A 72,089-nucleotide genomic window follows, 5' to 3' on the forward strand; every position below is an offset into this window, starting at 1 on the left:
TTAGCAAATTGAGAAAGTTCCCATTCATCCAGGGTCATTGGTTGGTCCGGGTGGTGATGTTCCTTTTGATGCTGACGTCCTCTATGCATTTGTTGATGTAGGCTGACACATACATGGCATACTCATCAATATTTAATAAGTTGTCATATGTTGCTGCAGCCTTGAAGATGTTCCAGTCAGAGATTATCCATTTTGTTTTCCAGCGGGCGGACGTTGGAGAGGAGGGTTGATGGAAGCGGCGGTCTGTGGGGATTTCCCCTTAGCTTCGCAGTTAGCTCACCTCTGCAGCCTCGCTTTCTCCGTCTCGCGCATCTCTTCCTCCGACTGTTATGTTCCGCTGTTGTTTTGTGTACACCCATCCGTAGCACTGTGCAGCTTTTTAAACAGACAAAAATGTCTTTATTTAAAACATTTTGTGACTGTAACTCCAGCAGGAGTTGTCGATCGTAGAAGCGGGTTTGATGTCTAGTTTGTATCGTTTTAAGCGGCATATTTCGTGAAATTGTCGAGAGTTGTTCTTGGTCGCTGCCTTGGAGCGCCGCTCCATAGATTATGATATCTGACAGCTGAAAAAAGGACATGTATTGCTTAGAAAGGCAGATTGGCAACCAAAGCCATGATGTTGGAATGACTGGACTGTAATGTAATTGAACTGACAATACAGAGGCTTATAAAAGTAGAGCCAAAGAGCAAACATCAGCACTGTATCCTTTTCTCTCCTCCTCTGGCTGATGACTGAACCACTGCCAGCCCAACGATCAAAGACATTCCTCACTTATGCAAAGGCTGAGTTACTTGTGACCTTAAGCCTGGATGACTAAATGAGGAGGTGGAAAACGGTCCAAACATGATGATTCATCTGTGACATTACCAACCCAACTCGGCCAGACTTACTGTCTGAAAGAAAGTAGAGGAGCTCAGTCAGGCAGAACTACCCCCTAACTAACAGCACTGACAGAATATGAGCATCAAGATGTTAGAGACCAAAATACTCTCTATATGCTTCATCAAACTCAGTTTTTGAATTGTTCAACCTGACAGGAATTTGAAATTAATTGGTTTGCAAAGTCTTGCAATGAGAAGCTCATATAAACAGTAGATAAGGACATTTTTTTTCATCCTCTCCCCAGACTTTCCCTTTAGTAAGGTTTCAGACTCTAGAGCAATTAATTAATTTTATCTCAGCGTTGAGGTTTTGCTTCACAAACATTATGGGTCCTTCGTGTTGCTTAAAATGCAATCTGCATCTTTTCCCCCTGGCCTTAACTGCCCCCACAGTGCAAAGCAAAATTAATTGGCAAACTGTCATTTGCAGGATGTTGCAATGGATGGCTTTGCAGTTGTCATGTGTTGCATTTTTTATGATAATTTGCAATTTAATTTGTATGAGTTTCTCTCCACTGACATTTTCAATCAGAGCTGTAGAAAAATGCTCCACTAAGCAACATGAGTGTCTTCTACTGACTTATTGTTTTTCTCTTTTTCTCTTTTGGCCTTTAACTAGTCCTGCAGTTTTCAACCAATTTAAGCAATTTTGGAATCAAAACGTTCATCTTCTTCTGAAGGGTTTTTCTATTTCTTTATTTAAAAGATATTTTTTATAGTTTTTGCGATATTCAGCTTTTTCTGCGTTTTTTTGTCCCATTTAAAATGTATGCAGAATTCTCAGATTTCAGCAAAATTCAGCTAAAACTTCATCATCTTTGAACTTTAACTACCTGAGCTTACTTTCAGCTAGAGACACCATTCAACTTTTAGAATGTTCATCCAAGATCCAGCTATTCAGATTTACCTCAGCTTTTTGATATTTTTTGTGGTTTTTATAAAACTGGGATTCAAACTTCACACAATTTTTTTCAGGTTTTCAATTTTATAATGCAAGTCTATGGGCTTATACAATTTAAATCAATTATACATCAAAATGTAGGAATTTTTGTCAGGATTGTGGAAATGTTACCCTCATGGTGTGGGGTTTACATTTTTTTTTTTTTTTCCAGTTTGGTCCAGACCACCAAGAAGTCCACATTCCCCAAGTAGAAATCCAACGAGAGACTTTCTAAAAATCCCAGACAAAAATGCTGGTCAGGCCAGTAAAACCTTAACAATTACTCTCTACTAAAATTTGGGAGTTTTTCAATGAACTGATTTGAATTTCCCAATCTTGCAAACCAAGGGTTAACCTTCCCCCACATGTGGAACTCCTGACTGCTGTTCAGCAGGTATGAAAAACCAGTCTTCTTCCCCAAAGGCTATATTTACTGACAGTGACAAAGTTACTTATTTCCACTGCCATCTGCAAAGGAAAGTTCTGTGTTTACACTTTGAAAGTTTCTCTCCCCGATTCTTTCCTGAGAAGAGATCACTTGATGCAAACTGTTCAAATAACACTTCTTAATGATTTATGTATTAAATAACCAGGAGAAATGACAACAGATTTTGAAATAAATTGTAATATTACTTAGAGAATTTGCTTATGGTTACAGATGGTAGCTGTTTACCAACCGGGCTCGCTTCCCCATGAAGTCGACCCTGAATCCCATTCTATGCAACTCCACTCTGTCACATCCTCACATCATTACATCATACACATTTGAAAATGAGCAGACATCCATGGCTCCAGCCTTTTCAAAATATTACAGCGTTTTTATAAATCATTGACACCGCTCTCATTCCGTTCCCAAATCTTTGCCAAATACATAATGAAGATGACTTTTTATCCTGAAAGTGCTTTATTTTACTACTTGTGAAGACATTAGTTTAGACACGTAACAGGCAGGTATTATTAACGTTTAACAGACTCACACAGCCTCTATGAAATAATCCAAACACATTGTAGTTCTACTGCTAAGGATTACAAATAACACAAGAGAAAAAAACACACAAATTATTAAACACATTTGTTCTAAATTAGTCGTAGGCAGAGGTCCAAAGAGCTTATTGTGCTGACTCTGCCTAGAGGCTTTACATGAATGACACACAGTTAAAGATCACTTCACATATCTTTAGCTCACAGCAATAGATGGAGCAGTCCTAGTTTTGTAAAACTCCGAACATACCATTCTTCCATTTTAAACATTTCAGTGGTGTTGAAAGACATATTATTGTACCTTACAGAAATATTCAAACCCTTTGAACTTTCCCACATCATGGCATCTTACAACAATAAAATCTTGTTTATTTTAAAGGGATTTTATGGCTGCTCCAAAACTTTTTTTTTTTTTTACTTTGTTTATTGAACATTTTGAACATAAGACAGACATTGTTGGGACAAATTCAAAGTGTCAATACAATCTCAATGTCACAGTTCTGTCAACCCCCAATCCACCCTGACCGCCCACCCCACCCACAGGCCAAAACATAAATAAATAAACAAATAAACAAATGAATAAAAAACAAAATAATAAATTAATTAATAAAAAAAAAATCAAATCAATAAGGGTAGACATGAATGTAAATGTAGATAGATAAGTAGAGATCATGTTAGACATTCAAATATCCTCAGGGTCAAGAAGATTCAAAGAGTCAAAATATCTAAGAAAAGGGTCCCGTGTAGCCTGAAATAACTTGATGGAGCCTCTAAGAGAGAATCTCAATTTCTCTACTTTGAGGTTGTAAAGCACCTCTCGAATCCAGGGGGGTTGAGAATCTTTCCAGTTAAGTAAGATCAACCTACAAGCTAGAAGCGTGGTAAATGCTATAGCCCACTTCATTCCTTTAGGCAAGTTAGAAGTAGAGGGGATGCCAAAGATTGCAGACATTGGATTAGGGATAACCAGAGAACCATATGCTTCAGACAGTGATTTAAAAATCCCTGTCCAGAATAGATTCAACTCGGCTGCTCCAAAACTTGACTCCTAAAGTTGTAGGGAAGCTGTCACAGTCTTGGTTTTGTTATGTTTATTTAGAGTATTCAGTCTTACTTTGCTCCTTGTTTTAATGTCTAATTATTATTTTGTTGTTTTCTTGTTAGTTCCTGTCCTCCAGGTTTTCCATTTGTTGTCCTCTGCTGCCCTCTTGTGTCCTCTATCCCTAGCTCTGTTTTCTGCTCTGTCCTCCCTTGCTGTTTTCTCTGTCCTGCCAGCACCTGTTGCCAATTTCCTCGTCAGCTCTCTCTTTGTCTCTGTCCCCTTTAAAAACCCTCCCTCTTCAGTTCTTGTTTGCTGGATCCTCGTCTTACATCTCATCAAACCTCTGGTCAGTTCTCTGTCGTCCTTCCTTGTCTCTTCCTGGTTCTTAGTTTTGGTTTTTCCCTGATGTCTCCTAGATTCTGGTTCTTAAGATATTTTTGTTGGATTTTTGACTCCTGCCTCTGAGCCTGTTTACCTCCTGCCTCAGAACCTGAAAACCCATTAAAACACTTAAATTCATCTCAACCAACTCGTCTCTGCATTTGGTGTTTACCAACACCACCAAATCGTGACAGAAGCAGCTGTTCCAACGGTTGCAGTCCCGAATTCTCCCGAGTGGTGCCCAACTTTATACGAGTGAATAAAATTAATGTGATTGGTCGTTTATGAAGAGGGCGAGATTGTTGTGGCGGAAGGTTCGTAAGCAAGTTTTGCTACAAAATTGGTGACTCAACAACGACACTGTTAAGGAACGCTATAGACAGTGGAAACATGCAAGAGGATTAGAGTTTAGTGTCTGAGGTCGTGGATGAGTCTCCTCCGTCATACATTTTTTATTTAGAGGAGGAAAGCGAGGATGAAGATGTTGTGGAAGAGGACGCCAGGGCGGCAGAAGCTTGGTTTGGTGTAGAAGGCTTATAGCCGTACATGTTTGAGCCCTTGCCTCGCAATGCTGCCAGTTCTGTTAGCTCTACGCCTGCTGAAGACACAGACGTCCATCCCCGTGAACACTGGGATGGAACTCAATGTGAAAGGAAATTATTCTGATTTCAACCGTTGCATATATTAGCTGCAACATATAAATCAAGATGCTATGACCGAAAAAATTTGATTGACAGATGACCGTTGATATATGATTGGCCGAAGTTAGATGTACAAGTTGACGTATAACTAACTGGCCTGCATAAAATACCTAAAAAACCCCCACAGATTATAAGACAGGATTTTTTTTTTAAATAGAAATTTTCAAAATTTTGGGACAATATTGTCTGATAAAGAGTACATTTATATACATGTTTGCGCCAGAATGATTTGACATTTCAGTATGACTTCCCTACGACTTTAATTGGTTCTGGGGAACCTGACATAACCATGGTTTATTACCCATGCCTATGTCCAGGAGACTTAAATAACAAGAACCCAAGACATAACATTCTTAAAAGTGAATCAGAACAACCCAGGGTGCACCCTTCTGCAACCAGGTTGTTGCAGCATTTTTTGTGTTTAGATCTTTTGTGCAGAACATTAAAGGTCATCACCTCAGCTCATGGTCATCCCATTTCCCCAGGACACTCCACAGTAATTTCATCTGACCTCTGTGTGACACACATCATTCTCTTCTGTTTGTGAGTGTATATTGACGTTGCAGCTGAAGAGTAACTCTGCAGCAAATCATATCCTGCTTGACAGAATCCAGCATTTCACGTTCTGTGTACTCTACGGAGGAGGAGCTGATCCATGTGGGCAGGAACGTTTGACAACTGAAGAAGAGGATGGAATTCTACTGGGAATACATTTTTACACAAACTGTTTGTTTCTGTAAATTAAATTCAAAAAGATTTGTCTATGAAGTATGAGAGTTTGCATCGTCCTTGGAAAGGACGTCTAACATCTGCATAAACCAACAGCCAGCGACATTTGGCTGCTCCCAGCATGTGAAAGAGAGGTCAATGACACATAAAATTCACATCAGTTCTATTTTTGTTTTGTTTTTTGGATATAACCCACCATACACTGATTCAATAAAGAGACTATGTCACATGATCATCTGTAGGTTTAAATTAAAGCCCTCATCATATGAGAGCCAAATCACAAAATGTAAAAACGGAAATTTCCTTAATGCTTTTCTTCTTCCTCTCATTTGTCAGAGCAAACAGTGACGGATAAACTGGAGCTGCCGGAGGTCTCTGTAGAGTCAAACCAAATTAGGGGCAGCATACATCGCTACTATTTGATCTAAAATCTCTCTACGCAGCATTCTGCGGGGGACTTAACATGATATCCTTAATTATATCATTAAAGTGATTATCATAAAAAGAAAAAAGACGTTTAATAAAGGCTCAGTGTCCTTTAGGTTTTACTCCTGTTAACAGCCTTTCTCAGTGTCAGCCTGCATAATCCTCTTCTCTTGCACTCCCTTCATATTTCTACATTTCTGGATCTGGATTTATTTCTTGCATCTTTCTTTTACTTTGTTTCAACACAGAACAAAAGATAAGAAAAGAATGTACAGCAGTTAAATGTTTTTCAGAGTTTTTTTTACATTGTGGCCTCAAACGTGAACACTAGAAAAAAAATTGATCTCTAAATAATTCATTTTTTCTTAAAATAAATGCATTCGTTCTTGAATTTAGGAGGCAAGTGAGACACTGCCAATGGAAATGCTAAAAAGGCTTAAATTGGAAGGCAACCACACTTCTGCTTCAGATACCCAAATGTCAATCAGTTTTTTGTTGTCTGCATCTCAGACTGAATTGGAGGTGTTTTATGTAGGCGTCAAGTTTTTCTGGAAATACGCTCATATTCTCACACCAACATGAGCAGTGTTGGAAACGTTACTTTGAAAAAGTAATTAGTTATAGTAACTATTTACTTCCCCCAAAAAGTAACTGAGTTACTAACTGAGTTACTCCACAATAAAAGTAACTAGTTACTAGTAAAAGTAACTATTGCGTTACTTTGCGTTTCTCGCCCCCGTAACCCTTACCACCCGGCCCCCACCTTCTCACCATGTGTTTCAAAAGCCAGCTGAATAGAGCGGACGACAAAGACAAGTACCTGCAGAGAGTTTTGCATTTATTGCAACTCAACGTAAATGACATCGGGGGGAACGGTATCTGACGGGCCTATAAACGTCGCCAGATAGCGTTCCCCCTCCTTAACATGGGGAGAACGGTATCTGATGGGCTTCTGAACCCCGCCAGATAGCATTTCCCCTGCTTAACATGGGGGGAACATTATCTGATGCGGTGTAAATATCATCAGGCTGCATTACCTATACTCATGTATCCATCCATCCCGATTTCTCCCTTTCTCTATATAAGCTAGCATTGGATTGTTCACGCTCTCCGTAGTTCCCCTGTGGTGTGAGCAAAGGGCGGCTGTTACGCGCCTTTAGCGAGCATGCGCGTTTCCTGTCACTTGCGCGGTGAATCGTGCCACCTGCACTGTGTGGAGATGCAGGGGAAACCGTATCTGATGGGGAAACGCAGATCGACGTTACACCGGTATTTCCAACTTGAAAACGCTGTTTTGCTGCTAGTCCTCCTCACTCTCCATCTCTCTGTGTGTGCTGTACGTTAACACCCGCCAGCAGAAACACCCACCTACTCAACTGACAGACGTAATCTCACTATACATCAGCCATTCTCATCCTCCCCTCTCTCATGACGAGGTGCGCACGAGTCCTATCATGAAACAAAGGTTCATTGTGCGACCTGAGTAACGTTCAGTAACGGGGTGTCGGCAATGGTAACTGCATTATAGTTACAGTCAAAGTAATTAGTTAAATTACTCATTACTAAAAAAGGTAATGGCGTTAGTAACGCCGTTACTTTCAACGCCGTTACTTCCATCACTGAATATGAGAGTATCGTTCCGAAATTGTAATGCACCATGCCTGTGCTTTCAACATGCTTCCAATCTAGGCCTGCCATGACTGGAATAACTGAGAATTTACACAGACATACACTGTTGATTGGGTTTTCACGGCCATTTTCTAGAATTCCGTAAATGGCAACACAAGTTCTTCTAGAGTACTCTTTCTCATCTAATATTTCCTCAATGTCATTATATTTATTTTGTTACTCTATTATTTTGTTGAATATTTCTTCCCATCTATGTCTCAAAGAGTTGAAATCGTTTCACAGTATCATGTTTCTTTTTACTTTTGTCTTGTCTAAAGAAGCAGCATAGCAGGCCCTTTAAAGGGGTCATAGAATGCAAAACCGAGTTTACATTGTCATTGATGAATAACAACAGTTGAGTGAGTGAAATGGGCGTACAGACAAGTTCAAACCCCAATGACACCTCGTTTCTCTGCAAATTTCACAATTCTAAACTTCCACCATAAAACGGGTGAATCCAGTTGACGTAAACTCGGGATGTTGCCTTATTTGGTTCTGGCCTGTACTTTTGTCATGCCCCAAAATTCACTAGCACAAGGGTTTGTGTGTGTGTGTGTGTGTGTGTGTGTGTGTGTGTTATGAAGTGTCGACTGCTGGGCTGCTGACTGGACCGGACCTCAGCAGAGAGCCATGAGCCGCCCCTCCTCTTTCGGAGGACGGGGGAAGCAGGGGACTGCCTGTGTCAAGGCTACCGTCACCGGGTCGGGTTCGGTCGCTCCCTGGTGACTCCCTGTCCCCGTCCGCCGGGGTCCCTGGACCAGCCCCAGAGCTGACGGCTCAGTTCGTGTGCCCGGTGTGTTTCAACTATGTGCTGCACTGTAGTTGACCAAAATCACGGACGATTTTTAGGTATGAAAAGTAAGACATGTCCGTGAAAAAGAGGATGCTGGCCACCCTACCATATCAACAATTTCGATGTTTCAGTGAGTGAGTGCTTGTTGATATGATGCATCTTTGCACAGCAGCTTTGTTCATTGTAAACTGACCAATCAGCACACAGCTCATCTAAATATTCATGAGCATACCATAAAAGAAAGAAAACCTGTCGTTTCATTCTAGGGCTTTTAACCAGGCTTGCATTAGGGCTCATAGAACAGCAAATATGACATTTTCAGCCCAACCAATGTTACACACCCTATTCAGAGACCTTAAGGACCAGCACCACATACCCTATAGAATCAATCTATGACCCCTTTAATGATTCAAATGTTGACTCTCATTAGGGACACAAAAGAGGCATAAGCATAGAACAAGGTTTGTTTAATAAACCATATTGTTGGTCAATCTGAGCAGTGTTTCCTACATGGGTCTCACCTTCATGACAAAGCCTAAGCAAACAGCTTGTTTCTCTTTGACCATGATTTCAGCATGATCCACCCTTTCATTTGTTGTCCCAACCCCAGAGCCAGTGGAGTCCTAAAGTTATTTAATAAAATAACACAATTTACTACATTTAATTATTGTCCAGCCAGTCAGCTTAAGGGTATTGGTAAGTTTCAGGTTGTTCTTCACCCATGTTCATATTATGGATCAAACTTTGCTATGTTCAAAGCTTTGAATATTGTTTTATAACCCAACCCTGACTTGAACTCCTCTACTACTACGACATTTGTTGCGTTTCTATCTATCTATCTTTGTTATATTACATTAGTTTTTGATCTCTAACATTTAAAAAAAACATTGAAGCATACAGAACACCCTGGCTGTGTCTGAATATCCACCCTAATCAGCCCTATATAGGGCACTATATTGTGGTTACCCCATTTAAATGAGCGTCCAAACGTCTAGTGAATGACAAAGTAGTGGAATTTCCCACAATGCACCTGCAAAAGTAGTAATAGTAGTAATAGTAAGTCAATAAATCAGCAGATATAGCCTGGAGATATATCATGGGATTTGGTAGGGGTGTCAACAATAATCGATTCAGCGATGCATTGCAATGCGGGGCATGCTCTATTCAGCGTTGATGCAGCAACGTGCCATAATCGATTGTGTCACTGTTTATTTTCTGGCCTCAAATGGACAAGTTGTAAAGTTTCAATTACTTCCAGGGGCATACCAACAACAATCAAGATGGCTGAGGCGGAGGGAGATGACTGCGATAGACGGGTAGGCCTAATTAAAAAACGCACCAAAAGCTTGGAAAGTGGATATCTGGGCACATTTCGGATTTTACGAAGTCAATGGGATTTTGATGCATCGCAATGCATCGTAGAATAAAAATTGAATCGAATCGTTACCTGGTGAATCGTAATCGAATCGAATCGTGAGGGCAGTGCCAATGCACACCCCTAGGATTTGGTGTCACAGACGCCCGCTGTCGCCATAGGCTGTCACTAACCAACAGCGGCAGCTAATAACAAAGACGGCACAGGCACCATGCGTGGAGGCAAAGTCATGTGACCAATGGGGAGTGAAAAGCAGTGATCATCTGTCTGAAAGATTAGTTAACTGAGTTCACTATAAAGTCCCCTATATAGTCCCCGCTCCTTATAGTGATAGAGGGATTTAGGGGTTAGGGCGGATGTTTGGGTATAGCCCTGAAAATACTGTGCGATTAAAATAGAAATGGACTCTATAATCTACTAACTAGTGGACTAGTGGTGGCTACAAGTTGCACTTAACATTATTACCTGTATCGTTCACAATATAAGATCAATTAAAAAAAATGGACAGTACAGTTTTTAGATATTTTATTTTTCCATGTTGAAAAACTGGTATTTTTCCATTTTCTTCACAATTACGCTTTACTTAGTGTTGCTCCTTTCACTGAAAGTTTTTAGTTCAGAGGGTATGAATTTTGCTATCATTGCCTTCAAATGATAAAGTAGGACTTTAATGGTTAGGTTTAGATGTGTCATGGTGGGGTGGAGGTCCAGAAATAAGAAGAAACAAATGAACAAAAAACATCAAGGGAAACTCACGTGGGGAGCCAAAGATTGGGAAGAAGCAAACAACAAAAAACAATGAACCAGTCCTGAGTGACTGCAGAGGTGGAGAATATAAAACAGAACAAAGGATGGGCTAATAAGCCTAATATGGAGCAGGTGTGAGTGGAAGTAACTAGAAGGAAGCCAAGGGGAAAGGGAAGAAGCACAAGGGGCAACAGAGAGTAACTAAAGACAACTTGAATATAATGGAAAATAAACTCATAGTCCCAAATGGGAAGGCCCATAACAATCTTTAATTCATTATATAGATAAACTGAATTAAATTTTCTAAAACAGGACAAAAAAACAAGACATTGGTGTATTAATACCTTAACCCTGTATAACAAAGTCTGTTTCTTCTTCAGAGACACACAGGCCAGTGAACTAATCACAGTTAAAGTGGATTTGAGTGTTTAGTTCAAGAACACCTTGATGTGAAAAGCCATGGATCAAAGCAGCAGCCTTTCTAACGACAGATGACCTCTCCCTGTCCTTCCTCTGGAGACTAATCTGAGACTCTCTGTGTGAACAGATCTATGTTGTTTGATCGAACTGGTGTCTGTAAAAGAGAAAGATGGAATTTGTATGATTGTTGAGTCAAGGATATACATTTCAATAGGTTCAAAAGGTTAAATTCTAAATATATATGTAGATATTATTGGATTTGTCTGTCTGTCTGTCCGCCTGTCTGCTGGTTCTTTCTAGAGGCCCCTTGGACACCTTCCTCGGTGTTTCTGGAGAACACCCAGGATACTAGGACTTGCTGAAGGAACTTAATCCTTCTGTTGGCCTTTGAACACTTTGGGCTTTTTTTTAACAACTATGCTATGCTGATTTGGTCCCTGATGAGCAGAAGAGGAGTCCAAGCATTAATATAAGTACCAAGTAATATTGGATACATTTAAATATCTGTTCCAGTGAGCTTTGTTTTTCAGATGAAAGTACCTTTTGAAAGTTATACCCTTTAGAGGGGAAATGAAATGTTCAACCAAACAAACTTAATTCCACACACTGTATTTTACTATTCTCAATAATAATATTACAAATGTGAAAAATGTAAAAAGGACACTTTGATTTATATTTTTTGGTAAGGGCGCCACCATGTTGCAGTACCTTGGAGACATCATGGGGGTTGGTCCGTGGTTTAGCTAGCAATTTGTATACATTGGATATGCAATACATCATAACAATAAAACCTAAAACAAAGATTAAATTTTTCTTTTAGGTTTATATTTTTTACATTTGTAATATAATTATTAAAAATACCGGTAGTAAGACACTATCTTGTGAATGATGTTAGTTTGGTTGACAGTTTCTTGCATTATTAATCTGATCTAATATTTTAATCTAACAATATATTTTTAGTAGCTTATACTGGGAAATCATTCAAATAAATTTCACCAATGTTGTAAACAGTATATTTGAAATTAACCTATATAATGTATTATATAATAAAGCTACTGAAATTAATGAACTTTTTAATGATATTTTGTTTTAATGAGTATTGCTGCATCTTTTACATATATTTAATTATATTACTGAAACAATGTTAAATATGCAATTTATCAATAAATAATATTTATTGAAAGCTTTTGCTTTCATCTCATTTGAGTGTAATGGTGTCATGATCTGGCCTGTTTGCTCTCCCTTAATTAGTCATTCCTCTCACCTGTCGTTTTCCCTCCCTGGAGCCAGGCCTACTGGAATAAAAACTGAACCTCCCCACATACAGAGCCAAAAACCCAAAGGACCCTGCGGGGGAGGAACAGTGGACGATCAGGAGATGAGGCAAACACAAAAACCCTCTTTCCACTGGCTGCCAGGATCCAGGACATGAACCATGGCAAAAACTGAATGGACAGACTAACGGAAAGACAAGTAATGATCTGGCACTGAATGTTCAGGCTGAACTGAATATAACTAAGAGGAAACAGGTGAGAGGAATAAATTATAAGAGAGGCAGGAAGGGAAAACGACAGGTGAAAGGAATGACTAATTAAGGGAGAGCAAACAGGCCAGATCATGACAAATGGCTACTTCTTTACAACATATACAAGGTTCATGGATGTAAAGAGATGTTGGTATTGCTCTCTATCCAAGTACGATTCATTGTCCTGTACCTGAATAAAAATATACATTTATCAAAAGCAGTTTTATTTCCTGACCTATTTTTGGTATTTACAAACTAACACATTCTTGTTGCTGGTTTAAAATAAAAAACACAATTAATATAGGAAAGAACATTGTTCCGGTTCTACTTGCAGAACACATATCACACTGAAGCTAAAGGAGCATAATGTAATCAAGATAAAACATGAGGCTTTTCTATTTTTCTACCTTAAGACAATAAAATGTGTTTATTTTACAGGACTATGGGAAATCCTGTAAAGACGCTGCCTCTTCTCTGTTAAATCTCCCAGGACTTAGTAAACATATGATGCTTTATTTCTGTGCCTCAGCTGCAGATGGAGTATCTGTGCCTCTTGCAAAGAAAACAAAATGTGTTTTTTTGTTTTTTTTAGGTATGGTCTGCACACTCTGTTTAATATGCAATTATTATGTTCCCTCTCTTAATTGCCACAATAAATGCTATGGTAAAACCCAATGGATTCACGAGGAAAGGCTCAGATTTTCTCCTAATTCTCTCCTCTTCTCATTTCTGTTTAATAATAATAAATCAAGTTCTTCTTCTAAACTGATTTTGCCATCCATACATTTGTATTATGTTTCCCTGGCTCCTGGTTCTGTAAATAGGTAGATAAAAGGCTTATATTTTCAAGACTGTTCAGAGACATAAACTGTGGGTAACAGTTACCTTATTTCTCTCATATACAACTAAAACTTGCGTTTCTAATTAGATTTCTCCTGCCAATAACATCTGTAAATACACATGAAAATAACATATTTTGTTTGTTTCCATTGCTTAACCACCAGCATGAAACTCTTGTTTTCTTCTTCCGAATCTCTTGCAATTGTATTGTCTATTTTTGTAAGGCGAAACAAAATATTGCTCTAGTATCAGATTTTGCCTGGTTTTGTATAATGAGTTATGAAGCAACGGTTTCCCAGCACTCCTTGCTGTTTAGAGACAGCCTCAGTCACAGGAGATTATAGCGCAAATAGAATTGAACATGTCAAACAAACAGCCGAAGGAAAAATACTAAAACTGAAAACTGCAACATTCTTGTAGCATGGCTGTAGCTTTGGTCAGAGGTCTACATATGCTAATCATCGACAAAGATGTCCTATAATTTGGCTTTTATTTAAAGTATATATCTAGATATTAACATGTTATTGCCATGTCTGATTGATGAGATAATTTTTTACTAGTATGTCAAATGTATGTTTAAATTTATAGTGAATATTCTCTAATCCATGCTGGACCAAATACAGAAAATAATCCCAGCTGGATATATGACTGCTCTTCTAATCAACTTCAATCAAAAACAAACAACACAGAAAATATACAGTAGCCCCTAGAAGTCTGGTGCTGCACCTCTCCATGGAACAAGAGGGAAAGAAAAGAGAGGACAAAATAAAACATGACAAACTACCCAGAACAAGAACAATCATCTTATAGAAACCCAGCTAATACATAAATCCATTAAGCAAACCCTATGATGATTACACAATATTGTTCAGAGTTGTATATAGCTGCAGTATGTATATAGCCTAGTATTTAGGATTAGTGTGTACCCGTGGATGGTTGGAGCCAAACACCTGTGATACATATGTATGGGTATGCTTGCATATAATGGGTTTATAAGGGTTCTTTAGAAGGAGAATAGGCTCAATAGCATGTGTGAATGGCCACAGACTCGCCCTGCAGAGCTCTGCGCCAACATAAAGGCGACAAGAGCCCTAGACATCTAAAGGAACCCCAGACTATAGGGACACATTCATTATAATGCACGTGTCCTTAAAAAAAATGTTAGACAATTTCAGATCCACTGGACGCACAGACAGAAATGAAAATGATAAAGAGAAAAACAGAAAGAGAGAGAGACATAAGGCCAAGGGTTAACAGGAAGCGAAGGCAACAGCAAGGAATTATAATTTGCTCATAGACTTTGCAGAAGTTTTTACAGTGGATGCCATTCCTGACACTAGCAGGATTCAAACCCAGGTCCCCAAGCAGCTGTTGGGACTGGTTGGCTGTTAGGACAGCACACACCCTGGAACAAGCCCTGAAAATTCGCCATTTCTCCCAACATTTCCCTGAAGGAGTAATCCCAGCTTTTTCCTCCCCCTTTATAGTCATTACACTGTCACAAGTTCAGAGCAATGAAATTAATTCTCTGCATTTAACCCATCCCCTTCAGAAGCAGTGGGCTGCCATTTTGGGTGCCCGAAAAGCAGTGTGGGGTCTTGCTCAGCCAAACCCCCCCCCCCCCCCCCCCCCCCCCCCCCCTTATGTGTGATCATTAGTTCATTATTTTAAATACTCACCTCACTCTCTCAGACAATTTGTTTTTGTATTTGGCTAAACTGATCTACCTTTATCTTTATCTAGTTTTAGAACAGGTGCTTGGCACCTGATAGACCCACTCCATTCAGACAGACCCCGCCCCGGGGCCTTTCTGCATGGAGTTTGCTCTCCATAAGCATGCGTGGGTTCTCTGCGGGTACTCCGGCTTCCTCCCACAGTCCAAAAGTATGACTGTCAGGTTAATTGGCTTCTCTTGATTCTCCTTAGGTCTGAGTGTGTGTGTGAATGCTTGTCTTTCCTTTTTGTCTCTGTGTTGCTGTTGTGCCATGATTGTGGTTTTGGACATTAGGAACCTGTCATGATGGGTTCTCTAAGAGTAAAGCCCAAGATGCAGAACACACACAGAGGCACTGGTAAAAAGTCCAAAGAGTTTATTTTAAGGCACAAGCACGTGAATAACAGTTCAGGCGGGGGGGCTGATTCACTGGAGTCCGTGCAAGGAAAGGGTGAAGACAGGATTTGAGCTTCCAGCTCACAGCAGGGAACAACAGGGGTTTAGGTCTGAGGTTTCTTCTGGTTGAGCTTCCAGCTCACTGCGGGGAACAACGGGGAAAATCTACATGGGAACCTCTAGGGAAACTCCACAGAGAAGTCGTCAGGTTTCATCCATGAAGAGATCTTCGGGTTGGCTCACCAGGGCAGATTAGCTGGTTAGGCTTTTCAAGAGCTTCAGGCTTGAGACTGGTTTTCTGAGATGCAGCTCCTCCAGAGCTGCAGACCAGAGACTGGGTTCCAGGGAGGGTGCTCTTCTTGAGCTTCACAAGGAGACAGGAGGTTAAGCTCATCCAGGGCTTCACGAGGAGACAGAAGGTTAAGCTCGTCCAGAGCTTCACGAGGAGACAGGATTCCTGTGAGGCACAGATAAAGAGAGATCAGAATCTGGTCTCAACCTAGGAACAACCAAGACTCAGTCAATAGCAGAAGGTTCAGGAAGCTAACCAACTAAGATCAACACTGCGGCGTGGAATCCAGGTCTGAAGGCAGCTTAAATACTGTGGTCCTCCTGATTAGTAGATCAGCCGCAGGTGTGTGAGAGGCTCAGCTCAGGAGGACCCACGGCGCACTCTGCTGGAGGCAGAGGGTAATCTCCAGAACCTGACAGTGACTCCAGCCCTAAGGAAAAGACAAAGAGAGCAGAAGAGGATCCTCGGCGCCCTCTGGTGGGCAAGCCTGAGGATCCCAACAGAACCAGTGTCCATGTTTCATCTTGACATGATGACCGCAGAAGAGGAAGAAGTTTTTGGCTCATGGAGCAGCTGTGAGACCTCTCTTCTTTGCTCTGCCCCTGCAGAAAATTAAATTAAACTTGTGAAAATAGAATTTGATCATGTTCCAAATTCTTCCTGATAAATTTTGGTTTTCAAACACAAAAGCCATCTTAAACTGTAATATGGTTTTCAACCATGTTTCCCTTCCTCTTTGTACATAGTAGTTTACCGTAGTTTAGTTGAATTTCACTAGTTTTAGTCAAGAGTTTTTAACTGAAATATGTTTGACTTGGAGCTGAATGATTTTTATTAATAAACTCTTATATTTTGAACAGAAGTTGTGGTGAATTTATTCCATGTATTTGCAGAATTAACTGTTTGACCATGATTTGAGCCTGAGTCGCGATTTCATTTATTGTTCTAACACACAGCTAGTAGGACGTGTGTTCATAAACAATATATGACAATCCGAATAATATCTGATTAAAAAAATTATATTTGCCACCCCTACCAGGAAGGGCATAAAACATCTTAAAGTATCAGAACATATGAATTCCCAGCTGGCTGGGAACTGAATGTAATAGCTATTCACAACAGTTGCCCTGGAGGACTGGAGACCTGTCCAGGGTGAACCCTGCCTCTTGCCCGTAGACAGCTGGAGATAGACACCAGCACCCCTCATCCCTCAGCTGGGATAAGCGTGATGGAAAATGGATGGATGAATGAATGGAACGGGTGCTTCTTGCTTTGTGGTAGAGATTCCACTCATATCTATATTAAGCTTAGTTGTTTTTCCACTATTTTTCCCAACTAAAATAAGTCTCTTTATCCATTCGAATGATTTAGATAAGATGGTTAGAAATGGACACATTGTGTCAGGGTTAAATCTGCAAACTCATCTCTGCATTTGGGTCCTCATAAACCTCCACCCAGCCTGACAGATTGGCTGTTCCAACTGGACAATTCTTTGCTTTTATACCATAGAGGATGGGTAATCTCTACGTTCTTGTTAACAAGCAGCAAAATGTATTGTTTGAAACATTTTACTTTTTATAAGAATGTTGCTCAGGGATCTTTTTCTCCTACCCTTTAACTCATCAAAGTGATTATAAGTAAAGCTCAAACAAAGTGTCTAATTGACTTTTCACACCCAAACTCAGTCAAATATAACCCACATAGGAAGTTGTAAAAACACCTAAAAATGTTCAGAATGAGAATTTGCAACTGGAATAAAAGAAAAGTCATACCCTAACTTTTTGTTCATGCTAAAAGGTTAAAGACTCAATCATTATTTGCTGAACTACAGCCTTTGTTTCCCTGATCAGAATGAGAAATGCTTTATTACCATGTATTGCTTTGCTACACGTAAGATGAGTTTGTTTGGGTGATGAGATATTTCAGATGGAGTTGAAATAAATTATTTGATACTCTTTGAGACCTGATGCAACCTTCACCCCCTTTTCAGAAATCCTTACAATTAAGGTGACCAAACGTCCGTATTTCCCGGGTAAGGACATATCACGTCCTTACCCGGGACGCCCGGGTAAGGACGTGATATGTCCTTACCCGGGCGTCCCGGGTTTTTTTTAGAAAGTGAGGAAATGTCCTGATTTTTAAATTACATTAATTGGACCATTACATTTACAGGCACTAGGGCACTGCGCACGACGCTGCGTGTGACGTAATCCCTGAGCCGCGTCAGTGCGGGCAGCCCTGTTCTTAATCAGAATATAGATAGCATGGCTGTCAGTACGCCAAAAACACGCAAAAGCGCAAATGTATGTTTACCGATGATTTACAAAAGAGTTTCCCCGCTTTCAGACCGGGTCGAGACAAATGGGAGGCCTTGTGCACATATGTCTCGGTGTCCAATGGAGGTGCTAGGAATCTGAAAAGCCACCTGGACAACGAAAGTAAAGATAGTCTATTGATATGTTTGTTCGTGTTTGGTACATTTTGAATAATTTTTGCTACACAAGAGGTATTTTTTGTTAATTTGCTCATTTGTTAATTTATTTTTTCCAATAGCCTACAGGACAGACATTATTTCGTTCATTGCTGAGGCTGAGTATCATCTGTTATTGGGAATTGAGAGTTATTGTTAACTTTTATTGTTAAGTGAGGGATGTTTAGATGAGACATTAATTCTTTCATTGTGCTATTCATTCATTACAGGAATTGTTAAGCATTTTTAATAAATAAATTTTGAATGAAATTATCGTTTGTTATTGGAGTTATTGCTGTTGACGTTTACTGAAAAGCATTTTTAATAAATCAACTGTAAAGATCATGTTATTGTAGGATTACGTAGGTCTATGTTAAGTGAGTGCATGCAACAGACATCTCCCGCTCCAAGGTGTCCTTGTTTTCCCAAATGAAAGTATGGTCACCCTATTACAATTCTTGAAATGAAATAGTTTATTAACAAAGAACCCTAATAAGGAAGATTATTTCAGAAATCAAAATTTAAATTTTATTTCAGTTTAATATGGGGAAAAAAAATCCGATTTTTGACTTTAATCTCAGAATTCTGACTTTTATCTCAGAATTGCGGATCTTAATGTAGATGGGCACCATGAAGGAAGAGATGTGCGAGCACTCAGCTTTACTGACAAAGATTGAGTTTTTTGGAAGGGCCAGTTACACATTGGTGGAAAATTACACAATTAGGCGACTTTTTACGTGCCCCGGTGATGCTATTTAATTAATGGAAGAGCAGAAGGTGATTAAAACAAGAGACCTAATCTCTAAAACAGACATGGCTATGGATTGATGCTAACATGTTTGATAGCTGTCAGAATTCAGTCAGAATTCTGAGATTAAAGTCAGAATTCGGGGAAAAAAAGTCAGAATTCTGAGATTAAAGTCAGAATTCGGGGAAAAAAGTCAGAATTCTGAGATTAAAGTGAGAATTCTGAGAAAAAAAGTCAGAATTCTAAGATTAAAGTGAGAATTCTGAGAAAAAAAGTCAGAATTCTAAGATTAAAGTCAGAATTCTGAGAAAAAAAGTCAGAATTCTCAGATTAAAGTCAGAATTCTCAGATTAAAGTTAGAATTCTGAGAAAAAAAAGTCAGAATTCTAAGATTAAAGTCAGAATTCTGTGATTAAAGTCAGAATTCTGGAAAGAAAAGTCAGAATTCAGAGATTAAAGTAGGAATTCTGAGATTAAAGTCAGAATTCTGAGATTAAAGTAAGAATTCTGGAAAAAAAAGTCAGAATTCTGAAATTAAAGTCAGAATTCTGAGAAATAAAATCTGCATTTTTTTTAATATTATACTGAAATAAAATAAAATAAAAAAAATCAGTTTTTCAATGGCCATAATCCTATTCCGTACCTTAACGTCTATTTCCCCCCTAAAAATGTTCAGGATTGACATCAAATCAGAAGTCAGTCTACAAACCAACAGCATGGAGGCTCCTCTGGCTCAGTCTGAGGGGCAGAGATACTGATTGAAGCTGCGAGTCTAATTACACGCGTGGTTATAATGAGAAACTTCGCAGCGAGCTCGAGCTGCTCTGAACTGACCGATGATTGACAAACCCGAGCGCGCGCTCACTGAAAGCCTCTGACACGCGCACGACGGAAGGTGATCAAATGCTGACAACAGAGAGCACGGGAAGGTATCTGCGTGGGGAGGCATCTGCGTGGGGAAACATCTCCGTGGGACTCTCTGTGCGGAGGATTCTGATTGGACGCGTCCGGAGCAGCATCCACTGTGGATTTCATTTACATTTTTATTTTCAATCTGCAGTTTGGAAACATTCCCAGCTCTTCAGGACCCATGTGAGTTTGGTGACATTAGTATTTCTTATTATTTCATGTGTACATTTAGGATCATATTTTTTTCCTGTCAATGTTTTTGCTTTTTAATCGTTGGTTTCAGACCAAGAAGTAAATTAGAATAATTTGACATGATTCTAAATCCATAAAAATGTGTATAAATGATAGTGGTTTTTGCAGCGTAAAGTTGATTAAGCCTAATAATTATAGGGATTTATCTATGTGGTGAGAATTCATTGCTTTTCTTAGACATAATGCTGTATTTATTAAAAATTTTATCTTTTCAAATAAATCCATGTTAAGCTCAAATTTGATCAAAATTTTGATCAAGGGATGTTAAAAGACATTCCAACTTCCTTTAAAAACGTGATACATCTATTTATTTAGGCTAAATTAAGAACTCTAAATCAGCTCAGCCTTATTTAGCCTAGATGCTAATATTTTTAGTGTTTAAAACCTGCTAGTTGTAGGTTACATTAAGTCCATTTTCAGCACACCAATATAAACCAAGTGTCCCTTCTCAGTGGATGTGGCTCCTGATAGACTGTTGCAGTGAGCCATATACCAGCATGAAAAAAGTACCACTATTTTTAAATATGTAGTCAAGCCTAGTGGAAATTACAAGCCAATGTACATTTAAATGTTATTGTATTTAGATTCTACTAAAAAACTATGAAAAACAAAACAAACAAATACAAAAAGCAGTAAAACATTGTGTTTTTCCCCATTCAAGGCGAGATATATCTGAATATTAAAGGTTTGCTCTCACTTAGAATGCTCTAAGGTTATTTTTTCAATTCAATTCAATTCAATTCAATTCAGTTTATTTATATAGCGCCAAATTCACAACACATGTCATCTCAAGGCACTTTACAGTTCAACCAGATCATACAGTCAAATTGATACAAAGTTTTCTATCTAAGGAAAACCAGTTGATTGCATTGACTCATTGACTCAAATACAATCCCCCACACTAAGCATGCTTGTAGCGACAGTGGAGAGGAAAAACTCCCTTTTAACAGGAAGAAACCTCCAGCAGAACCAGGCTCAGTGTGAGCGGCCATCTGCCGAGGCCGACTGGGGTTCAAGGAGACAGAAGCAGAGATACAAAAAGCAGCTGTAAAAGGCGGCCCCGTCCAGGAAACACACAGCCAGGCAGACGAGCTCCAAGGCAGCTCCCATGCCAGAGGACGAAGAGAGCACATCCACTCAGTCACGGTCAGAGAAACAGGACCACACTGGAAAACAGGCCGATCTCCAACATCTATTAACAAGGGTGTTGATAGAAGCAGCACAGCTGATGTTTTTTTCCAGGATGACGTCACAGCCAAACAGGAACAGACGAGGCAAAGCTACTCTGAGGAAAAGCAGAGAGAGCAGAAGGTTAGAGATTGAACTAACAGATTCTGCAGAATAGGAGAACAGAGAGAGAATGAAGCAGAATGATGAAATGGGGGTCCCTATGTCCTCCAAAAGTCTAAGCCTATAGCAGCATAACTATAGAGATAGCTCAGGATAACCTGAGCCACCCTAACTATAAGCTTTATCAAAAATGAAAGTTTTAAGCCTAGCCTTAAAAGTAGACAGGGTGTCTGCCTCACGGACTAAAACTGGTAGTTGGTTCCAAAGGAGAGGAGCCTGATAACTAAAAGATCTGCCTCCCATTCTACTTTTAGAAATTCTAGGAACCACTAGTAAACCTGCAGATTGAGAGCGAAGTGCTCTGTTAGGAACATAAGGAACAATCAGATCTCTGATATAAGATGGAGCTTGGCCATTTAAGGCTTTATATGTGAGAAGGAGGATTTTAAATTCTATTCTTGATTTAACAGGAAGCCAATGAAGAGAAGCCAGGATAGGAGAGATATGATCTCTCTTTTTAATTTTCATTAGAACTCTGGCTGCAGCATTTTGGATCAGCTGAAGGCTTTTAACTACAGTTTGTGGACTTCCTGATAGTAAAGAATTACAATAGTCCAGCCTTGAAGTAACAAATGCATGGACTAGTTTCTCAGCATCACCCCTGGACAGGATATTTCTAATTTTTGCAATGTTCCTCAGATGAAAGAAGGAAATTCTAGAAACCTCTTTGATCTGGGATTTAAATGACAGGTCCTGATCAAAAATAACACCAATATTTTTTACTTTATTATCTGAAACCAGTTTAATCCCATCCAAATGAAGTGACTGGCTAATCAGTTTCTTTTTCAGAGACTCTGGTCCAAAGACTATAACTTCTGTTTTGTCTGCATTCAGAAGCAGAAAATTAAGAGTCATCCAGGTTTTTATGTCTTCAAGACATGCCTGTAATCTATGTAATGGGTTAGCTTCATCTGGATTTATAGACAGATATAGCTGGGTATCATCAGCATAACAGTGGAAATTAATCCCATGCTGTCTAACAATTCTACCAATTGGGAGCATGTATAAAGTAAAGAGAATTGGTCCTAGCACTGATCCCTGTGGTACTCCACAGGTAACCTTTGAGCGTGTTGAAGATCTATCATTAACATGAACAAACTGAATTCGATCAGATAGATAAGATTTAAACCAGTCTAGTGCTGTTCCTTTAATTCCAACAAAATATTCAAGTCTTTCTAAAAGAATATTATGGTCAACTGTATCAAATGCAGCACTAAGATCCAACAGGACGAGCACAGATACAAGTCCATTATCTGAGGCCATGAGAATATCATTACTGACTTTCACCAGAGCTGTTTCAGTGCTATGATGAGCTCTAAAGCCAGACTGAAACTCTTCAAAAAGTTCATTATGGTGGAAGTGATCGCAAACTTGTTTGGCAACTACTTTCTCAAGAATTTTGGATAAGAAAGGAAGATTGGATATAGGTCTATAATTGACCAAGTCATCTGGGTCAAGAGACGGTTTCTTAAGCAGAGGTTTAATTACAGCAATCTTAAAAGCTTTAGGTACATATCCCTGTAACAGAGATAGATTAATCACATCTAAAATGGAGGAGGAGATCAAAGGGAATACCTCCTTAAATAACCTGGTTGGAACTGGATCTAACATACAAGTTGAAGGCTTAGATGAAGACAATAATTTTGCTAATTCAGAGAGTTCAACTGGATCAAAGCAGTCTAAACCCGGTTCAGATTCCATGACTACCTCAGGTACAATCGCGGATAGAGGAGTGCTTATGATCTTATTTTTAATAAGATCAATCTTATTTATAAAGAATCCCATAAAATCATTGCTGCTAAGAGCAGGTGGAATGGACGGTTCAACAGAGCTATGGCTCTGGGTGAGTTTGGCAACTGTATTAAAAAGAAATCTAGGATTATTCTTATTCTCCTCTATTAATGAGGAGAAGTATGCTGCTCTTGCTTTACAAAGGGTCCTCTTATACAGCAGTAAACCATTTTTCCAGACTAGGAAGGACTCTCGCAGGCCTGTGGAGCGATATTTTCTCTCCAGTTTCCTAGCATTTTGCTTCAAAGTACGCAGCTCTGCATTAAACCAAGGAGCAAGCTTTCTATTTTTAACAGTTTTCATTTTCAAAGGAGCTGCATTGTCTAAGGCAATACGCAGATAACTAGCAACCCCATCAACAAAATCATCAACCTGTGAAGGGGAATAAGCTAAGCTTTTGCACTCTGCAGCACTGCTCAGTGACACAGAGCAGAGAGAAAGTGAAGCAGATTCTTTAAAATTTATAACTGCACTATCTGATAAAGATCTACTAAAATTGAACCTTCTTTTGGGGAAGGAGAACTCTGTTAAAGTAATCCTGAAGGTTATTAGAAAGTGGTCAGAGAGGACAGGGTTGTGAGGAAATACTGTTATTTCTTCACATTCTATGCCGTATGTCAGCACAAGATCCAAAGTATGAAGATGAGAATGCGTGGGACTATTCACATTTTGAACAAAGCCAATAGTGTCTAAGATAGCATTAAAGGCTGCTCTTAAGCTATCGCCTTCAATGTCAGCATGGATGTTAAAATCTCCCACTATGATGACCCTGTCAGTATTTAATACCAAATCAGAAAGGAACTCTGAAAACTCATCTAAAAATTCAGAGTAAGGACCTGGTGGACGATACAAAGTTACAAATAGAAGAGGTTTTCTTGCCTTGAAATTTGGATCAGGGAAATTAAGGGTTAAATGTTCAAAAGAGTTGTAGGAATTAATTGTTTTGGGAGTAATCAGTAAGTCAGACTCGAAGATTGTTGCTACTCCTCCTCCTCGCCCAGAACTTCTGGGGATGTGAAAATTTAAATAGCTTGAAGGAGTTGCCTCATTTATGCTCACATAATCCTCTTGCTGCAGCCAGGTTTCTGTAAGGCAAAACAAGTCAATGTGATTATCACAAATCAAGTCATTAACTAGTAGACTTTTAGAGGAAAGCGATCTTATGTTAAACAGACCGCATTTAATTGTTTTAACTTTTTCCCCAATTGGAGTTATTTTGATTTTAATTAGATTATCATGATTTACTCCTTTGGGAATCTTTGCTAATTTATTAGATTTTGGTCGTGGGCAAGACACTGTCTGGATGGAGTAAAGAGTGGGTAACAGTAGAGAAGCTGCAGAGATGTGTGTTAAACTACAACTCTGCTTCCTGGTCTGCACCCTGGGTGGTCAGGGTTTTGGAGGACTAATAAATGTGGCCAGATTCCTAGAAAGAAGAGCTGCACCATCTAAAGTGGGATGGATGCCGTCTCTCCGAATCAGACCAGGCTTTCCCCAAAAGGATTGCCAATTATTAATGTAGCCCACGTTGTTTTCAGGGCACCACCTAGACAACCAGCGATTGAATGACGACATGCGGCTAAACATGTCATCACTGGTCAGATCAGGGAGGGGACCAGAGAAAATTACGGAGTCCGACATTTTTTTGGCAAACTTACACACCGAAGCAACACTAATTTTAGTGACCTCCGATCGGCGTAACCGGGTGTCATTACCACCAGCGTGAATAACAATCTTACTGTATTTAACCTTATCCTTAGCCAGTAGTTTCAGGTAGGATTTGATGTCGCCCGTTCTGGCCCCCGGCAAACATTTGACTATGGTCCCTGGTGTCTCTAATGCCACGTTTCTGACTATGGAGCTGCCAATCACCAGAGTGGGCTTCTCAGTGGGTGTGTCACTGAGTGGGGAAAACCGGTTAGAAACGTGAACGGGTTGGTGGTGACCAGTGGGCAGAGATCCACGACTACGCTTTCTGCGTACAGTTACCCAATCGCCTGGCTGCTCAGGCACTTTTGGAGGACAGCTACGTGGGGGGCCTACTTCAACAGCCTGAAGCCTGGATTCTAACTCTGACACCCTCGCCTCCAAAGCTACAAAAATACTACACTTATTACACATCCCATTATCACTAAAGGAGGCAGAGGAATAACTGAACATCTGACACAGAGAGCAGGAGAGAGGAGAGGAAGAAGGAAGAGTTGGAAAAGAGTCAAGGGAGGGAGAGAGAGAAGCCATAGCAATGCTAAGCTAGCGCTAGCCTAGGCTAGCTACTTCTTGCTATCAGAAATAAAACCGTGTGAAACTGACAAGTGCTCAGTAGAAAAGTGCAGCAGAAGGTGCTATGTTTTAAAGTAGTCAGTTAGAGTTACTTAGATACAGAGATATCACAGAGAAAATAACTTAACTTCAGATGGAGATCCTCTGAACAGCTGCACACTCAGTTGCACACTCAGTTAATCCAAACAGGAAGATTAACTTTTTCAGTTGTTTATAGAAAAATCAACTGGACATTGTTTGGCTAAACAATATTTAAAAAGAAGCATACTCCAATAAACCTAACAAAAGAAAGACAAGAATGATTCCTCATTATTTATACTGAGCCTTTAATCCTGTTTGAGGTGAGGGCAGGGACTGGTAGGGATTGGAGCTGAGGGGCCAGTACATTTGTAGCTGTTCCCAGTTTTTGTGATAAAAAATATAAGCAGCAACCTTTTGTTAAAGCTGTTGAGACAAATTTCTTTCTAAAAGTGCTGTGCTGCCCACTTATCCTGATTAGTTTGTAGGTGTTGCTACAGGAGGTGCTGAAAGTTCAATACTTCAGATCTCCTTCTAATGCGATTTGTTAGCACCAAGTGTTTTTCCACATCGCCGAGCATCAAAGGTGGGTCCTCCTCAGCAGACAGCTCCATCCCTGGCAGCCTCTGTTTCTCACACAGCTTATCTAATTTCTAGTCTTGAAATGCAAATCAATGCAGATAAATCTTTGGCTTTAACTTCATGAATATGATGTGTGTATATGTTTGCTTTCTCTCCCTTCGGCAAAACAAGCCTCTTTGTTTCCAAACGAAATGCTGACTCCATGCTGAGAGTCGCAAAATAAACATCTCTTCCTGCTTTCCTCCTCCGGGCGTAATGCATCAGCAAAGTTCAGGATCTGACCTCAATTCCAGCAGTGACCTGCTGGCTTCTCACTGCAACTGGACAGCAGTGGACAGGACCCCACAGCTGCCTACTTTTTCCACAGCAGCGAAAGTCAGAGTGATCATTACCTTCACCCTGTGTGGCATATCTACTCTCTGCAATCTGGCTGTTCTCTGGGCAGCCAGCGGCCAGAGACGCAAATCACACGTACGCGTTCTGATCGTCAACTTGACAGCAGCGGATCTCTTGGTGACATTTATTGTGATGCCGGTGGATGCTGTGTGGAACATCACTGTCCAGTGGCTTGCTGGAGACCTGGCGTGTAGGTTTCTGATGTTCCTCAAGCTGCAGGCCATGTACTCGTGTGCTTTTGTCACCGTGGTGATAAGCCTGGACAGACAGTCGGCGATCCTCAACCCTCTGTTGACAAGCATGGCTCCCAAGAGGAATAGGATCATGCTGATGATAGCGTGGGCAATGAGTGCTTTGCTCTCCGTCCCTCAGGTGAGGAAATATTTTATGAGTTGTTTTGGAAAATAACATTTAAAAAAGGAAAAGCAGACAGAAAGTCAATAGAAATCTCTCAAACAGCTGATTTAGGCACAGGATTAAAGGTATACTAGAGGAATTTTATACATTTTTGAAAAGACCCACCCTCTACACTTAAAAAAAAATGCACATGCACAACCCTGTACCAGCTCCAAAAAAGGAATGTCACCCTAACCCCTAAATCCCTCAATCTATATAGAGCGGGGACTATATAGTGAACTTTATAGTGAAATCAGTTAACTGACCGTTCAGATAGATGATAACTGCTTTTTGCTCTGTTTGGTCACGTGCGCCATTTTTCTTATTAGTTGCCGATGTCGGGTTGCGACAGCCTATGGCGACAGCGGGCAGCTGTGACAGCAAATCCCATAATGCTTTGCGAGTAGAGCTCCCTGCGCAAAGCATTCTGGGTTATATCTGCCTCTTTTGAGGCCTTTCTTTTCTTCTCATACACTTCGTAGACACTTTTTCTCTTACAACCCTCGACCATTTTCAAAGAACGGCGGTGAGAAAGGTGAGCTTCAATGACTGTCTGAAACCGTAGCTCACCACCGAAATATGCCTGAAAGTGCGCAGAAAAATATAGCTAACGGGATGAACATTTAGGAAGGCCTTATGTAAACATATCACCAGAATGATTGACAATTAGGAGAACCACTTATTAAGATGATCCACCTGGAAATAAAAGATCGTCCTCTATACCTTTAACCTCCTACATAAAGACACCGGAAATACAGACCAATTTGAAAATATTATTATTTCCTTATTTTATTTAGTGTATACATATATATATATATATATATATATATATATATATATATATATATATATATATATATATATATATATATAGAGAGAGAGAGAGAGAGAGAGAGAGAGAGTTATTTTCGTTAGACAAATATTTAGAAAAAAAATAATCTTTTTTTTTTTTTTTTTTTACAAAAATATCTCTTAAAAACTAATCAAAATGAGCAGAAAAGGTCCTGGTAATTTGCTGCAAGGACCTTTTCTATTTTCTTTTTACGGATTTTTTTTTTTTTTTTACAGTGTATTCTATATTGTTATCATAGTATTCAACAAAAATGTTGCAGTTGCATGAATTTTTATATATATATATATATATATATATATATATATATATATATATATATATATATATATATATATATATATATATATATATATATATATATATATATATATATATATATAATATCAATATATATATATATAGGGTTTTTTGTCCCGTGAGAAGAGTGGTGGCACAAGGAGGTGTTATAGAGCTTTTGTTTTCCATTTTTATGTGTTATTGAAGAAATATCAGACTATGGTAATATTTCTAACTGGAAAAACTGAACAAAATTTATTTTTGTATACACTCTGTGTAAAAAATGACAATAAAGTCTAAGTCTTAAAAAAAAAAAAAGCAAAAATAATACCTAAACACAGTAAGTTACTATCAATGGAACTATGTATTAACTAAAAGCATGATTACCTAATTCCATATCCTGTAAAGGAGTGAAGGGTAGAGCCAGTTAGAAAATGAAGAGTTTTCTGCTGGCTAAGTGTATAAAACTGATGAACTGCCTTCACAGTACCTGTTCTGAATTGCTTGGTGATCTTCAGGCAAAAATCACACTGGAAAAAAATCTAAATCTAGATAAGTCATTTTTTTCCTTAAAATAAATGCATATTATCCAGTTATCATATCTTAAGAGTAGAAATAATCATTCTATTGACAAACTATCTCATTTACCTACTCAAATTAAGAGTAAATACACTTAATTTAAGAAATTTTTATTTATTTCTAGATCGTTTTTCCGGTGCAAACAATTCTGCAAAAAAACACATCATGTCTTGAGCACGAAAAAGAGGTTTCAGCAAAGGGTCGACAAACAGTAAACAGTGTTCTTCTGTTGTGTGAGTATATAGCGAGGAGACCTGGGAGGCAGAGCACAGCCAGGTTGGCAGGATTCTTCAAAGAAAAAGAGAATAAACAACACCCAAGACCTCCTGTATGCTTTACAGCATTACAAAGAGTCAGATATCAACTTGTAGGCAGGGGGGGATTTACCATTCTGCAATACTAGGGCCCAAAGTTCCTGGGGGCCCAAAAAACATGTATATCGTTCTTTCATGTGTTAATGTGTATGGTTAATACAGCTATTCCTTATTTTTGCACATTAATTATGTTTTTGATAAAAATCCTTTCGCTAAAATGCTATCGGAACGCTTATAATATTATGTGTTTCTCAGCCCCCCCTTCAGTGTCCACCATATTGGATCAGTCCATTTGCTGCACATGTTCAGAAAGGTCCAAACAGACAGCAGCAAACCATTTGTGTGCTTTTGTCGTTATATTTAGTGACTTTTCAGACCCCTCTAGTTCTATTATTTCAAAAAAGCGCCTAGCGCCAAGTCAAGCAACTTTTTTCTGCTACTGGAGACTTTACCGACAACATCTAAAAGCAGCGAACTCTGCTCTCCAGAGCAAGTAGATTGGTAACCCCGCCTCCTGCTCTCCTCTATCTTGTCTGCTGTCATGATTCATGCAGGTATTATTTCATCCAAATGAAAAATGGAGAACAGATAAGCAGATCATGGCTTGTCTACACTGAAAAGAAGGACTGGGTTATTTACTTTGGCCTTTTTGGAAACACAGGAAGGAGCAATCAACTAAGTGAGCTTAGTGCTTGGAAAAAATCTTTCATTCCTTTGAGACAGCATAAAAAGTCAGCTGAGTACAAAACATAGAGAGGAAAACAACAAGAAAAGGGACAACAGACAACATAGAAATAAAAACAACAAGAAAAGGGACTATAAGAGAGGGACAAATATTGTATGTCTATTCTATTCAAATTTCTCTATCTGTATAATGGTTCTGTTTTATGTGTTTTCTTCCCAATTCAGAGGGCCCCTGTCCTTGCCTAGGGCCCCAAATTTCCTAAATCTGCCCCTGCTTGTAGGTATCTAAATATGTATGTCATTACATTAGTACATTTTTCAGTTTTTATTTTGTAATGTAGACAAAATATTTCAGATAGCGATGGTTCATTTCAAAAACGAATTTATTGATACCAAAGGGAAATCAAATGTAACTCTTATAGGGGTTTGTTTTAGGAGTTGTAGATGTTTATAACTGTAGGCTGGAAGGATCTCTTGTAGTGATCTATCTTACCAAGGCCTGATAAAAGCTTCTGAAAGAAAAGACTTCTGGATCTTCACAGATTCTAAATAAGAGGTGCTGAATTGCATGTTTTCAATAAGTGGGCGTGTTGCAGGTGATTAACAAAGATAGCTGTTTAAATGTTAAGACGTGGAAACAATTTTATTTCTGCCCATGAAAATGAGCAGATTGTGTGTACTACTGGCATCATGAGAGTTGTCATAGAAAGATGAGATTATTATTATTATTATAAGTAATATTTATTTTTCCACTGCACTGAACTTTTTAATATTAATGCCCTTTTGCACCATTATTTTAAACTGGTTTCTTTTTCTCCTGTATTGTTATATTCTGATCCCTGCTCCACTTTATATTGGTAATGTTTATCTACTCCAGCTGCAATATCATTACACTGTTGTGAGTCGTATGCAACAACATTTGGTTTTGTATACACAAAATGACAAAGTTAGTCTAAGTTTAAGTTTAAAGCCATTAAGGGAGGAAATAATGATACATTTTAAACAATTTATGATAAATATTGGTAGTGCATGTCATAACCTCTACCACCTTTAGTGCTATGACTAAAATAAGAGAAAATAAAACATAGCTGTGTTTTGTGTACTTGTTTTTCCCAACTGGTGGGGACAATTTGCTGTTAAACCTCAGCATCGTGGGGACCAACCGTCCTTATGGGGACCTCCACCAGGTCGCCTTGGGGGAGGTTATTGTTTTAGGTGTTAGGTGTTAGGTTTTGGAATAAGGTGTGAATTGAGTTTTGTATAGGGTTAGGTGTGTACCTGTATTGGTTAGTTTAGGGTAAGTTAGTTTAGGCTGTAGAACTCAGCTAAAAACAGTGTTGGGACTAACACACCATTAAGCGATGGGTTACAGTAAATATGTTACTTATCAACATGTAAAAGTCAGCAACATGTTAGTCTTTACTATGCTTTAAACTGATTTTTTATTTGTTAATTTGTTTATAAATAAGGACTTCAGTTTCCTGGTATAAGTGCATGTTGGGCAAGCAACTGCTAATGGCAACTTCAGCATGAGCACAGAGGAGAGACGATGGGGTAGAGCCACTGATCCAATGACAGTGTTTCTACTGGACAAGTGCTCAGTGGGAGAAGCTGTTCCTGGCATTGGGTGGGGTTCTGGGATGTTGCATTGTTTGGCCCCTTCCTTTTAGGAGAACCGTCTGTACAGCAGGTGGGATACAATCACCATGCCCGAATGCATCTCAGCTTGTGGTCTCGGTTTGCCTTGCTGCCGGCCCTGAGCCTGCATGCGGCCTATGCCCACAGTCAGGTGAAGGGGCGATGGGGGGTGTCTGGCACCTGCGCTTGGGTGGCTGGCGTGCTGTACTTGGCTTAGAGAAGTGGACTAGCTGGGTGTCGTTATTGCCTGGAAGCCATCGGTTTAAGAAGATGATATGGAAGTGGGGGCCTGGAACGGCTGTGACTGGCAGGAAGCGGGGTGGGCTCTTTGGCTACATGTTCTGGCGTCTGTGGGGGCAGGTGTGTGGTTTATGGCGGGATGCCTTAGGGGGCCCTGGCCGGCATTATTGGGGTAGGTTGTGCTTCCTGGGGGATAGCCTGGAGTGTTGTTTGGGGTAGTCCTGGGCTACACAGCTGCCCTTCGTCCTAATCTGACCGCTCCCTCTTTTTTTCCGTTTGTCCCAAAGCAGTGTGGGGGTCTGTGGGCCGGTTCCCCCAAAGGTTATTGGCCCACAGACCCGGGGGGATAATGTATGTATGAGGATTGTAACAATATGTTTAGTGTCTGCCTCTGTGTGTGTCTCTGTTTAGTGGCCCCATTGGATCTCAGCACTATGGCATATGTGGTCGGGCCTCTCATGGTAGGGGCCTCTCTGGGATTTGGCCCCTCGGGGGTCAGGCTCTTGAATGCCCTTCTCTGTTGAGCAGAGCCATCCGTATGTCTGCCCTCCTTTTGTCTGGGGCTCGTCTCGCCTCCTTTTCTATCCAAGGCCCTGTAGGGTGAGTCTGGGGCCCCTCCAAACCTGCTATTCAGCATATTTTCCTACTGAAGTAGCTTTGTAGGTCCTTTATACAAAAGCGTACCTTTGCATACATTCCACAGAAGTTTGGTTCCAGGCGTTCTGGGATACGCACTAATACTAGATACTAAGCAGCAGCTACAGATTTATACCACCCTGAATAATATTGTGGACTTTGTAGATTTCTGCCTTCGACACATGGATATCCAAGGGATACCTGCTGCCTTTTAAGCTTTTTTTTTATGTTTACTGTGGTTATCTGTTATCTTCTTCTTGGTGCTGTTGTGTTCCCTGTTTTCTTTCCCTCATCTCATGCAGGTGTTGAAGCAAACTTCAAAGAGTTTTTTTATATCTTTTGTTCTGTTTTTTTGCTGTTTTGTTCTATTTTCTCTCTTTTTATGCACTCTTACCTGTCTCTCCCTTTCTCTCTCCCCTTAGTTCTTATACCCTCTTTCTCTCATCTCTCACCTTTCTTTCTGTCTCTATGTCCACTGCAATACGATTATACTACCTAACTTATTTTCATAACATTTTAAAATACAAGTAGCAAGCAGAACTTTATGGCAACAGGCATAATGGTCTGCTTGTGAAAGAAAAGCTGTTGGGTTATCGTTTAGCTCTGGAACATCTATTCTCGGAGAAATATTGAAAAAACAAGACACACATCCACACACCCATCCACACACACACACACACACACACACACACACACACACACACACACACACACACACACACACACACACACACACACACACACATCACACACACACACAAATAGAAAAAGTGCTCACTGAAGGTAATTTTTAATGCTGGGATCATACTTTTTTTTTGGAATAGTGTAGCCGCTGTTACACTATATGCAATGCTATTATTACCAAGTATATATTTCATTTTTGTTAAACAGCTTGAAAATCATCATTTTTCAACTCCATACATATTTTACAGCCATTTTATATGGCATTGTACTGATACCTTCTAGTGGCAACAATGTCTGCAAATATTTGTGCATGTCAGTTTGCACTTGACTTTTAGAGGTACTAAAAATATAGAAAACTGTGTAGCCACAGTTGACTCTCTGATTTGGAAATTGGCTTTGCATGTGGTAAATGATCACATTTGCATATCCTCCACAAAAACTTCAACAATTCAGTCATTTGAATATGGTTTGCATATGAAATTCAACATAAAATGGCAGAGTTAAAAGTGTGGCAGACCTATAGAAACCATGCAGCATCATTAATAATATGTTCTGTCCTTGCTCTTGGGGTCCCTTTGGGCGTCTGGGGTTTTGGGTCCCCGGCGCTTGCCTCAGTGCTCTGGGGGGGCGTGTCTTTGGCTCTTCACAACCACTATTGACCATTTTTCCTTTGGATAAATTTTACATGCACAAGTGCACTCTCACAAACAACTACAGGTGCTTGGCTCCAGGTACTTAGTGATTCACTTCCATACAGAAAGCCCATATTCTTATCTTTAGCTACCATAGTATACATGTCTCTCTTTGCAGGTGATGAAGCAGACTGAAGATCTTTTATCATTGTCCTTTCTTGTAACGGCTACACCTTTGCACCTTCAGCTCAGCCTGCTGTATTTGTGGATGCTGAAGTATTTCAGCTCCTGTGTTACCAGTTACTTGCTAAAAAATCTGAACCCCTCTTCATAATAGTGTGCAGTGTTATTTTACTAGAAAAGTTGGTCCTGATCTAGTAAGATCACAATAAAGAGAGCTAAGTGTGTTGTGCAAACAATTAATGCACATTCAATAACTTTTTACAGGTTAGTGGAGTGGAGTGGTTGCTGTGTTTAAACAAGGATTTTGCTTTTGTGGTAATGGCTCGCACCATGGGGAGTTTGTGTGACTCAAAGGCAGTTGAAATGTGCAACTCAACTTTGCTTTGCCCAAAGATGGTATCTCTATGTGGAAAAGATGCAGCCAGAAGGAAAGACTTTTTCTGTTTGAATGAAATGGAAAAAAGAAAAGAATGAAAGACTTGTTGCCTATGAAATTATTTGCAGCCAAAACATGCAGCAGTATAGCCTCAGGATCCTGGGCCATTTCAACTGTTACACCAGTCAAGTTTGTGGCTTTAGTTTTTGAAATCAATGTCACCCAGAAATGCTGTCACCTCGACTTTTCTGAAACTTCTGAAGCAAAACACCATTTTTTGCTTTGGTTTTTGTAATAGATAGATAATTTGTTTAATTTTTTTCTTGTCTTTTGTGAAATATATGTCAGATTTTAGTGCATATAAAAAAGTGGAAAAATGTTATCCAGCAGATATTCTCCCCCAAAAGTAAATATGACTGCGTCCAAATCAGTTTATCCAGCAGCTAAAAAATAGCATTTCTCAACAAAGGATATTTTAATAATTTCTGATGCATATTCTTCCTCTTCTCTCGCTTTCTCTCTGCAGACATTGTTGTGAGTGACTTTGCATCTGATTTTCAAACATGCCAAATGTTAATGCAGGAGCAGGACCCACAGTTTATTAAATAGCACTGGGGTTGCCAAGGGATTACATTTGCATATAACTTTCCTGGTATTTTGCAGGTTTTGATGATCAGCATGTGTTCTGCATACTGACAAAGACTAAATGGCTTATTCTTCCTGTTCTGCTCATTTACAGATGCAATTTTTAGTAGAACAGCTTCACTCTTGCTATAAAATTGCATATTTTCATACACGCAAACCTCTAGTAGTTTAGACACCTATTGTTTTGAAAAAAGATATATAATTTATATTGTTGGTCTAACCTGAGCACAGCATGTTCTGGTTGCCCCATGTCAACCTTTAATAAGAATTTCCTTTACAAAGATTGCAAGCTTCTTGCAATCCCTCTTTCATAAGCACCAGCTTTATAAAGTGTATGACTTACAACTGTTCTGTTGACAGCTTTGATGTGTAGGATTTGATCTAGAGGGGCGCATCTGGCCTCAAATTAACAATTAACTAAATTAATTGTGAATCAGCGAATCCAATTCCAAAACACAAAAGGACATTTTTTGTTTTTGTAACAGCGCAATGTAACCAGCGGCTTTCAGGGACGTTAAATGAGCTTGAATTTTAAAAATGATAAAAGTTCATACAAATGAATAATCCCTGTATTGAGGAAAAATAATTGCATAAAAAATTTATTTATTTTTTTTTTACTATTCAGAAGATTCGCCTAAAAACAGACTATTTGCTGTTGCTTTATCACTGATACAGGATCATTTTATGTGCAAGCCTTTTAACAGAAAATGCATTAAAGAAAGATGATTGTTATTCATATTTCCTCTCAGTTACCAGGTAACCTTCTGAGCTTCATTCATCTTTATATTCTGCAGTGAACCAAACTAGCAGTTGCAATGGACTATAATTCTTTAGAAAGAATGTGAAATGATAGGATCATACAATAGTTGACACAGGTCTAAACGTGGGCCTACCAGATAATCAATAATTGGGATGTTTAGTTGACCTACATCTGTTGAATTAGGAATCATATATTTTCATTTACTATATAATTGTGAATTATGGGCTCATTCCTCTTATGTTGATATGGTGGGCAGTTTAAGAGCATCTGATACTGAAATTGCCCATCTTTAAAAAAAAATAACAGCTCGATCAAAAGAATATGGCCAATATGAAAAAAGTTTGAACTCTCTTATAACAATGCATTAGAATTAAACTTTTAAACATGCTTGTTTCATTGCTTCTCTTATGCTCCTTGTTATATTGATGTTTAATTTTATTGATGTTTAATTTTATTAACCCGACATGAAGAGTCAGAGTGGAAAAAATATGCGGCAAATGCTGTAGGGTCAGGAGTCCAGCCTGTTGTGGCCATTTATGCTAAATTTTTGTAATTTGTTGTTTCTACAAATTTAGTTTTTGTCTTTTGGTATATAGAATATATTTAAAGCTACAGTGTGTAATAATTACAGGGATATACAGTCAGAAATGTAATATATTATACATAACTATGTTATTTATCATCATCTACGAGCTCAGCCTCTTAACCTTAATATTTGCGTTGCCTTAGAATTCGTTATTTATAATTACATAGGAGCGGGTCTCGCAGCCATGGAGGCAGACATCTTTGCGCTACGGCAGCCCAGAGCCAATAAACTAGCGATTGCGAGATCGCCAAAACGTCACAACGATGTAGAAAAAATAACGGGTATATTTATTATCTTAAGTCTACATGAAATCTATACCCTACACAGACTAATGAAATACTATATGTAAAATTATCTATGTAAACAAACCTCATCACTTGAGAAGGTAGGTGATGCGGACGTCGTGGAAGACATTTTGTCCCGTAATGCTCGCCATACTGTTGGGGGGGAGAAGCGGTGGGGGGGAGATGTTCTTGTTGCTGCAGTCTGCAGTCTGACCGCTAGATGTCGCTAAAAGTTACACACTGTAGCTTTAAGTTAATTTAGAACCAAAATGTGTTATTTATTTTTTACATTTGGAATAGTTTGGAGTAAGTTCTTAATTGTCTGACCCTCCCATTAATTTGAGTGATTAGGAGCACACCAGGTGTTGGAGGATGTTTGGTAAAATGTCTAGTGTGGACGGGAGGTTTTGAAAAATGATTTTTTGACCACTTTTTTGGAAGCTTAAAACATTAAATTTCGTTTCTACTAAGTTCCAAGACACTTGAAGTATTTTTTTTATATTTTTTATTTTTGCTTTTTAAGTCAAGCTGGAAGTGTGTACAAAAACAAAATCACCTGTTACCACCCATGGCCTTCATTGGAAACTTTGGTATTCTATTTTTGTTGGAACAGAAGGCTGCGACACAGCCCAAGGCAGAAACATCGAGATCAAAAGGCCTGGTCTATCAAAGTCATTAATAGTCCACCTGTACAACAGAGGTTTAAATAGCTGGTGAAGATTCTCAGCCATCCAGGTAATAGTCATTCCAAAAAAGTTAAAAAACAATCCCCTGGACTTTGTTTCCAAGTTTGAAAACGTTTCGCTTTCCATCCAGGAAGCTTTTTCAATTCAAAATGTGAGAAATAGTGTCGAGTTCGAGGGTTTATAGAGTGGACAAAAAACGAAATTTTGTTTTGGCTTAAGAAGACATGCAAATTGAACTGGAAGAACGGGTCCACCCCTTAGGAATGGGCTGTTGTTTGGGTTCTTTTTTAGCCTGCAATGCCCATTACTCGTCTATGTCACTGAAGTGGGGGTTGTTATAGGGAATGGTTGGCCTGGCTGAACAAGCGAGATGTTCTGTTCCCCTATATGGGGGTTGGAATTGCGATGATGGCTGGAAGGAATCACTGAATTGTAGGTTTTTGAAAGCTGAAATCTGAGTCCAACCCATCAGTTTAAGGTCGGTTTTCCTTTCTTAACATAGATGGCTTCCTTCACACCCCTTTAAAACCACCTGATTTCTTTGTCCACCTGTGTTCTTTTGTCAAAGTTCACATTTTGGACAAAGCAGCAGGCACGTGCAGAGGGGGGGGCTAAGGGGGCTTGAGCACCTGCCCCTTTTGTTCCATGATCCCAATGTGCCCTTTTGGTCCCCTTTTTTTTTTTTTTTTTTTTTTGACACATGTACTGAAATTATTATTATTATCTTTTTTTTTGGCAAGAAAAACAATACAATAAGCCCTCCGGTCACATTGTTACCTTTGACCTTTTGCCGGTGACGACGCACTTGCCTCTCGCACAGTCAGATAAGGCGGCTAACTGCGGAGCTAAAGGTAGCGAATATTCCACATTACACTGTGGCCGCTGCTCATTTGGCCCTAAGCAAGATCAACCATGATCGGACGGATGGCTATGTCTTATGTCTGCACCGCCTCTCCAATGTCAACCTGAATAGACATGTAAGTGAAACCAAATGAGCCCCATGGATGATGCAGTATTGTTTGATCTAAAACACTGTTTGCTCTGTGCTTTTAGTCTTTTACATTGAAAATTATGTTTTTTAATTCACAAAAAACTGTTCTGTAATGAACCCTAACCCTACACCTAACCCTGATTACAGAACAGTTTTTTTGTGAATTAAAAAAAATAATTTTTGGTGAAAATACTGGAGTAGGCTTGCTACTTGTCAGACAACGGAAAACTTTGAACGTTGTATAATTTCTCTACTTTAGCAAAGAGTAGCGGTTTAAACGGAGGAAAGTATAGGACAGGCGCGCCTTTCTCTGAAGAACTACTGAGCGGGAGGAGACAGCCAGGTGAGGAAAAGCTGTTCTTATCTATCGATTCAGTATTTTTATCATACAGACATTAGGCTGTTGTTCTTGTGCTATGAGCTAGCTGCTAGCTAATGACTTTGCTAGCAAAGCAAGATAACTAAAAAGCTTCCCTGTGTCGTTAATGATAGTAGGACATTCTTCAGTATTACTTATGCAATAGGGGCACATCGCCCGTCAAAAACCTATCATCTCCATAATGGATATATGTCTGATTTTCTAATTTCCTTTGCTGCATGATGTACATTTCATTTATTCTAGCGTTAGGTAAATGTATCTTAAAGGAGAGCTCATCCAAAACTACCATGATAGATATATGATAGATATAATGTATGAAGCTGGTGAAAACAAAACTGCGCAGCTTATGCAAGGAGGATCGGTTGTCAGACCTTCTTTTGTTGGCAATCGAGAAGGATGTGCCAATCATTCACAGTGAGGTTATTAACATTTTTAAAGACATGGCTAACAGAAAACTGCTGCTGTGAACAAAAGAGAACAAAAATAGCAAAAATGCTTAAAAGTTGGAAATTTGTTTTTAAACAGTTAAATCACCATGACGGAAAATAAGTTTTTGGATCATAATCTTGGATTTAGTTTGGGGGGAAAAGAAAGGCAAGAGACTGAAATAAATAAGACATTGACCTTCACTCAACACAGAAAAGATGAGACAATGAGGAAAAATAGAAAAGACAAACTGACAAGAAAAAACGAAGAGGAAAGATTGAAGAAAATGTATATAGGTACTTACAAAATACACTAAGACACGAACAGAGTAGGCTTTTCTCATGGTGACATGCATTAATAAAATGTTTGTTTTGTTCTTTTTTTTCTGCAGTTCCACGTTAAAGTTTGATGCAGCAGCTCTGCTTTTCTGAATGGACTGTCTCCATCTCCACTGTCAGTACAGCAAACCAGGCAGACATTCTTTTTTATAGATTACAGTACACTAAAAGGTTGCATTGTGCCCTTGTATGCGTTTTTAACAGTTTAATTCTGTAAAGACAAAATATGTCTGGTGGTCCAGCTCTGATTTACATCTTTGGCTAAATTGCAGGTTTGAATATTGTAATACTTTCCTATAACAAAATAGACCTGCAGAAAGAAATTACTAATAAAATATTTTACATATGCATAGTTCTATGTTCTATGTAGAGATTTCCCTTAGCTTTGATTGTATGTCTCACAATTTTGTAATTTATCATTGTTCATTAAAGTCTGAAAGCTATGTGACTTTGTTAATATTCTGTCCTAAAATGCGATAAGATATGCCCTTCTTTTTTTTTGAGCACCTGCCCCTTTAGTGGTCTCTGCACGGCCCTGCAAAGCAGACAGGCATTTTGAGACGAGTGTGAAGGAAGACAGGAAGAAAAAACAACCTTAAACAACCCCCATTCCAAAGGGACAGACCCGTTCGTCAGGTTCAAGTTGAATGTTTTCTAAGCCAAAACAAGTTTTTGGGCTACTTGATGAAGCTTCAAACTTAACCATATTTCTGACATTTGAATTGATAAAGCTTCCTGGATGGGAAGCGAAATGTCTTCTAACTTGGAAACAAAGTCCAGTGGATTATTATTTTTTTTTACTTTTTGTAAAAGTTTGAATAGCCCTCACATGTTTATGGTGTTGGTTGGATCATGCTGTGGGTCTGGTTTGTTGGTAGTGGTGTTACATCATGCAAAGTATATACCGATCATGACTTCTAAACACAACTGTACTATCATGTTTTGAAACTCCTCATCTTTTATTCTTTATTGCTGTTTGTGTTTAACACAAATCTAGCAACATAGACTAAACTGCTTGGTCCAAAATAGACGTTTTCCTGTCCAGAAATGTTACTTAAATGAGGATCGTGAAAGACAGAGATGACTTGCATTCAAAATGAGACTCTAATGTTTGTTTTTTTAACTATTTCCACAGATGTTCATTTTCCATAATGTAACCATTACCGATCCAGCCAACTTTACCCAGTGCACCACTAGGGGAAGCTTTGTCACTCACTGGCAGGAAACGGCCTACAATATGTTCACCTTCTCCTGGCTCTTCCTGCTGCCACTGGCCATTATGATCACCTGTTACAGCAGGATCTTCATCCACATCTCTGAGCAGATGACCAAAAAAAACGGTAAATGCAAAAATTAGACTCTTAAACAAAGACTCTCAAAATTTTAAAGTGGTCATAGAATGCAAAATCGAGTTTACATTGTCATAGATGAAACGAAACCCCATCAACATGTCCTTTCTATGCAAATCTCACAATTCTAAACTTACACCATAAAACTGGAGAATCCAAACGAAGCACCGAATTGACGTCAACTCGGGGATGTTTTCTTATTTGGTTCTGGCCTGTACTTTTGTCATGCCCCGTAATTGACATACAGTCCAGCCCACTGGTTCACTGGCCCAAGAAAATTAATAGAGGTAGATGTAAGACAACAGTTTACCTGTTTAGCCTACAGTTGGGTTTACTTGTATTTACAAGAATTACAAAGCAGGCAGTGTTTCTGTTAATAATGAGCCAGAACCACGGGCATAAATGCAATGTTCCAGGCTGCACATAGGAAGGTGAAAATTTTCAGTCTTCCCAAGGATCCAAAGACTCCACAGGCATGGATTATTTTTGTCTATCAAGATCCCTGCAAAGTTTGAGGCTCAGCTGTTCATTTGCTCAAAGCATTTTACCACAGACAGCTTTCAAAATTTTGGACAGTTCAAAGCAGGATTTGCTAAGCCTCTTTAACTGAAATGAGGGGATTTTCTGACCGTAAGGCCATCACAACCACAAGCTGGAAGTATGATTTTGTAACTAAGCTGTTGATAGCAATACTAGCATATCTATGAGGACCAGATTTGGGTTTCTGAAAAGGAGGACTGCTGGGCCGCTGACTGAACCGGAGCGGGCATTCGAACCGAGCCTTCAGCTCCGGGGCTGGTCCGGGAACCCGGGGGACGGGGGCAGGTAGCCAGCGGGGGACGGAGCGACAGAACCCGACCTGCTGACAGTAGCCTGGACACAGGAGGCCCCGTGCTTCCCCATGCCTGCCTTACCGTGCTTTCCCATGCCTGCCCAGTGTGTTTCGACTCTGTGCTGCACTGTAGTTGACTAAAGTTTTGAAATTCCACCCGGACATTTTTTTAAGGAATGAAAAGTAGGACATGTCCATGAAAAAGAGGATGTCTGGTCACCCTACCATGTCAACAATTTGATGTTTCAGTGAGTGAGAGCTTGTTGCTATGATGCGTCTTTGCTCAGCAGCTTTGCTCGCTGTAAACCAACCAATCAGCGCACAGCTCATCTAAATATTCATGAGCATACCTTAAAAGGAAGAAAACCTGTCATTTGATTCTAGAGCTTTTAACCAGGCTAGAATTAGGGCTCATAGAACAGCAAATATGCCATTTTCAGCCCAACCAATATTACACACCCTACAGTATTCAGAGACCTTAAGGACCAGCACCAAATACCCTATGGAATTATTCTATGACCCCTTTAAAACCTGAGCAAAGTACAGCTGCGTACATTTTATAATGTTCTCCTCACTGATGCGTGGTCCATAGAGGTTTCTCAGAGTTATTTTAGATCAGCTGAATGCTGAAAACTTAATGTGTGCTTTAACATATAATTTATTTTCACACTTATATCAACTTATTTAGTGGACCTCTTTTATTTTTTTTTAAACATTTTTATTGTTTTTTGTTTTGATTTACAGATTCAATGTTTTTGAAATTATTTATCATAGCCTCAGTTTACTTTCATGTAACAAAACTTGACATTTTACCAGGAGTTTATTCACCTGTAGAAGCGACTATAGAGTGAGTTGAACATATGATTCATAAAAGGTATGATAGATGTCCATTTTTCTTGTAGTGTCTACTGATGAACCACACCTTCGCTGCTCAAAGAACAACATCCCAAAAGCCCGAATGAGAACGCTGAAGATGAGCATCGTTATTGTTGTTTCCTTCATAGTATGCTGGACTCCTTACTACCTGCTGGGACTTTGGTACTGGTTCTTCCCTGACGACCTGGAGGGGAAAGTCTCACACAGCCTCACCCACATCCTGTTTATCTTCGGGCTATTTAACACCTGTCTCGACCCCATCATCTATGGCCTGTTTACCGTACGCTTCAACAGAAGACTAAGAAACAACTATAGCAGGGCTACCATCATGTCGGGGCTGGACACCAACATGGTCGCAGTGGAGTCTGTGAAATATACTTTATCTGCTTTACCTTCTAAAGGAGGATCCCCAGAGGGAGAAAACGATAACTGGGGACAAAATGAGCAAAAATCCGCTGACTGCAGCTTCTGAATGGATTCAGCTATTGAGGATGAGGTCATCATTTGGGCACAGAGAGTGATTCAATTCAATTCAGTTTATTTATATAGCGCCAAATTCACAACACATGTCATCTCAAGGCACTTTACAGTGAAAAGAAACAGCTATCAGGGCGAGATTGAATGTTTTTATTTAATATCAAATATTATTTCTCACCAATTATGTATAAATCTATTCAGCTATACACCTATTTCTTTCTCACTCTGTATAAAATTATCTTTCTAATTCACTAGTATCTGGTATTCAAGTAAGGTGGGTCAGTAAATGATATTTTATTCTGCATTCACAAATACTGTCAACATTTGGTCAATGCTGTCATCTAAAGACTTTTTGTGAGGCTGCAGATGTCCTTAAAGTCTCTACATTTCATTAAAGAGCATTCTGAGTCCATTAGAGGTATAGTGGAGGATTTCCACAAATATTTGAAAAGATCACCCTCTCCCCTCCAAAAAAAAAAATCCACATGCACAGCCCTGTACCCGCTCCTGTACACCTATTACATGAGTGCGAGAGCGTGCACAAGCCCACTTTTCCTTGTGCACGAGCCCAGTTCTCCTCGTGCATGCTCTGTTCAAAAGTTGCTGTTTGCATCACTCATACAAGCTTACTTTTCTTACGTAAACACAGGACCAGAATGATTTACAATTAGGAGGACCACTTATTTTGATGATCCACCCGGAAAAAGAACATCCTCTACTATACCTTTAAGAGAAACACAGCTACCAGGACAAGATGTAATGTTTTTATTTAATATTAAATATAATTTTTACAAAACTAATTTCTTTCTCACTCTGTATAAAATGATCTTTCTCACTCACTGGTATCCATATGTCTGTTCAAGTAAGGCCGGTCAGTAAATGATATTTCATTCTGCATTTACAAATAGCGTCAACATTTTGTCAATGCTGTCATCTAAAACTTTTTGTGAGGCTGCAGATGTCCTTAAAGTCTCTACAATTCATTAAAGTGCATTCAGAGACCCTTAAGTTACACATTTTCACATTCTCTTTGGCTCAGTCAGTATTAAAAAGTATCCATACCTGTTGAATTTTTTCCATATTCTGTTGCTTCACAGACATAATGTGTGATTTATCAGGATTGTCATGAGGTAGATGGAGACGTGATACTATTTCTTACCCTTGGAAAATGGAAACTGCTGATTGTTTGTATTCATTCTCCATGAATACTTTGTAGAATCTCTTCCTGCTGTAATGTTTCTGTCGACCTTGCACAGCTTTTGGCTTTTTAGTTTCCCACTCTGTGTAAAAACAGCCGAGGCCTGGTTTTATTTGATGTTGAAAAAACATTAAAAATCCCTTCTGTAAAAACAAGGATGAATTAATGTTTGACAGCTTAAAAGAGGTGGGTAGAAACTCACTCATTTCACGCAGTTGCATTTAAATTAGTGGATTTTTTAACTTTTTGGACTAGTTTTACTGTATTAAACTTTTACCTTTGACTTATTCTTACTTGAGAGTGAGTTATATTTTTGGCTACTTTTCTGTTCTTCCGGAAAATATTCAGTACATCTTTTTATTATTTATTTTATTATTTATTATAAAAAAAAATTTATTCACTTATTTTCTAAAGTATTTACCCAGGCTTCCCCACAACCCACAAAGCTACAGAGTGTCTGGGTGATTGTCGACTGTTCTGGACTCAAGGATTTTTCAACATTTTACATGTTTTTCTGTCTGTAACTTGTTTTTGATTAAGTGCATGAGAATTAATGTGAGATGAAGACCTCCACAATTTTCTAGGCTTTAAATAGTGAAATCCTACGTGATCAGAACAGGCAGGAAAATTGGCAACACTGTATCTGTTCTCCCTTGCAAGTTGTTAATAAATAAAGGCTTGAATGAAAAATACCAGATCTCAAATTCTTGTTAAAGTCGTAGCGAAGCTGCTGTTCTAACCGTTGCATTTCTGAATTCTCAGAGTGGTGCCCGACTTTACACGTGTGAATAAAGTGAATGTGATTGGTCGCGTATCAAATTTATCCCAAGCAAGTTTGGTTGTTTATCGGAAGCATCTTGCTAACCAGTTAGCAACTTAGTGATAGTAGGTTCCCAATGGGAAATTCCATTGGGACCAAGTAGCACTAAATTGGTAACTTAGAAACGACACTGTCAAGGAACGCTATAGACAGTGGAAACATGCAAGAGGAGGAGAGTTTAGTGTCAGAGGTCGTGGATGAGTCTCCTCTGTCATCAATTTTTTATTTAGAGGAGGAAAGCGGGACGAAGATGTTGTGGAAGAGGACGCCAGGGCGGCAGAAGCTTGGTTTGGTGTAGAAGGCTTACAGCCGTCCATGTTTGAGCCCTTGCCTCGCAATGCTGCCAGTTCTGTTAGCTCTACACCTGCTGAAGACACAGACGTCCATCCCTGTGATCACTGAGACGGAACTCAATGGGAAAGGAAATTATTCTGATTTTTTTATTTCAACCATTGCGTATATTAGCTGCGACATATGAATCAAGATGCTATGACCGAAAAAATGTGATTGAGAGATGATATATGATTGGCCGAATTTAGGTGTCCAAGCTGACGTATAACTAACTGGCCTGCATAAGACAACGGAAAAACCCGACAGATTTTAAGAATGGTTAAGAAATTTTTTTTTTTAAAGAAATATTTTTTTATTTAATATCATCTGATAAAGAGTACATTTATATACATGTTTAAGCCAGAATAATTTGACATTTAAATATGACTTCCCTACGACTTTAAATAAGACTTAGACATTTATTTCAGTTGCCAGCAGAGATGAAATGGAATTCTAGCCCGCTGACTGGAACTAAACTAACCTCCTCGAGGCCCACATTTTGACTCATGCAAGGACATGGACACAGCTTTAGGCTCTTTTGGTCCAAAAACTCCTGGGCTGATGCTGTGCTGCAGATGCCTGGCAGAAAAAAAAAAAAGCTTTTAGTTTTAGTGACATAACAGCCATTGGTTGTGGCAATTACATTTTTCATGCATTTTCTAATTGTTGTCTTGCATTAACTGAGAAAACGACTGTGGGGTGATTAAATGGTAAATATCCTTTACTGATATAGGTTGACTTACAGGAGGAGGGGAAAAATGTTTGATAATAAACCAGTGATGCACACTGCACTCTTTAAGGGGTGCTGACCTGATCACCTGTATGGGGTGCAGACCAAACACAAAGTAACGCTTGACTGTCAAGTGGAAGGAAAACGATCCATGTTTTTCAACATTCTTAATCCAGAACTAAAACCTGAAAATTGTGTCGTCCATTTTGTTTAACTCCCTACCCAATATTTTGTAAAACCACTGTTTTCTAAGCTAAAGAGAGATCCCCACAGACCACCACTTCCATTAATCCTGCTCCCCGACATCTGCTCGTAGGAAAACAAAACGGATAAATTCAGACTCGAACTGTCTTCAAAAAAGGAGATATGTAACTTCTGCGCCATTATTCAAACGGAGTCTGCAGAGCCAGCAGTACCGGACGGTGCTGTTGGTCTTGGGGAGCTGATACTGTACCGTGCCAATAGAAAACAAAGAGCTCTGCGTGAATGGAAACTCCTCTGAGACTGTTCCCAGGCAATCTTCAGCATCTAGTCGGGGAAGCACAGTCCTCTGCAGATGAAAATGAGAATACTTGCCTGCCAAATGCTGAAACATCCCCAGCCAGCTCTTCCGGGCCTCCTCCAGCTTCCACACCTTCTTCAGCATCGTCTGTCGTTGCTAAACCTGCCGATGGCACCACTGCTGCTTCAAACACGTCAGCCTCTTCAACCCAGGGGGCTACCACCCTCACAGTATCATCATCGTCGTCCTCTTCCTCCCCTGAGCCAGGAGAAGCAAGTTCTTCAGGAGCTGGAGGCAGTAGTAGCAGCTCAACAACAACTGCTGCTTATCTTATCAAGGCTGCGCTTTGAAAACAGAAATTGTCTAGAAAGCTGTTCTAAACGAAATTTCTTTTTGTTACACTTGTGTAACAAAATGACAAAATAAATCTGTCAAAGTATAAGTCTTTGCTTATACTGTATCAATAAGCTTAAAGTCGTAGGGAAATCATATTTAAATATCAAATCATTCTGGCTTAAACTTGTGTATAAATGTATTCTTTATCAGACGATATCGTCCCAAAATTGAGAACATTTCTACTTTACTTTAAAAAAAATCTTAAAATCTGTTTTTTTTTCTCTCATTATTTTATGCAGGCCAGTTAGTTATACGTCAGCCTGAACACATAAATTTGGCCAATCATATATCAGCTCAGCCACTGCCTCATTGCTGTTATCACCACAGTCATCATAAAGCGTCTTGTCTCAGAGCTTGGTCAGCTGTTTTGCATTGCGAATAATCCCCATTGACGCTTTTATTTCCAGGCTGCTGATCTGGCTATTGTATTTCCTTCCTCCTTGTCGATTTTCACTTTTTAAGGGCTGCCTTCTGACTTTTGGTCTAGACTGCTTCTCAAACTGTTCAACGTTCTCTTAACTAAAAATATTGGTGGTGGTTTCAAAACTCATTCCTATCCTTCATCAGATCTGAATGTTTGATTATTTCAGTTGTGTTTATAACCCATTCTCATCACTCAACTCTCTCCTGTAATCTGTCATGCCAGATGGTTTTATACCAGGCTCCCTCCTATCATTCATCCTATCATTTACCCCAGCAATCATCCCATCACCATTCACCTAACTTCACGTCACCATCCCATCACAAACCTTTGGTAGACCTTCAAGGCAACTGGCCCCTTTTTGTAAGCCTTCATGGCTCATCTCCTCTGTTACTACTCCCGCTGTTCTAGCATGCTGTCGTATCTGCCTCAACCTCTGCAATTTTGGGGGGGGGGGGGGGGACAGCCCTGTTCTTTGCTCCTGTTCATGCATATCTATCAAAATTAAGTGCTATGTTTCCTGCCGAGGTCTGAGCATCAAAGAAAAAGTAATTGTATTAATAAATTTCTCCTAATTGTCTTTTCTCTTTGTGTGAGTTTTTCAGATTGAAATAAAAAATGTATGATGAAGGAGACTCATCCACGACCTCCGACACTAAACTCTCCTCCTCTTGCATGTTTCCGCTGTCCATAGCGTTCCTTGACAGTGTCGTTTCTAAGTCACCAATTTAGTGCTACTTGGTCCCAATGGAATTTCCCATTGGGAACCTACTAGCACTAGTACTAGCAGAGTTGCTAACTGGTTAGGCAGATGCTTCTGAGAAACCGGCCACAATCAAACTTGCTTGCGAACCTTCCGCTACAACAGTCCCGCCCCCTTGACAAACAACCAATCACATTCACTTTATTCACTCGTGTAAAGTTGGGCACCACTCGGGAGAATTCGAAAATGCAGCGGTTGGAACAGCCGCTTCCCTATGACTTTAAAGGAGAAATATTACTTTTTTATGTCAAATGATTAAAACTTCAATCCATCCCTCTTCTTGCAGTGGGGTCGGTGCCTATAGGTGAGAGGTGGGGTCCACCCTGGACAGGTGGACAGTATGTCCCTTGGGTAACACACAGACATATAGACATGACCTCACACACCTAAGGACATTCTAGGGAAGCCAATTAACATAAGAGTCATGTTTTTCATCTATGGGAGAAAGTCGGAGTACCCAAAGAGAACCCACGCATGAACAGAGAGAACATGGAAGCTCCATGCATGTTAGTCACAAAAGCGTCAAAGGCTGGAATCTCTGTAGAGCAGAGGTCTTCAACAGGGGGTCCGCGACCCCTATGGGGTCCACGGAAGTACTGCATGGGGTCAAGAAAGTTTTGGTTTATTAGACTTTTTTTTTTAAATAATATTCCCCACTGCAGTTTTTTCCCACTAATTGAAAAGTCTTTAAATCCACATTAACATGAAATGAACACACAGTAGTAACCAGATAAATGGAGGCAGAAGAGGTCTTTCAGTCATCAATGCTCACATTCAGCGTCACACAGGAGCTCTTTCAAGCTGGACACCGTTTCATTCACAACACCTGTCCCATCAACCAGGAATCAGAAATACTTTAATAATCCCAGGAAGACATTACTTTAGTTACATTACTTCATCTGTAATAGAGTGACTATAGGACCAGTTTATTATAACACAATTTCATACAATATATATAATTAGGCGGTCCCCCTAATGGTCCCCCTGATGGAAGACAATTACGAGCACATGAGTCACTAACCTGGTTTTAGAGTTCAGTCTGTGCCCAGAGGGATGAGTGGAATCCAGCCGGATGGCTAAAAACAGCACGTGGCAAACACCGCCCAGAGAGTTCCAGGAGCTAAAGCCGAGAATGCTGCTGATCTGGCTGATAAGCAGATCCAAGCAACGAAGGAAGGCAGGACTATCCAGAAGATGAAGACAAAGCCAGTGTTGAGAAGGTAAACAGGTGTCCAGGCCAGAAGATTCGACATCAGAAGATGTAGCAAAAGGAAATGGGAGGTGTCAGTAGTCGTAAAAAGATTACTGACTACTGCAGCCTAACCCAGTTTATAAACCAACTAGAATAACCCGTCACTCATGAGCTAAAATTGATCTGGTGATCTTGATTGGAATGCAATTTTGTATTCTGAAGACTTAGATTTTTGTACTAGGGATTTTTTAAAAAAAAAGAAAAATTATGGACACACTCGCAAGATTTTGTAAAAGTAGGAGACCAAAGAAAATAAAATAACTTCCATAAAATCTTCCATGTTTGACCTTGGAATACATATTCAGCTAATGAAAAATAGAAATAACCTTCTTAAAGTTGCATTAAAATCAGCCTTGACTGTTGATAAAAGCAGTGAGAAGCCAAATCACCCAGACAATACGTAGGGCAAAGGCACATTTTTTTGGTAAACATTATTGAGAATGCGAAAGAGAACAGGAAAAGAATATGGAACGGTATAAACAAACTTGCTGGAAAAGAAGCAGCACTAAAAAAGAGATAAAAGTAGCATTAATGGGGAATTGGGGAATGATCAAAATGCTTCAGAATTCAATAACTTCTTTATAAACTCACTTCAAGAAATTTCTCAGTTCTTTGATCCCCCTGACTATAAAATTAACCCACCAATCAATGCACAACCTATCTTTTTGATTTAGTCGAGATAACAGAGAGGGAGGTGGATAACCTTATTAGTTCACTAAATAGCCCCAAAGCAAAGGAGGATTTTGATCTTGATGTCAGTTTTATAAAAGCCTATAAAGATACGCTGATACCAACTATTGCACACATGGTAAATTGGTTAATTAACTACTCAGTGGAGCCAGACACATGGAAAGTGGGTGTGGTTAGTCCAATTTTAAAAAACAGACTGGGGACAAAACAGAAAAACTTAACTATAGACAAATTAATATCTTACCTGTTGTGTCTAAAAATGATAGAGAAATGGGTCGAGAAACTATTAACCAAACATCTTAATAGGAGTCATAATCCTCTACATCCAATGCAGTTTGGATTTCGCACCCATCGTTCAACAGAGGGCACTATCAGTGGGTTTTAAGAAGAAACAAAAAGCTTTTTAGACAAGAATTCTTTTAACAGTGTCCTGTCTGGCAATGTGGCAATAAGAATAATTGTCTTAATGCCAAAAAGAGCCCAACAAATTTTACTTTCATAAGTTGAGCAGTACGGCTATCGCCATAGTGGTCCGCTTGATTTATGCATGTAAATAGCTTTATTATAATTCATGCAGGGAGTATTACAGATTATATGGACACTGCAATGTAAGTAGAACAGGGAAGGAAAAACAGGAAAATTTATAAAAGATGAAAGAAAGCGGAGATAAAAGGGAGACAATAATAAAACATTTGCTTCATCACCTGCAAAGAGATGTAAAAAGAACAACACCACCAACTGATACAGTATAAGAGATACAATAACGTAGCACCTTGATACTATCGCTGAAGTATGAATAGTATAATTATTGAATCTGACATGTATACTGTGGTAGCTGTAGATAAGAATATGGGCTTTCTGTATGGAAGTGAATCTCTAAGTACCTGCAACCAAGCACCTGTAGTTGTTTGTGAGAGTGCACTTGTGCATGTAAAGTTTATCCAAAGGAAAAATACTCAGTGGTGGTTGTGAAGAGCCAAAGACTTGCCCCCCCAAAGCGCTGAGGCAAGCACTGGAGGACCCAAAACCCAAATGCCTAAAGGGATTCCCAGAGCAAAGGAGCCCAAGAGGGAAACTCAGGAAGAGAAGGGAAGAGATGGCCTAGAGGAGATCCCCCACCCGCCGCAATGCCGAAGCCCCCGGGAGCCGCTTTAAAGTTTTTTGCTAAAAAAACAGTTTCTTGCCACCGTTGTCGCATTCTTGAGACTTACAATCTCCTCAGCTTTGAGAATTTCAAATATCTAAATTTGCTTACATGGTTTATTAAAGGAAAATTCCGGTTTTTAACACTTTTAGCCCATTTTCTGTAGTGTCCAGGATGAAATCGAATGATCGACACCAAAATTTTGACGATTGGTCCTGTCTCTGCTATTTGGCTCATGCAGAATCCCCCCCTGGCTGCTTCAGAATGGCTTCCATAGTGCATGTCCGATAATGTCCTTAAAACAACCTTAAACGTTTTTTTTTTTTAATATGCTACTCACCGGGTCGTCAGCGCTGTTCAATGATGTTCCAAAAAAAGTTTCGTGAAGAAAAACCGTTCCTGTCTTGTTTTATTTAGCATTTTGTAAATCCCAGAACTATTTTTTCCGATACATCACAACCGCTTATAAACTTCCGCTTCCCGTTCGAATCTGAAGCGTTGCACACTCCAGACCACTAGTTGGCGACGGTATCCTCTACCGTCAAACTCAAAGTCCAATATGTCCTCCTCAAGAATCCACCTTTCGTATTCCATTTTCAGAGTTTTTTAAAGTGTTTAACAGAGACGTTAGCACCTCGACGTCGGAGTACACAGAGTGAAGCAGAAACACTTGGGCCTTGCGAAAAGACTACAACTAAGCGTAAACAGGCCCCATTTCCATTTCCGGTGGCGGAGGGATATTGACTATTCCAACAGAACTCAATGGGATTTACAAAATGCTAAATAAAACACTACAGGAACGTTTTTTCTTTACGAAACTTTTTTTGGAACGTCATTGAACAGCGCTGACGACCCGGTGAGTAGCATATTTTAAAAAAAGAACGTTTAAGGTTGTTTTAAGGACATTATTGAACATGCACTATGGAAGCCATTCTGAAGCAGCCAGGGGGGGATTCTGCATGAGCCAAATAGCAGAGACAGGACCAATTGTCAAAATTTTGGTGTCGATCATTCGATTTCATCCTGGACACTACAGAAAATTGGCTAAAAGTGTTAAAAACCGGAATTTTCCTTTAAGTACTTAATGGACTTGCATCACTACCATTAAGGGAATTCATAAAACTGAAATCCTGTTCTGGCAAAGCCACTTGGTCTATGGCTAGAGGAGACTGTAAAGCACCCTTTAAACAGACCACTTTTGGTCAGGTTGTTCTTTCGGTCAGTGGTTGGAGCAACATCCCTATCACCATAAGAGATACTCGCTTTAAGACATTCAGGACTCAGTTAAAAAACTGGTCAAAATCAAATCAACAATCTGCTCATTAGAGTTTACTGATCTCCTGGTGTGTGACCCAGCCAAATGTCAGGATCAGGTGTTACTTTGTAAATATCTGTACATATTTATACTAATATCTCAGTTTGAACTGTATGTCCTGCCCTTGTAAGTATAAAGCCTCACTTTTTTGCATGTTCTATGTTTTGTTAGAAGGGGAGTGGTGGCCTAGTGGTTAGGGCATAGAGTTTGGAATCCTGAGATTCTGAGTTTGAGCCCCACTCCCACAGACTGACACTCCCTGAGCAAGACCCTTAACCACCCACTGCTCCCCAGGTGCCCCACTGCTCTGCAAGGGGAGGGTTAAATGCAGAGGTAAATTTCTCCAATGTGAGATCAGTAAAGTTAAATTATTATTATTGTTTTATATATATTTTTTATAATTGTGGTCGGCATTATACACCTTGCCCAGGGACAACAGTTGAAAACTAGCTTCATAGATAACACAGACACATTTACAGAAATGTTCATTAAGGTGTACTGTCCCTGACAAATAAATTCAATTCAATTCAATTCAGTTTATTTATATAGCGCCAAATTCACAACACATGTCATCTCAAGGCACTTTACAGTTCAACCAGATCATACAGTCAAATTGATACAAAGTTTTCTATCTAAGGAAAACCAGTTGATTGCATTGACTCATTGACTCAAATACAATCCCCCACACTAAGCATGCTTGTAGCGACAGTGGAGAGGAAAAACTCCCTTTTAACAGGAAGAAACCTCCAGCAGAACCAGGCTCAGTGTGAGCGGCCATCTGCCGAGGCCGACTGGGGTTCAAGGAGACAGAAGCAGAGATACAAAAAGCAGCTGTAAAAGGCGGCCCCGTCCAGGAAACACACAGCCAGGCAGACGAGCTCCAAGGCAGCTCCCATGCCAGAGGACGAAGAGAGCACATCCACTCAGTCACGGTCAGAGAAACAGGACCACACTGGAAAACAGGCCGATCTCCAACATCTATTAACAAGGGTGTTGATAGAAGCAGCACAGCTGATGTTTTTTTCCAGGATGACGTCACAGCCAAACAGGAACAGACGAGGCAAAGCTACTCTGAGGAAAAGCAGAGAGAGCAGAAGGTTAGAGATTGAACTAACAGATTCTGCAGAATAGGAGAACAGAGAGAGAATGAAGCAGAATGATGAAATGGGGGTCCCTATGTCCTCCAAAAGTCTAAGCCTATAGCAGCATAACTATAGAGATAGCTCAGGATAACCTGAGCCACCCTAACTATAAGCTTTATCAAAAATGAAAGTTTTAAGCCTAGCCTTAAAAGTAGACAGGGTGTCTGCCTCACGGACTAAAACTGGTAGTTGGTTCCACAGGAGAGGAGCCTGATAACTAAAAGATCTGCCTCCCATTCTACTTTTAGAAATTCTAGGAACCACTAGTAAACCTGCAGATTGAGAGCGAAGTGCTCTGTTAGGAACATAAGGAACAATCAGATCTCTGATATAAGATGGAGCTTGGCCATTTAAGGCTTTATATGTGAGAAGGAGGATTTTAAATTCTATTCTTGATTTAACAGGAAGCCAATGAAGAGAAGCCAGGATAGGAGAGATATGATCTCTCTTTTTCATTTTCATTAGAACTCTGGCTGCAGCATTTTGGATCAGCTGAAGGCTTTTAACTACAGTTTGTGGACTTCCTGATAGTAAAGAATTACAATAGTCCAGCCTTGAAGTAACAAATGCATGGACTAGTTTCTCAGCATCACCCCTGGACAGGATATTTCTAATTTTTGCAATGTTCCTCAGATGAAAGAAGGAAATTCTAGAAACCTCTTTGATATGGGATTTAAATGACAGGTCCTGATCAAAAATAACACCAAGATTTTTTACTTTATTATCTGAAATCAGTTTAATCCCATCCAAATGAAGTGACTGGCTAATCAGTTTCTTTTTCAGAGACTCTGGTCCAAAGACTATAACTTCTGTTTTGTCTGCATTCAGAAGCAGAAAATTAAGAGTCATCCAGGTTTTTATGTCTTCAAGACATGCCTGTAATCTATGTAATGGGTTAGCTTCATCTGGATTTATAGACAGATATAGCTGGGTATCATCAGCATAACAGTGGAAATTAATCCCATGCTGTCTAATAATTCTACCAATTGGGAGCATGTATAAAGTAAAGAGAATTGGTCCTAGCACTGATCCCTGTGGTACTCCACAGGTAACCTTTGAGCGTGTTGAAGATCTATCATTAACATGAACAAACTGAATTCGATCAGATAGATAAGATTTAAACCAGTCTAGTGCTGTTCCTTTAATTCCAACAAAATATTCAAGTCTTTCTAAAAGAATATTATGGTCAACTGTATCAAATGCAGCACTAAGATCCAACAGGACGAGCACAGATACAAGTCCATTATCTGAGGCCATGAGAATATCATTAGTGACTTTCACCAGAGCTGTTTCAGTGCTATGATGAGCTCTAAAGCCAGACTGAAACTCTTCAAAAAGTTCATTATGGTGGAAGTGATCGCAAACTTGTTTGGCAAGTACTTTCTCAAGAATTTTGGATAAGAAAGGAAGATTGGATATAGGTCTATAATTGACCAAGTCATCTGGGTCAAGAGACGGTTTCTTAAGCAGAGGTTTAATTACAGCAATCTTAAAAGCTTTAGGTACATATCCCTGTAACAGAGATAGATTAATCACATCTAAAATGGAGGAGGAGATCAAAGGGAATACCTCCTTAAATAACCTGGTTGGAACTGGATCTAACATACAAGTTGAAGGCTTAGATGAAGACAATAATTTTGCTAATTCAGAGAGTTCAACTGGATCAAAGCAGTCTAAACCCGGTTCAGATTCCATGACTACCTCAGGTACAATCGCGGATAGAGGAGTGCTTATGATCTTATTTTTAATAAGATCAATCTTATTTATAAAGAATCCCATAAAATCATTGCTGCTAAGAGCAGGTGGAATGGACGGTTCAACAGAGCTATGGCTCTGGGTGAGTTTGGCAACTGTATTAAAAAGAAATCTAGGATTATTCTTATTCTCCTCTATTAATGAGGAGAAGTATGCTGCTCTTGCTTTACAAAGGGTCCTCTTATACAGCAGTAAACCATTTTTCCAGACTAGGAAGGACTCTCGCAGGCCTGTGGAGCGATATTTTCTCTCCACTTTCCTAGCATTTTGCTTCAAAGTACGCAGCTCTGCATTAAACCAAGGAGCAAGCTTTCCATTTTTAACGGTTTTCATTTTCAAAGGAGCTGCGTTGTCTAAGGCAATACGCAGAGAACTAGCAACCCCCTCAACAAAATCATCAACCTGTGAAGGGGAATAAGCTAAGCTTTTGCACTCTGCAGCACTGCTCAGTGACACAGAGCAGAGAGAAAGTGAAGCAGATTCTTTAAAATTTATAACTGCACTATCTGATAAAGATCTACTAAAATTGAACCTTCTTTTGGGGGAGGAGAACTCTGTTAAAGTAATCCTGAAGGTTATTAGAAAGTGGTCAGAGAGGACAGGGTTGTGAGGAAATACTGTTATTTCTTCACATTCTATGCCGTATGTCAGCACAAGATCCAAAGTATGAAGATGAGAATGCGTGGGACTATTCACATTTTGAACAAAGCCAATAGTGTCTAAGATAGCATTAAAGGCTGCTCTTAAGCTATCGCCTTCAATGTCAGCATGGATGTTAAAATCTCCCACTATGATGACCCTGTCAGTATTTAATACCAAATCAGAAAGGAACTCTGAAAACTCATCTAAAAATTCAGAGTAAGGACCTGGTGGACGATACAAAGTTACAAAAAGAAGAGGTTTTCTTGCCTTGAAATTTGGATCAGGGAAATTAAGGGTTAAATGTTCAAAAGAGTTGTAGGAATTAATTGTTTTGGGAGTAATCAGTAAGTCAGACTTGAAGATTGTTGCTACTCCTCCTCCTCGCCCAGAACTTCTGGGGATGTGAAAATTTAAATAGCTTGAAGGAGTTGCCTCATTTATGCTCACATAATCCTCTTGCTGCAGCCAGGTTTCTGTAAGGCAAAACAAGTCAATGTGATTATCACAAATCAAGTCATTAACTAGTAGACTTTTAGAGGAAAGCGATCTTATGTTAAACAGACCGCATTTAATTGTTTTAACTTTTTCCCCAATTGGAGTTATTTTGATTTTAATTAGATTATCATGATTTACTCCTTTGGGAATCTTTGCTAATTTATTTGATTTTGGTCGTGGGCAAGACACTGTCTGGATGGAGTAAAGAGTGGGTAACAGTAGAGAAGCTGCAGAGATGTGTGTTAAACTACAACTCTGCTTCCTGGTCTGCACCCTGGGTGGTCAGGGTTTTGGAGGACTAATAAATGTGGCCAGATTCCTAGAAAGAAGAGCTGCACCATCCAAAGTGGGATGGATGCCGTCTCTCCGAATCAGACCAGGCTTTCCCCAAAAGGATTGCCAATTATTAATGTAGCCCACGTTGTTTTCAGGGCACCACCTAGACAACCAGCGATTGAATGACAACATGCGGCTAAACATGTCATCCCTGGTCAGATCAGGGAGGGGACCAGAGAAAATTACGGAGTCCGACATTTTTTTGGCAAACTTACACACCGAAGCAACACTAATTTTAGTGACCTCCGATCGGCGTAACCGGGTGTCATTACCACCAGCGTGAATAACAATCTTACTGTATTTAACCTTATCCTTAGCCAGTAGTTTCAGGTAGGATTTGATGTCGCCCGTTCTGGCCCCCGGCAAACATTTGACTATGGTCCCTGGTGTCTCTAATGCCACGTTTCTGACTATGGAGCTGCCAATCACCAGAGTGGGCTTCTCAGTGGGTGTGTCACTGAGTGGGGAAAACCGGTTAGAAACGTGAACGGGTTGGTGGTGACCAGTGGGCATAGATCCACGACTACGCTTTCTGCGTACAGTTACCCAATCGCCTGGCTGCTCAGGCACTTTTGGAGGACAGCTACGTGGGGGGCCTACTTCAACAGCCTGAAGCCTGGATTCTAACTCTGACACCCTCGCCTCCAAAGCTACAAAAATACTACACTTATTACACATCCCATTATCACTAAAGGAGGCAGAGGAATAACTGAACATCTGACACAGAGAGCAGGAGAGAGGAGAGGAAGAAGGAAGAGTTGGAAAAGAGTCAAGGGAGGGAGAGAGAGAAGCCATAGCAATGCTAAGCTAGCGCTAGCCTAGGCTAGCTACTTCTTGCTATCAGAAATAAAACCGTGTGAAACTGACAAGTGCTCAGTAGAAAAGTGCAGCAGAAGGTGCTATGTTTTAAAGTAGTCAGTTAGAGTTACTTAGATACAGAGATATCACAGAGAAAATAACTTAACTTCAGATGGAGATCCTCTGAACAGCTGCACACTCAGTTGCACACTCAGTTAATCCAAACAGGAAGTGAACAGGTGAATGAATTAATAAATCGAATGAACCATTAAGCCAAGATCATGACAATGCTAAAAAGCCCTGAGAAGGGGATCAAACCCAGAACCTTATCACTACAAGGCAACATTGCTACACACTGCAACACCATGCAACCATAGATAAAATCTGGAAAAACAAACAAAAAAAAATATGGATGGATGGCCTATAAAGTCAGATGAAGTCAAATGTTACAACAAAAACAGGTGCAAATGAGTTACATAGATTTATATCAATTACATTTTGTTCAATTATTAATGCAAGAAAAGAGCTAAATTTGTACAAGGAAGATAAGAAAACTTTGCATAACTTCTCAATCCAAAAAGGATTTGAAAGTGTGGCCGCTCACACTGAGCCTGCTGGAGGTTTCTTCCTGTTAAAAGGGAGCATGCTCAGTGTAAGGGATTGCATTCAAGTCAATGAGTCAATGCAATCAACTGGTTTTCTCAGATAGAAAACTTTGAATCAAACTGACTATATGATCTGGTAAACTCTAAAGTGCCTTGAGATGACATGTGAATTGGCGCTATAGAAATAAACTGAATTGAATTGAAAGTGACTGTGTTGCTTTCAAAGATTTTATTTGATTTATTTTACTCTTTAAAAATAAATTTATTATTTTTAGACTGTATTTGTTCCTATTTTTTTTTACATGTTTCATATTTTAAATTGTTCATTTTAAAATCTTTTTTTTATTTTGTTTAGATTGAGCTTAACTAGTTAAATTCTTTTCAAATGGTGTTTTATAGATCAAGAAATCCAAAGATGGATTTCTATTGTTCTGCATGGATGTTATGAATAATATTCTTATCGGTCAGAAGCTAGCATTACGAATGGACGGGAAACATGGGAGCATTTAAATTCAATTTGAATAAATTGCAATTAGCAGAAATATATTTTAAAATATCAATTTTAAAAAAAAGAAAAGAAAATATGAAATCTGTAAAAAAAAAAAAAAAAAGTTTGAAAACAAAATATGGGATTTTCCACTGTTAGTTTCAGTTAGGTTTTTGAGTATTTCCCACTTTGTATCTTCTATGTGGCCGAATCAGCCAGTATTTAAGTTTCCCCTTTGTCTCATGCAGGAGTTCTGTTTGTTTCAGTAGGTCTTTTTGCTAGCCTGAGTTGAATTCTGTTACTTTGACCTCTTTTATGGGCCCAACTTTGTAATTTGTTTATTGACCCAAGTTCCTTGTTTTGGGTTCAATAAAAAGAATACTTTTTGAATCTAAACCTGTGCCTGAATTTCCTTTGACTGCTCGGACCATCACATGCATCCCTAAAAAATGCTACTGAATGATAACTTGTTCTTGTGTGTTTACTTAAAAAAAAAAAAAGCAAAGTTTGCTAATTTATACAGATTTGTTCAATCATTCAGTGTCAGCTTTGCTGATGTTTACCTGCCGATAAAGTGCAAAGATAGCAGTCATTAGAGATAACTGAGCCTAAACGGCCACTTTGCTACATGCAGGGAGATGTAATCTCTGCCAACTGGCTCTGCCATTTAAAAGTGCCATTTAAAACAGGCTGACCTTTTCAAATCTTTTATCTCTCTTAGTAATGTGACTGATCACTGTGAGCTCAGGCTGGAAACAACAAAAGCTTTCTTTGTAATGAACAAAATATTAGTTTTGGAACCATTCTGGAAGTTTTCTAATAGTAAATTCAATGTTAAATATTTTGTGCAAATTAACCTAATTTTGCCATATTTGTGAAAGTATCGGTAGGGTTAATTTTTGTGGATTTTATATTATGCACCTAGTGCTAAGCTGTATTCAAAATGATTTTTAAAAATTCTGTTTTAATTTCTATGTAGTCTTTAAGGGATGTCCTTTATTTGATCTGGTTGAACTGTAAAGTGTCTTGAGGTGACTTGAGTTTTGAATTGGCGCCATTTTAAATAAACTGAATTTAATTTAATTTATTTAAATCTCTCTATTTGTCAATTAAATCTAACCATCATCACTTTCCCTTCTAAAGGATGCACACTGCATGATGCTGCCACTACCGTGTGGAATTATCTCTTTATAGGGCACTCAGTAAAATATATTTAGAAGATCAAAATTTCAAGCCAATAGTGTTATCGGAATCCAGGACAATACCTTTTTACCTTTGTAACATTAAAAAAAATATATAGATATTTGATGGTAAAAATTAATGTCAATGTAATAGCAAGAAACTCCAACTTGCCCAAATATATTAAGAAAAATAAGAAAACTGCTTCTATAAGACATTCATGAAAAACACTAAGAGTGAAAAAAACAATTTTTTTTCTCCAACATAACCTTGGAGGCATTAATGCTGATACTGAAGCTTACATTTTTTAGTTTATAAACCTAAATATGATTGTTAATAAGGCTTATTAACATTTTAACTTTATTTTTAAACTTTTCAATTCATTTTTTACCTTTTTTACTCATTAACCTTTCTTCCCAACTTAATTTCCAGTAGGTAATATATCATTCAAGGTTTCATCTAATTAGTCAAATGCCAAAAATAAGATGTACAGCTATGTAGCAGGATCTTTGCTGAATGGGTGGATATAGATCTGGTGCTTCTAGACCTCACTGAGGGAAGGTGGGAGGGGGGGCTCCATTTGTAAGGGGTATGCAAGGGATAAAAAATGGCTACTTGCCCTATAAAGGGTTATGCAGATAGTGTGTTCATGGCGATGTTTCTGCAATGCAGCATTTGGCATGCACATCTCCAGGTAAAACTGTGGATTGATCATACCTGATGTCTGTCACGTCCCCTAGCTGCTGCCACACTGATCCCAATTCATTTATGTAGAGAGAAAAAGTGAAGTTTAGTTAACACAAATCAAAATATCATTTTGAAATGCTTATTTGTAAATGACATGACCAATAATACCCTAACCCTCCCAATAGGGAAAACATTGAACAGGTATTAGCAGTTTGCAAGTTATGTTTGTCAGATACTCCATACATTTCAGTGTACGGTTAAAAAATGTGTAACGACTCCATATGTAGGATACATTTTGCTCGAACATGAGAGGAGTTTGAATAAAAGTTTTGTGTATTTCTATAAACGAGGAGCTTCTTTTAACCCATTGGTCAGAAACTAATAATATCTGCCTTCTGCTCTAGGCTAATTTTATGATTTTACATCTGGAAAATGTTCTCTTCCCCAGGGCATTTTCTCCTCTGAGTCTTACATGGTCTGTTTTTATTATCTCATCACTTCGGGGTCTTTCTGTTGAGCATACAGTATATGGGGTTAAAATGACCAATGAGTTTCAAAAGAAATTAGGTCAGACTGAAAATCTGCCTCTGCATGTCTTATCTATTTAATTAAAATCAAGGCGAAACAAATTAGCAATTTAAGCAGAAGATGTTTTAGTATCTGGGTTATGAATGGAGCCAACTCATCTTTATAACAAAACATATTTTAATGTGATTTTTCCCCCCCTTTCTTTTTTACAATTTGAAATATGGATATATAACAAAATATAACAAAAATATGTTCTTCAGAGATTATGTAATAATCCAACCCCAAACAGTGCATAATTTTGATGTCAAAGGTATTTTTATACAAAGATATTAACAATAGATTTTCAGAAATATTTACAAATAAAAATTTAGAAAAATGTTGCGTGCATTTGTATCCCTTTCACCGCCCACCCCTTAATCCAGTTGCCCTAAGAAGGGGGAAACTGACAATGCAATGTGAACAAACCATCTATACTATGAAACACAGCTGAGGAAGCATCATGCTGTGGGGATGTGTTTCCTCATTCAGGACCTGGTGAGACTTGACGCTAACAGAACTGGTTACACGGCAACACTTGAAACAGACCTGTTGTATACAGTAAGAAATGCGACAGTGGTGGATGGCTCCAGCATGACAACACCTGACCTTGAAGCCAGACTTGAATCTAACTGAGGATCCATAACAACCTCAGACTGGTGCTGCAGGATGCATAAATACCCCCCCCCCTAGCTATTTTAACCTTGAGCAGTGCAGCAGACTGGTTGCACTGGTTCACCGTGTTTTTACTTAGTTGAATAAACTTTTGGCTCTCAAAATGACATTGATGCCGTATTTGTTGGTACCACCATTTTAGTGCTGGATCGGGGCCCCGTCTGATACTGGTATCGGTATAGGTGCAACACTAATGTTAATGTATATTTAACCACGTTTAATTCACGTTCTGATAATTTTTCTTTGTAGAATTATTAATACTCTTCATCGATCTTTATAGTATTCAATGCATATTTTACCTGCTGTATTGTGTAAAAGAAATACCAACCTCCTCCCCTCCTCAAGCACATAAACAAACTAAGCTCCAAATATTAGCCGTTTAACTTAAAGGACCAATAATATGCATTGTCCATCCATACAGAGGACATAGGTAGTGATCAGTCACAGTCATGAAGCCTGATGGTAAACTACAGAAAAATGTGAAGTTATATGTCAGTGAGATAAAAGTTTTATTGTGCACAAACAAGAAAGTCAAACACTGCATCAAATACGCAACAGAAATTTTTTAGAAAATAAATTAAAAATGCTAAAATTAGGCCAATCTAACTGAAATGATTTGGTAGCCAAATAAATGTCCACAAACTTCAATAACCTACCTATCAGCAGCATAACGGCAACAAGGGGATGGAAGAAGACGGACAATTCTGCTAAAATATCAGCATTAATGGAGACTCTACAGGCTTAGAAAGGAGGAGGTGATTTTAAATAGGTCCAGATGTGGATAGTAACTACTTACTTTACTTAAGTAACTTTTTGAAAATAATACACTTTTAGTTTTATTTTTACTAAAGTAATATTCTTTTACTCGAGTAGAATCTCTGGTTATTTTACCCACAAAGAGTATGTTGAGCTATTCCAGATCAGTTATATAAATAGATATTGTTGCTAGACATTGTAACATGTTTGCACTACTAACTGTAAAGATTGTTTTTATTAGTTTATATAGGACATTTTTAGAAAACTTTATTTTTTCCCCAAAATTTGTTATTTTGTAATTATGCTATTTGTTTTTATTTTTTTATTTAATTTGAAATATCAGAATTCACATAACTAACTCTGTCTGACTGAATAAAAGTGGATATGGAAAAGCCTGCGACATAAAAACTTGAAGGTACAGCACTGCAAAAAAAATTCGCTTAAAATAGGTGCATTTTCTATTGAACTGAGTAGGGAAGTGAGACACTTTACCAATGGAACAAAACAATTTACATTTAAAATAAGAAAAAAAAACCGACTTTCTCTTGTTCGAGTGCATATTATCTAATTATCTTATATTAAGAATAAAAATACTAATTCTATTGGCAAATCGTTTTATTTACCTACTCAAATGAAAGGTAAATGCACTTAATTTAAGATATATTTATTTATTTATGGATCGTTTTTCCAGTCAGAAAAGAGAAACTGTTTGTTCTCCCCTGCAACACCGACAAGTGCAATGTTACGAGGTAGGCCAGGTCTGTGAAGAGAATTCTTGTTAAGTTGGTCTTCATATTCATTTCCTTTTTTGTTCTTAATATATGTCGGGTCTTCTTCAACAAAAACATTTGTTGATATTTTTTTGTGAGGTCTAGAAAAATCTCTTTTGTTGTAGTAAACTGATTTCTCTGGCATTTATAGTGATGATGAGCTTGGGTGATAAACAGAGTCCGACTGAAGCAGAAAAATAAGTCACAGGACTGAGGTGGTCTGGCAGGTTTTATGCATCTATCTGTACAAATAAGTAAGAGTAGAAAATTTTCTCAGATGAGCAGATAGAACAAGTAGTTCAATCTGGAAAAACTCACACAGAGAGAAAAGACAATTAGAAGAAATTTATTGAAACAATTATCTAGTCTTTGGCGCTCAAAATGAGCACCTTGATATGTGCTTTAGAATGGCTTAGTCTCCATTCAAACCCAGGTTTAAAGCCTTGCAGGGCAGCATAAAGCCCACTGCTCTCATTAAGACAGAAAAAAGAAAAAAACGGTCAGTTTAGGTGTTTTATAAAATATGTGAATCAGGAAATTGTTGTTCTCTACTTCAAAAAACACTTTAGATTTTAAAAGGAAAAAATTTATATAAAAAAAATAATAATAATTTTAAAAATTCAATGTATAACATGGATCCATAAATACCTAATTTTATTTCAGTGTTCAATTCTGTTTAAAGTAACAGATTATAATTAAAAATGTCTCCGGACCTTTACTGGTTGATGATTTTCTCTATTCGGATCCCACTGATTTTTAATTGGTTACCCCTGATATAGGGAATTAAAATAAATGTTTTATATATATATTCTTTAATTATGACACCCTTAAATTGTGTGATAATGTGAGAAAAAAGGAAGAAAAACAGGTAAATATTTGTAAAGGAGGTCATTTGCAAACTGTCTATAGAGTGCTTAAAAAGGACTCTGAGGGAGGGCTGAGAATAAAGTTGTTCTGCAGAGATTTGCTGCCATCTGCTGACAAAACCTGTTCAGATTCAACAGGACGTTCCGTCACCAACAAGCATTTCCATCAGAAAACATTTATTCCTTTCTTTTTGCTTGTTTTCACTAAGTTTTATCTAAGATAATTAAACAATCTTTAACATCAGCAACTAGTTTGTAAAATTCATGTCTGTCTCCAACCAGGAATCCATCCATCCATCCATCCATCCATCCATCCATCCATCCATCCATCCATGCTTTCAGGTAATGTTTAGAAATAAACGATTAGTACAATTCTGCCATTTGGAGTAAAACCAATAATCATTTATAAATGTGTAAGGGCCTCAAGTTACGAAATCTATGATATTTATAAAATCAAACTTATGAAATCAGGAGCTCCAGTGACATGTTTACTCTTTACTGTATGTAACAATAACCTCCAATGTCTTGATAGATTCAAACAAGCTTGTGTGGAAAACAAAGAACATTCTTATTGACATAAACATTAACTTTGTCTCTTTTGTCTGGAGCACTAAAAAAAACTGTTATCCACAGTGAAATTACTCAATGTGGATAGAAAAGCAAAACATTGTACTAAGATAAAAGTTGTAATATTTAATTAAGATATAAATAAAGTAAAACTACTCAAGGACACACCTTTTAATCCCCGATCCGTTTTTTTTCCCCATGTCATTCTGCCTGCGTAGAGAGGCTCCAACTAAAGGCAGGGTGGGCAGATCTGTGCAGACTTATTTTTTTTACTTCTGTTTCTGTGCCACACAAATTACAAAGATCTCCCAAATTTGAAAACACGGGTTCATTCTATAAGCTAAAGCAAAGCGAATCTGTGCATCATCTCAAACCAGATCAGATAGAGAATGTTCATATGCCTATATCAACAACATAATAAGATCTACATCTAAAGAAAAGAGAACGTCAGCAATAAACACTGTGGGATGATTTATATTCTGACTGAGGCAGAGAGGTGATTCTCAGAAAGACATCTGGGAAGTATGTCAAAGTTTTTCTTTCTTTTTTAATAGCAACTGAGCAACTATGGGCCCCACAGGCATGGATGGATTGGGAATCCAGGGCTGCTGGCCAGCCTCATTCATTACTCAAACAGGTTAATCATCGCTTTATCTCAAGAAACCAATAACTCGTGATAATGAAACAATTATCTCGTTATGTCGAGAAAACAATTAATGGTTTAACAATGATAAGAAAATAGTTATGTCATTATCTCGAGAAAGCAAAGGAAAAAAAAAAGTCAACTACGACCATTAAAAACATTTCAACACTAAACTTAGAAAAAACGTAACATAACACACACACACAACATAAAAACTATTTACATAAAAAGAAATTGGAACTTCTATTTATTTTTTAAAGCACTTTTTAAACGTTTAGGCTGGCCTTATGGCTGCACAGCAGGTGGTACTCTGAACTCTTTAGGGGACGTATATTAACAAAGCAAGGAGGAATTTCTTCCTTCCGTTGCTACTTCCCCTTCTGCTGCTCCTGCTGCTGCTGTTCCTCTTCCTCCAATACCTCCTGCTCCTCCTCCTGCAGCACCGAATGCAGCTGCTTCTGATCCTCCTCCTCCAGGACCAGGTGCAGCTGCTTCTGATCCTCCACCTTCTGCTGGTGATCCTCCACCTCCTGCCGCTGAGCCTCCAACTTCTGCCGCTGATCCTCCACCGTCTGCTGCTGATCCTCCACCGTCTGCTGCTGATCCTCCACCTCCTGCTGCTGATCCTCCACCTTCTGCTGCTGATCCTCCACCGTCTGCTGCTGATCCTCCTCCTCCAGCACAAGATGCAGCTGCTGGCTCTCCTCCTCCTGCTCCTAAGTTTCCTCCTCAATCTCTGACTCAGAGGAGGACAAAGAGGTGCCTGGTATGACACCTGCAGATTACTGGCAGTTGAGTCAGAGGAGGAAGACTCAGGTGCCACTGGCCTCTGGCTTTTCTTCTGCCTCTTTGCTGTGGGTGGAGAATCATCCTCCTGCTCTCCCTTTCACTGTAGAGGCCTGCTCATCGGATGGAGCCTGGGCGAGTGCCTCAGTCATAAGCCCTCTGACCCTCAGGGCCTCCTCCAGGCTCTTTTTGCCCGATTTGAAGGATGGATCCGGTGTATCCTCTCTGTCCTTGGATATCCCAGGATTCATTGTGAGTCCAAGCCAGTCGGCTGCTCCGTCATCAGAGGAAAAAGGTACTTTGTTCCCCAATAGCGGTTAATATAGGAAGTTTAGCTTAATATGATACAAGTTCATTCAATAGTTCCATCTGAAATAAATGAAAATAGTTGTTTTAATGGTTATTGAGTCAGATATGTGGCAGTAATGTTTGATTTATCTAAAGGTTTTTATCTGTTACTGTGTAAATGAATTTGGCTGTAATTCAAGGACAGATTCTAATATATCTGCAGTGTGGGGACTATAAATCTGGTAGGATTTGTATTTTTTAATTGCCATTTTGCACAATTTGCTTAACTAAGTATTTGTAGTTGTTGAATATAAGAGATGTTGCAGCTGTATATTTTATACATGCATTGTTTGGGTTTACTTATATCTTTCTAAGCCTTTCATAATAGAATGGCCAAATGGTTGCATCCATCAGAGGAGCACAGTTATGGAACACACTGCCAGCTCATGTTAGGGGCTGTGTAACCTACATACGTTTTAAATTCTCCTTGAAACATTGGTTGAAAACTAACCAGACATGTGTTCACAGATAAATTGATCTGTTGCCATGGGCCTGTTAACCTCATTTTATTGTTAACCTAATTTTTTTGTGATTTTTTGTTATTGGCATCTTATCTGTTTGTGTCCACTTGTTTAATGTTCACTGTTTTTACCTGCCTTAGGACAGCTGTTGTGCTAATTCTGGCCTATTTACATTGATGCTTTGTGCTGACATGTTGATGAATGTGCATTGTCCTAATTCAAATAAAAAAAAAATATAAAAGAATAGAATAGACTGGAATAGAAAACCACTTTACTGTCCCACAATGGGGAAATTTACAGCAGCAAAAAGATAATTGAAAAAAAAAATGGTCACACAACTGTGGACCTTAGAAAAATGTATAAAAATGAATAACATAAAAGTGAAGAGTTAAAGGATACACAATCATATCCTGTACTGTAAAGTGTTTTAGCAATATAAAACTGTTCACCTGGACAATAAATAACCAATATACAGCTATTTACATTTTTACGGAAATGGATATTTGAAAATAGCAGCAACATCAGAGATGTGCAAAATAACAGCATGTTATTTAACTGACTTAGGTGTAAATTATTACATTTGCTTTTATTTGTTCATGCTCCCGGTGGTTTTCACCTTTATTCCACTCGGTGTTCTCACGAATGCCCTCTTTTTCGTTCACTTTAAAATAAAAAATAAAGGAAAAAGAAAACGTTTTTTAAAATTCGGTATTCATTCTTCTCCTGCTTCAACCACTGATGTTGAACCTCCGGACACTAGGGGGCAGTATTTATCAATTACCCTCAAGGCGGGACACTTCCGGTGTCAATTATAAACCAAACATAGAGGCTTGGTTATTTTAATGAGTCAATAAAGGCTGCCTTATTGTTTAAAGAAGCGTCACGTCTCTACAGAGAGATTTAATACAGATCCTCAGGGGGACGACATGGCGACCACCATCAGCACGCAGCGGGGACAGGTAACAGTAGCTGTTAGCTGGCTGACAGCTGGACTCACGGCTATAGGCGACACTTGTGTCCTGATTTATGTTTCCTACTAACAAACACTCAGGCCCAAACCATAGCCAGAGTCCGACAGAGTCGTTTTATTAGACAAATGTTGTCATTAGTGGCTAATTATCTACGTTAGCTTCCTGTCCTGTGGTGCTAGCTTTATTGTTTACTGTCATCCGCATCTTTTCCATTTCTCTTCTCTGTTCCTGTTTCTAAACACCACAGATCTGACCAGCTGTGTCACACTGTGACACATAACACTATACATCCTCTAAAAATCAGTATGTTAGTAGGGAGTCTGCTAAATCACTGATACTGACTCATTTCCCAGCAAATAAGATCGCAACAGCGTCGATGTTTGTTCAGAGGCGTAGCCAGAAAATTTTTCTAAGGGTGGCCAGGCACCAACTAGTGTGTATATATATTTTCTAAATAAAGACTAACTATACTTTTCTAAAGTCTTCTCTAACAAATGGACACATATATTTAAAAATCTATGCTTCCTGGATAAAAGGTATAGTGGATAAAATTCTTTTAGTTTTGAGTTCTGGGGGGAACATCTTTTCCATTGTCATTACTCACCTACGTTTATCAATAATCATTATGCAAAAAATTGATATTTACAATTGCTAATGTCTACATAAAGCAAAATTCTCCACTGTGAGATCATTAAAGTCAATCAATCAATAAATTGATTATTTAAAATATTTTGTATTTATGAACTGAAGACTTACAATTTCTCATTACCACATATAACACAAACTTTAGTTCTGAAAAGAGCATGAATTCTGCACTTATCATCTTTGTGTTGTGTGTGCTTGTGTTTTTGTTAAGTAATTGTTAATATATGAAAAAGTTAAATGTTTTGAATATTCCACTTGAGAGTATTATTGCTGCCCCCGTCTGTATTAGAGAGGAAATAAATGGAAGTGGCATCCACAGGGGTGACCAATGATTGGCTAAGGGTGGCCATGGCCACCCCTGGCCCCCATCTAGCTCTGCCACTGTGTTTGGTCGCTGTTCAGAGTCTGATCCTACTTAAAAACCATTTAACGACACAAAGACCCTAATCTCTCATCTTTTCAGCTCTGTGGACGAATGATAATCAAATTACTGAGTTTTATCATAAATAATCATCCAAACTAGTTCATTTTTTCAAACCTGGGAATCACCTTATTAGGAAAACATGTTTAATTACAGTTGGGGGATGTGATGTTATGTTTCTATGATATGAAGAACTGTTATACTTAGAACAGTAAATGTAATAATTTTCTGTTTAGATGCTTCAGAATGGTGAGATACAACCTTGGCAGAATGATTTCAAACAAATATTGAATTACAGTCACCTCTTTGGGGTGGGTTAGGGTTAGGGTTTGGGGATTTTTTGGAATGACTATGACCTGGATGACTGAGAATCTTCATCAGCGTATTTATTTTCTCCCACTGGCCGTTTGTTCTCATGCTTTCATCTGTTTAACCTAACTGGTGTTGAACGCTAGTCTTGTTGAGTCTGTGATAAAGTTTCTTCTGGCAGAAAGCAGCATTTTGCAACACATTGTATCTCAAGGCACTTCACAGGTAATTCAATCAAATCATCCACATGCATTGCTTAAAAGCCTTCTATCTAAAGGAAACCCAGCTGATTGCATAAAAAAATCACTGATTTCAAAATTGCGTTACCACTGGCATACAGTGACAGTTGAAAGGAAAAAAAACTCCCTTTTAAAAAAAAGAAACCTCAATCAGAACCAGGCGAGCCTATAGCTATGTGTAGGAGAGAAACGGGACAAGGCAGTAAAAAACAGGCCCAACTCTGTCATTTATAAAGGAAGTTTTTGATGGCAGCAGCACAGCTGATATTTCTCTCCAGGATGGTGTCATAGCTAAACAGGAACAGACCAGATAAAGCTTCTATTTTAGGAAAAAGTTAGGTGTTAAATAAAGAAATAATGCAGAATTGGAGAATGTCAATTAAATGATGCAGAGAGAGAAGAGAGAAGAGGTGGTCCCTGTGTCTTCCAGCAGTCTAACCCTATAACAGCATAGCTATCAAGATAGCTCACAATAACCTGAAGCACTATTAGCTTTGCCTTAAAAGTAGACAGGGTTTCTGTCCCATAGACAACTGCTGGTTGGTTCTACAGGAGAGGAGCATGCTCACTAATAGATTTGCCTCCCATTCTACTTTTAGAAATTCTAGGATCCACTAGTAAACCTGTAGATTGAGAGCGAAGTGCTGTGTTAAGAATGATCAAATCCCTGATACCAGATGGTTTATTTTTTTATTTAAGGCTTCATACGGGAGAAGGTGTTTTTTGTTAAGTAAAACATTTGTCACTTTCTCACCAAAGTTTCCGTCTAAAAGAATAAACTCGTGGTTGTGTTTTCTGTAGGTGTATATTGGAGAGCTACCGCAGGACTTCCTGCGGATCACTCCCACTCATCAGCAGCAGCAGGTCCAGCTGGACGCCCAGACGGCTCGCCAGCTGCAGTACGGAGGCTCGGTCAACACCGTTGGGCGGCTCAGCATTACTGTCGTCCAGGTACCAAATTCAGATGAGAGACACTGCTTAAAAGTCTTAACAATACAATTAATATTCAAACTTCTTTAAAAAGAAGCTTTGCATTTATCAAGCCTGAGAATGATCAAATATTGCGTAACGTTCCACTATCTTCTAAATAAACTTGGTGTTTTACATGTTTTGTTAAAGAATTACAGCAGCCATCTTTAGTAGCCTCCTTCCTAACGCTGACATGTTGGATGTGATTTTGTTTGTATTTTCTGTGCAGGCCAAGCTGGCTAAAAACTACGGGATGACACGGATGGATCCATACTGCAGGATTAGATTAGGCTACGCAGTCTATGAGACCCCAACTGCTCATAACGGAGCAAAGAACCCCCGCTGGAACAAAGTGATCCAGTGTACGGTGCCTCCAGGGGTGGATTCTTTCTATTTGGAGATCTTTGATGAGGTGAGTAGATGAGGGGGAATGATAATGCAAATATGAACACTTGATTTTCAGATGTTACAGTAAAAAAACCTAAACAAAAAGGAAATTATAACTGATGAAAAACGGATAATCAGCCTAACTTCACATCTTTGATAACAATACATTTACTGGAAGGTAGGGCTGAGAAATATGGCCTTTTGTATGAAGAAATGATAGAATAGGAATTCATTTTAGACAGAAAATTTGACAAAAAAAATAAATAAATCAACTGAATACTCACAGAAAAATTAGTTAACATTAACCAAACAAAACACCAATTTCCTAACTAACGAAATTCACCTCAACATAGGGCCCCATCACACCATGCTGATTTATCCAGCCTATGTCTAACCTCCCAGAATCTCCTAAAACGCTGGTATACGCAGAACTTTCTTTGTAGTTTTTCAACCTTAGGCATTTACATAGAGTATGCATAGTGAGTCCAGAACTTATGTCCAACGACAGCCTAACTTATGCATGACGCACAGCAGCGTAATGCCCATGGAATCATGCGCATGCATCATTTCAATAGCATTACGAAGCATCAGTTGAAGCTGCTGACCTCAGGCGCCTGGTCTGCGTAAAAATATTTTTTTGATCGCAGTAGTAACCTAGCTGCTGTTTACTGCCTGCCCCCCCCCGCCCAAAAAAAAAAAAAGAAACAAGTTTTGCAGTCGCAGCAGATTCAGTGTCATGTCTGCTCGGACGTTTGTTGGTGGTGGGCGTGAAAGCAGGGAGAATCCGTCACACTCGCCTTTATGCTGACCCTGTGATGGAGTTGCAGTCTGGAGGATGACTGATAGTTTCCTTCTGTGAACCCCCTTTTATACAAAACTCTGCCAATACACCATTATACAGTAGCTGAATACTCAATACATTGATATGTGTTGGAGATAAGTTCTTGATAGGTTACGCACAAGTTACTCCTAGGTTTTGGATAAGCTGGACGCCACGACTTATGAGTAACTTAAACTTTAAGGGGAACGCCGTTTTTTTTTACATTAGGCCCTTGATTTTACGTTATTACATCATGTTCTACTCACCCATATGAGTTTTGTGTCATTTCGAGCTGTTCTGTAGATATTCTGTAAGGTTTCCCTTTAACGTATGTCAACGATCAGATAACTTACCTTTAACTTATACCCCACGTATGAGCATACACTAGCATATGACGGGACTTTTTTGAGCCCTATGTCAACGTGTGCCAGCAT

The 72,089-nt window shown here is 39.0% G+C and overlaps 2 protein-coding genes across 2 annotated transcripts in view; both read left to right on the plus strand.

Annotated features, from left to right (window-relative positions):
* The first annotated feature begins 20,047 nt into the window (after nt 1-20,047).
* On the plus strand, nt 20,048-42,810 carry LOC119797658 (gonadotropin-releasing hormone II receptor-like). Its single transcript, XM_038306826.1, has 4 exons — nt 20,048-20,165; nt 26,427-27,023; nt 40,373-40,577; nt 42,321-42,810. The coding sequence occupies exons 2-4, from the start codon at nt 26,511-26,513 to the stop codon at nt 42,764-42,766; spliced, it is 1,164 nt and encodes a 387-aa protein (XP_038162754.1). The 5' UTR covers nt 20,048-20,165; nt 26,427-26,510; the 3' UTR covers nt 42,767-42,810.
* A 24,857-nt stretch (nt 42,811-67,667) lies between these two features.
* The window catches only part of LOC119797671 (toll interacting protein), a 17,966-nt gene continuing 13,544 nt past the window's right edge, over nt 67,668-72,089 (plus strand). Inside the window, exons 1-3 of the mRNA XM_038306844.1 lie at nt 67,668-67,853; nt 70,281-70,430; nt 70,678-70,860. Coding sequence (XP_038162772.1) covers nt 67,821-67,853; nt 70,281-70,430; nt 70,678-70,860 — 366 coding nt within the window. The 5' untranslated portion in view covers nt 67,668-67,820. The remainder of the gene's footprint in view (nt 67,854-70,280; nt 70,431-70,677; nt 70,861-72,089) is intronic.

Source organism: Cyprinodon tularosa, unplaced genomic scaffold (genome assembly GCF_016077235.1).
Source record: "Cyprinodon tularosa strain WSP-4 unplaced genomic scaffold, ASM1607723v1 ctg593, whole genome shotgun sequence".
Taxonomy (NCBI): Eukaryota; Metazoa; Chordata; class Actinopteri; order Cyprinodontiformes; family Cyprinodontidae; genus Cyprinodon; species Cyprinodon tularosa.

Excerpts from the sequence above, each read along its gene's own strand:
- LOC119797658 (XM_038306826.1), top strand. The coding sequence starts at position 26,511 with ATGCATCAGCAAAGTTCAGGATCTGACCTCAATTCCAGCAGTGACCTG. Across the intron at positions 27,024-40,372 it reads CTTTGCTCTCCGTCCCTCAG|ATGTTCATTTTCCATAATGT; the intron begins GTGAGGAAATAT and ends CTATTTCCACAG. Across the intron at positions 40,578-42,320 it reads GCAGATGACCAAAAAAAACG|TGTCTACTGATGAACCACAC; the intron begins GTAAATGCAAAA and ends TTTTTCTTGTAG.